Genomic DNA, 64328 nt, shown 5'->3' on the forward strand with positions numbered 1-64328 from the left:
GCAGAAAACAAAACCAGGATAAACTTTCTATCATGGCAGCATACAGTTCAGATTTCAATCACTGATTCTTTCAAATACTTTAGAGCCAAATACTGTGTTTCAAAAAAACATGATGGAAATATCTAGGAGATAACCATTATTGTTCCCAAATAAACTGCCTTCAAATAGACAGACTGCCAAACACTTACTATGAATTTTAACACTTCTGATGACAAAATAAATAGTAGAGAATGCAAGATGAGACTGAAATTCTGTTGCAAAAATAAGATTTGAGTGCAAATCATTGGGCAAACGTAATGAAAAATAAAAAACCAAAGCAATTCAAGTATGAGGTCTTGGTATATTCAAGCAGGTACCACACACTCTGTAACAAATACAATAAGAAATGTACTACACAACGTTTCCAGCTGGAGAGAGAGTAACTCAAATGTGTCTCTTTTCTCTTTAAGGGACAACAACATTGGCAAGGAAAGGATCTTTCAGGAGCCTGACATTAAACAAAGCAGTAATGGCTGTCATTGGAAAGACCCCAAATTCCAGTATTTTATGAGTATACAGGGTCTGCCTGAAATACATACTGGTGTTTGAAGTGTTACTATTCTCCTGTTCATATTACAGATACAACTTCATGGATCCAGGATGACAAGCTTAACTCCTCAAATTAAAAACCTGACAAGCTGCACACTGTATTTTAGGGCAGAATAAGTTAATGACCAAAGCACTCTCCCAAGCAAAATGTTTACTTTGTACAGGTAAAAAATGGGACTTTTTTTAAGACATAGGAGTGCTTTGAATCAGCTTTTCCATATTTGACATTGTTAGGCATTCCCTGTGATGTGAGGCAAAAAAATAAGTTGAGCTATGAAAACTCAGTTTTTTGGAGATCATAAGCAGAAACAGAAAATTGGGAGGGAGATGGGAAGACAGACAGCAGTAAGAGCACATCACTAAGCATCTGTTTTTTTCACACATTTCCTTGCTGCCCTACAATTTTTTTAGTAGCTCCTCTTTGAAGGTAATAACACATAGGTAGTTATATTACTGGCAGCTCTATCTACAAGCATGCAGTTGTGATTTGCTTATGCAGTGTTGTGTTTTAATAGCCATTTGAAAGCATTACTGAACTATCCCACTGCACATTATGATGACTCTTGTACCAGTAACTAAAGATGTAGTCCCCAGGAAGTGCCATTTGTGTCAGTGGAGCACAGCTGCTCTGGAGGAAAAAGCCTGGGGCACCTGCAGCAGCCACAGGGAAGCAGAGGAAACCAGCAGCTTTGGTCTGATTTGAAATAGGATTCACCTCCTTTAAAGTATTTGCAAACACCTCGCACAACATTTTTGGAGTCTTCATTTTTTCTATTCCTAATTATTTATTTCTTCAGGTGTTTAGATTATTTTGCTAATCTTTCTCCATGCAAGTATATCTATTCCTTTTTTAAAAGTCTATCAGTTCTTTTTTTAGCATCCAGTATGTGCATACATAGAAGTTACACATTGAAAAACATATGCCCCTTTTCAACTTGTTCTTGAGCGCTAATGGAGGAAAACCAAAGACCATTGAAATGTCTTTCTTTCTATGAAAAAAAGTTAGTTTTCATTTTCTTTCCAGTTTAGAAAAACATTCTGAAATGACAATTGGAAGCAGTAGTTTCTGAAACCATTTCAAAGAGGTCTACAACAGCCACTGTATACAGTTATAATTATTTCTGTAGAGAGGCACAAAAAGGACAAAAATAAAACTCAAGAGAATTCCAAACTCCTCACCTCTTCCTAAAAATCAGGACTATGTTTTGATGGCTTCTTATTTAGTAGGCTGGGCTAGGAATCTGCTTCTCATGCTGTCAAAGTTGTGCGTTGTGATATGGAACAGGTCACTCAGTATATATCTGCTGCTCTCCTTCTCCCTTCCTTAGCTGTCTAATTTATACAGTGAAATATCAGGACAGACTACAACTCTGCTGCCGACACAGCACATAAAAAAACGAGGCATGATCTTTTAAATATAGTATTCATTATAACACTGGCACTGGAAACACGTTACTCTTTTACAATGCAAATAAGCACATCGTAGTTATGGAGGTTACATATACAGATGTCACAAAAGCACATTTAAAGACAGACAAATATATGGAAAAAAATACCTAGAAGAATCTGAATGAAGATTAAATTTCATGGGGTAGAACTCTGATCATGAAGGACACTTTCTGCAGAGTTCATAATGGAGGGTACAGTGTATTAATTCATATTCCTCAAATGTGTACATTTTCAGTGTGTACAGTTTCAGTAATTAGAAATTAAATTTGGACATTAGAGTTTACATAAATAAGAAAAACTATCAAGATGCCTTTTTCTTGTGGGTTTTTTTCTTTTTATCTGCTTTATAATTTTTTAATTTCCTTTATACGATCTCAAGATATTAAAGTCCAAATCACCTAGCTATATCACTGGCAAAATAAGTCATATGTCATCCTCAATTTTAGAGTCATTAGCTATCTGTAGACACTGTCTTATACAGTGGAGTTAAAAAACCTAAAGAGAGAAAGATAGAATATATCTGAGGGTAAAAAGCCTTTGTGGGTGTTGATGGGAGTATATGGAAGAAACCAGCAAGAACAGTGGATAATGGAAGATTGCTAGTGCAGGTAGTGGGCTTATCTATATGACAAATTGATGAAGAATGAGGAGGAAAACTATGTTGATTTAATGCTGGCAATTTGAAGCATAGGCTGCACAGCTGTTTCAGACAGAAATACTAAGATAAATTCAGAAGCAACCCCTGCTCTGACAGATTAATAAAAGACCAGGAATTATTTAAGCTTCTTAGAGGAAGGGATCACTAAAGAGCCCTTCAAATACCCAAGATATTGCACATAAGAATAGAAGAGCAGCTCATCCAGCCCTTGTCTGCCCCAAGAACATGCTTTAAACTGAGAATCAAGCTTTTCTAGCAGACATGAAAAAATACATATTAGAAGTGAAAAAGTAAATCACAAAGTAAACACCTGCTACTGACACAGTTTTAGGGAAAAAAAGTCATTAGTAGAGCCTTCAAACAGGATACCTAAAAAAAAAGGCTTACCTAACATAAATTTTTAAAAAAGCTACATTGGCTCTTCTGTTTCAACTCATTTCTTAAAATCAGGACTAGCAATAAGAACATTTATCCAGGTAAAGTGAAGATACAGACTTTTACACTTCAAAAGCCAGATAAACCAACCCCATGTAAACATTTTCACTAGTGCTTTAAACATAGCTGTGAACACTGAGCCCTCCATTCTCTGGTCAAATACGAATGGGCTCCTTCCCCTGGTTCTGCCAGGAGTGTACTACGTGTCCTGCATGCTCACTGCTGGCAATGTAAGTCTACAGTCATCTTAAACTTTAGCAGATTTTACTAAACAGCCAGCCATGCTCCTTAGCTGGATTTCTGAAATTTTGATTCACTGGCATTACTGTCCAGTTCCAGACAACCCAGCACTATCAGAAAGGTTACACTGCATCAGCAGCTTTCCACTGCTCTGATCCAGAACCCTTTGGAAAAATTATATGGATGCATTCACAAACCAAAGGATCAGAACTGAGAGATAGCTTTAGGTTAGGAAAGAAGGTTCCTCTAGAAGAATACTTAGGAAGTGTTAAGACTGCAAGGTAACATTGAAAAAAGTTTAAAAACCCCCAAAAGTAAGTAGCTTTGGTATCCCTCCCTTCCTCCCTGAAAAGAAGGGAATACTTCAGTGTGATGGCTCACTAATGAATTATTCACAGAAAGGTAGGGCTTTCTTTCCCAGAGGTTACAGCAATGTCAAGTGAAAACATGTCAGTCTGCCAAGAAACACCAATGGTGTGGAATATTTCAGTAGAAGATGACACAATCACCCCACTAATGATGTGAGCTCTTTTGCTGAGTGTATCTGAATTACATTCCTACAAAGGATGCCAGGCATTATCAATAATTTGATATTTAATTTTGGGAAAAATTAAAGATTAACAAGCTCCTCTGAGCAAATTCTAAAAACAGGTTTTATTTTTAATTTATCAGTATTGCCTGAGCTTATTATTCATCACACAGTTCTCTTCCAGCACTCTTCATAGAGTATAAGCACTCTAAGCAATAATTTTAATACTAAAATGACCTATGTTGTAAAAATGCCCACCACCACCTCATCTCAGTTCTGGAAAGAACTTCTCAAACCTCAGTTCAACAGACAGTCCTAAACTGTGGGGAAGACCACAGGTCACAAAATGTGACTTGCTCTCTGATATTTGGGTTAAGCCTATTTTCGTGCACTCCCTGTAGATATGGTAGAGAAAATGTGGTATTTAGGGTGCTTTTTGTCAAGCTGTTGGTTCTGATTGTCAAAAAGAAAATTCCTTTGTCAAGAAACCTATTGGGAAAAGATCCGATGTAGGTTCTTTCACCTCATTCACAACATCACTTAAATACAATTTAGAAATAAATTTAATTTTTCTAAACAGATTCCAACTCACAACTTAATTTATGCCTAGTTCTAGTAAGAGGTCTAAAGCGCTTACCTTACAGTACAAAATTTTAAATTCATCCAGTGGACTTGATTCTTATGGGAAAATCTTTGTAGACTGAAGTGTGTTCTTCACAACTTTTCTTATCCTCAAGAAGAAAGTTAAGATCACAGAGTTTGCTGCACTTATACTTACAAGTGGGAGGGGAATCTCACGGAAACTCCATAATCTCTGTTCCGCACCTATATTAAGTTTTGGTGCATTGTATGAAAAAATTTTAGCCTACAACTGAAATTCACGTTTGTGCAAATCTTGATCTGCCCAGTATGCACGAAAATTAATTTACATGCAAAGAATTAAGAATAATTTCTAAACTGAGTCATGCTCAGACACTTAAAAAAATAAGTCTAATACTACCTAGAGATCCAAATTGTACAGAAGTGTTCCAGCCCAAAGCTGGGATAAACTGGCCCCAAAGAACAGGTGGTCTCTGAGGAGGTGTGTGCACTGCCTGCAGCACTGCCAACACTGGCAGTCCTGTGACAGCCAATGTCTGTAACCAAAGCTGGAATCACTCAACCATTTATTTACAGGTACAGGAAGGATTTCCTTCAAAAGTTGTTCTCAAGAGTCAAGGTAGGACTAATGGACCATTATTCCTTCTCCCTAATCACTGTATATTTGCTGTTACATGGTCAGATATAAGACCATGAGCAAGTATCTTCCTGGCAAAGGAGCTGCTGATGGCCATCCTTCACTCCATAAAACTGGTTGGGTCTCAGTTGCAATGATTTTTATTAAACCTGTGGACTTATTCCTACTATGCAACCTCCATTTCTCACCACAATCAGCACCAATGCCTCTAATGAAGATAGAATAATACATTTCACTACTTTTAAGGCAATACCTTTCATCTCTGAACAGTGACTACATGTTGTTCTTAGTGGTTTTTTCCTGAAACTGCGTGCTTAAGGCTGAGTAATTTTATCATGTTTAATATCCACTGCAAGGTCTAGCTCTGCTTGACTTTAATTCACCTTTACTCCTATCCTTCTCTAACTCTTTTGCATACATTTCTATGCCTGTCAATCCTTTCTGCAATCTTTTTACATTCTGTTAATTTACTTTTAATTATGTGGCTATTGATCCAGTTATGTTATTTCTACAGTGGTTCTTTCTTTGTTCCAGGTATTAAAGCCCGAGTGTTAAAGATTTTGAATAAGGAAGTTCCAGACCTTTTCAACATTTAAGTTTCAGGGCTTCTTTGGTAGATTGATTCACATCTGTAGAGTATTGAGCTTTGAAATCCTCAGTTACACACAGATTTCTTTTCCTCTTGTCATTTGATTTTATCTGAATCACCCATCATACATTCCTCAATCAGCTCATCTAGAATATCTTCATTACTTAAATGAAACCTTATTGATGAAGTGAAAAAACTGTCAGCTATTATTAGCAGAAATAACAGTACTATCAGCATTTGTTCTCCAAGCTATTCTGAAGAAGTTGAATACTTCCATATGCAGGGCTGTCCACCCATATGGTCACAACTCCTAGTAGTACTTAAAAGCTTTAACCACGCACAGAATGTTAAAACATAAAATGCTTTAAAAAGATCCCTTTTAGTATGCAAATTCAACCCTACAATATCCTAGTTACTCACAAAACTAATAGAATTTTTCTATCATTCTCTGATATTGAGGTGTTTTTGATTCAAACAACATAGCTACACTAAAGCTATTAATTTCTTTAATCTGCCTCATAAATTAATATGCAATTCTACCTTTTGTGATTACCACACCAGATTTCTCACCTGTTTTTCCACTACATGCTTGTAATCCATCTAACATAGAACCTTTAAGGTTGAAAAAAACCTCCAAGATCATCAAGTCCAACCTTTGACCTAATGCACCACACCCACGAAAGTCTATCTCAGCGCCACATCCCCTCACTTTCTGAACTGTGTTTCTGCTCACCATCATCCCTGCAAAGCACTTGAACTGTCTTTTTCTGTTAATAGGAGATAGGTTGGGCAGTCCAAAAATCTCTTACCCCGTTTCTTGGCTTCAGACTCATTTTGCCTGTTGTGCCAACCTCAGCCCCCAGAGGCAGATTACCAGAGCTATTTCCTATTTTCAGCTTCTTCAGTATGCAGCAGTACATACCGTTACCTAGCTCTTCATCAACTACAAGATAATTTGTATCCATTCCACTCTGCATTGTGGTTACCTAAAAATTGACTGATTCATTTTTTTAAATAGACTTTTAAAATTTTTAAAAATCATTTGCATTTCAGGCCCTACTTTTACTGGCGACTCATTCCTCCAGCTTTCTGTGCTGATCTGCACATTACTACATTACATGGCTTTTTTGTACTAAAAAATAATGAGCAAAAAATTATTTATTAATTAGATTATACTTTTAAATATATTGCATAACCAAGGGATTGTCAAAACCTTTTTTCATCTGGGTTTAAGTTCATAACTATCACATTTGCTTTTATTATTTCTTTTCACCTCCTTTCCTTACCCCTGTCAGGCATGTTTCTTTGTTCCAGGGTGCATGTAAAATTAAAGCATCCTAAAACCAGTAGCATATTTTCATGGAAATCTTCAGCTTATTTGCTCTCTTGTGAATAATCTGAATTGGTTCTGCTAAAGCACAGGAAGTAGGAATCTTCTTGGGGTATGCTCCTAAAGCCCTCAAAAGGTAGCCAGATAGCAAAGGAGATTTGCTCCAATCTACTCAGTGACTCTTTTTAAGAGAGGGAATAGCTGAAGGCAAGAATGGCTGCAGCACTGTATCCAAAACACTCCTGTATTGCCTTATCAGCATAGGGCTTCAAACAGAATCCATACAGCTTATAGGAAATCATATGAGATATTTTTGGCAGAGTGGGAGCCAAATATAAATCTTTCAAGTCTTGTATAATTCCTCCTGGTAGCTTGAAGGGCTTTCTGAAACATGAAGGCACTCCTAAAGTATTCAAGCCTGCTAAAGAGCTGGAGCAATTCCCAGCTGGTTCAAAACCAGATGAGTTTACACTGAGACCCTTCCCTCTAGACTCAGCTGTTGAGTCTGGCCTCAACAGAGTTTGCCCATCTAAGAGAAAGTCTCAAAGGTGCTAGAATGGTTAAACTGGAATTTCTCTTCAGCAGAACCAAAGGTGTTTTCAGAGATGTTGCACATGGAAAATGTACCCTTTCCAATAGTTGTGCTCTACTCATTTCTTTTTTCCTCATGTGTATCACATGAGAACAAGAAAAATCTAAAATTCTAGTCTTGTTTCAATAGCCTCATACACAGTTTGGATATGTGAACAATTTGGTAGCATAAATCATTAAGTCAGTTTGATGAGAAATTTTTACAGAACACCAGAACAACTATTATAGTATATGTGGCCACAGCTGAGAAATGCAATCTAGCAGATGGCCATTTGCTGTCTTAAGTGATATGCATATAGAAAATATTATTCTGTCAATGCTTCAGAAGTTCAACAAAGCCAAAAACAGCATGCAGCTTTGTTTCATGGATAAGAAAAGCACAATTACATACTTAAGGCAGAAGGAACTGACCTCTCTGATTTCTATACTCTTTCAGAGTTTGGAGTAGGTTAAGTGTAAAATACTGTACTACATGCCTCTTAAGTTCTTGCATATTCCTTCCTATAGTCTTCCTTTTTGAAGTCTACAGCATCCTTCTAGCAATTGCTTATCAGAAAGATGAATAAAGAAGAGAAATTTAATGTATTTAAGCTTTCATGTAATATGACAGGGATTTGATTCCTAGGAGCTAGGGAGGTACACCTACTCTCCCCTGCAGTTTCATCTTGCCTAACAGCTTTTCTGTTTCTCTCAGCAGTAAACAAGTACCAATGCTAACTACAGAGCTCACTGCAACTCACCAGAACACAGTAATTCAATGCCACAGTCTATCCACAAACCTCATTTTAAACAGAAGTTCTCTTGCAAATCTGCAGGGTCAACATCATCAGTGCATTGCTATCACATGATCCCTAAGTGAAAGATCTGTTGGATATAATAATGATCTAATTAATCCCATTGTTTCCCCTCCAAGACACAGACCAATCTGGTCTCTTTCATTTTCTCACAAAAGAGAAAAACTGCAGGAAGCAAATGACTGCTTGTGTTGCCACTGTAAATCACATCTGCTGGGATACTTCCTTCCTATCTGATCTAGAGCTCCCACAGCTGCAGTCTGACCATACTGTTTGAAGTCACTCTGTTCTTGGACTACATCATGGTATAAAGTCTTGAAATTTAAATTGTTTCCCCTGCTATTATTTTGTAGAATTTGGCAATAGTTCTTCTCAGTATCTGGAGACAAATACTTCTCAGTTTTCAAGACACAGAGCTTCCAGAACTGTAGACAGTGCAAAACACACTAAGACATGCTAAGAGGAAATGAAAAAAAACCCCAATCTACAAACTACTGAAGTCTGCTCCCCTGTGCTCTTGTGCTCATGCACGTATTTGCTATATAGCATTCCCACCAGATCCATCCCAAGTATGTCATGCAGTGGCGAGGGAACAGACAGTAGCCGGTTTGTTGCTTTTTATGGGTTCTGAGCAATGGGAAATATACTCTGTCCACCAGAAGCAATGGATATTTTTAAATAAAGAAGAATTTTTTGGGGGGTGGGGGTGGGGTGGGGGGGTAAAGTTAGGGCACAGGAGTAGAACAGTTGTCTACTGTACTACCAGTTTTATATGTATGTACTCCAGCAGGAAAATTTTGAGGTTTCCTGAGAAGTTTTGCCTAAGGGGTAAGAGATCAAGGCACAGTGATAAAAAACATCCAGACTTCTACAAACCTATCTCAGCTCTTTTTGAGATTTAGGCATCTCTTTTAACGGTGTTGAAACCATTTTGAGCTATTTAGGAACTTTATAACAAATAAAGTTGGGAGAGGAAGAGGATGTCAAGGGGAGAAGAACCTTAGACCAACTGCCAAGTTTTCACACAAAGGCTTTTCCATATTTCATATTAATCTTTGATAAGAAAACTATCCTAAAATATTGTAAACACAGCTGTACACATTTTAAGCTTGACATCGCCTATGTTGGGTAAGCTCAGTCCTCACAATGTTACTCCTTTGTATTTTTAAATTATTCATAAGCCTGCTTCCCTGACCAATCAGATTGTTCTCTGGTCACTTCTGAGCCTCACCAGTTTCCAGATTTTTAAAACAACCTCCACTGTTAACTAAAGTGCATCATTTGCTTGCAAGGACTTAATTTCAAGCTCTTCATACACTGAGAATAGTTTTTTACCTTATGGATTACCAAAAAAAATAATCAGTTACAGTCTGTGACAATTACAAGAAAGCTATCCATTAAGTAAATTCAGAATTTATATGTGAAGAACTTCAGGTACCCTGTCAGGCTGCGTGGATTTTCCTCCAGCTCTGGCAGACTGTAATTGTTTACTTAACCTGGATATTGATTGTAGTTAGACTGCTGGCTTGCTTCCTTCAGTTGCAATTCTCTTTTTGGCAGTTTCACATACATCACTTAAAATTCATCTCTGCAGTCACACTGTTCACATTCTTTTCTCTGGGTCATAATCTACTAAACCTGACCATACTTTTATTTCTGCATTATGATGATGGGTTTTTTTTAAAGTTTCTGACCTTTGTAGAACAAAATGTGGAAGCTTTTAGCAAGAATGACCTTGAATCCCTGTCCTTTACAATTAGTATTATACAGAGTTTTATGGAAGAGCTCAGATAAAAGTGAGAGATTCTCCAGCAACATAGCTGGAGTATGAATTTTCTACATGTTTTATGAATACCTATATACATGTCACTTTCTATCAATTAAATTGTTAATTAGCTTGTCTGTTGTTCCAAATTTTATATCAGTAGTTCAGATGTGAATTTGAGGACTAAAAAAAACTCCTCCTATATAAAACTTTCTTAGTAGTCATTCTGGTAGCAGGATGTAAAGTAAGGCAAAAGGCACAAATTCTGCTATCTAAAAATTAAGTCTATTAAAACATCTTGTATATGGAGTGTTCATTCAACCAAAATGTGTCTTCTGTATTGGTTTGAGTACTCTCACCTACCTTAGGCTCACCTGCTAAAAAGATTTGAGGGTCACTGAAAGCATGAGTAAACATTAAAGATTGCTAAATCTGTACAAAGCAATTCTGTGAAGGCTAATTAACCTTGAAATGGTGGCAAAACCTGTGCCTAAAAGGTCAAAAAAATGTTTGCACAGTATTTTCAGAACCATTGCATTGTACCAGCTGAAATACAGAACCCTTCAATTTAAATGGATTATAAACAGAAACTTGTAAAGAAATAACATTCATAACATAACCCCTATCACTTTTTTTTGACTTATTTAACTAGCAGGACTACACCTGGTCATTGATAAACAGGATAACTGAGGTCCAGTATTAATCTATTTCTCTTTACCTAGAGTTCCAAACTAGGCATGAGAAAAATTAAAAATAGAGAGAACTCCAATTCCTGTATCAAATTAATTCAATAAGCCTTTATATGTATGTAATGTATGAATATTTTTGCATACTTTCTGACTAGGAGATACTCTAGTATTTCATGCCATACAGTACAGATTGCTAAATACACAGTTCCTCAAAAAAACAAGGACAGATGCATTTATTTGAAAGCAGGAAACCATTTTTTCAGCAGAAAAGAAAATGCTGTATTAGAACAGATTGACTCTATTTGACAACAATGCAAAGTATTACACTCCCTTGTCCCCACCCCCCAAAAAATCAATGCTTTCATATCTAATGAAGCTTGAGATCTGTTTTTAGATATTGTAAAATATATGAAACCAAATAGCGCTTCACCTGGAATATTTTCAGGTCTAAAATTTGGCAGTAACATAACTTAAAAGGATACCACATCTCCAGATATTGATCAGGGCTTTGTATAGCTGCAATGCCATAAAAATGATCTGCAGCTATAAAGAGATAACATGATTATGAGTACACTACATTGTAATTTCCTTTGGGCAGTCAGAAAAGAAAAACAGTCTGATAGTCTCTGAGAAAAATAAGCTTGCAGGATATCCAGCATCTGAGAGATGAATCATTTTACAATATTCCAATTAAAGAATCTTCCAAACTTAAATTAACAACAACAAAAATAACACAAGAACTTAACAATTACCTTTAAACCACAAAACAAGAGGCAGCTGAAAAGCTAAGCAGCTCACAGTGTAGAGAGTTTCAATGTTCCAACTTCCTTGCCAGTTCAGGCATGGAACATAAATAGTTAACCTTATTGGGAGCCATTAAATGGAGCTTACTAAAAAGCTTGCTCTAATAAATGGTATGATATGAAGGTCAGCCCTTAATTCACCATCAAAATATCTTCTAGGTGTAAACATAATGACTTCTGCTTATGCACTACACAACCCTGACAAGAATGCTACTTGACAATCCATTTCAGACCTAGAAAAACGTTCTCATTTGTGTCAAGGTGCTGAATGTCAGCAGATTCACTAACACGCTTATTTGCACTGCAGTGGTGGAACAGAGTAAAATACCATGAGGCCTCCATACCCTGCTGCTGCCTGGCTAGGGAGACGGTGAAATAAAACAAGATTTAATCCTGTCCATATCACTGTGCAGTTGGTGAAACTTGACAAGTCAACATTAAGTATTCAAAGTGGTATTGTGGCCTAAAGGGATCACATGCAGCCTGCACATAAGAGAAAAGGAACAGCTTGGTTCTGCTTCGGTGTTTGTAAATTTAATTTGTTCAAGGAAAAGCAACTCTGGAAGGGATTACTAGCTAGGATCAACACTCCTACCAACGAAAAGGAGAAAATACAAGTAGGAATAATACTGATATTTTTTTAATACAAAATAGCTTGTTGGGCTTATGTGAATAAATAAAATTTGGAAGCGATTGCAGCTCAACCTCAGCATATGAGAGTATTCCACTTAGTGTGCCTGAGTAGGAGGGCCTGGGAAGCTTGAGTATTTAATGAAAATCACATAGGAATTTAGAAAACACCATATTTTACAAAATGTTAAAACATATTTAGCAAAATATTGTCGAGCATTGTTTCAGTGCAATACCTATTTCTTTATGTAAGTGGGGCAACAATATTCATGGTATAACAACATCTAATATATCGTCTCTTAATTATTGCCAAGATCTCATTCCACAGGTTCAGCAAAGGTTATCTGCAGTAAAATCCCTGGTGCCCAGGAAACATGGAGCCTGCGAATACACACACATGGAAATGAAGAAAAACCAAGATCTACAGCAATGCACTTCTGAAATAAAAGTACAAGAGAAACCTGCAAATCCCCTTTGCTAAGAATACCTCTGTATTTCCACTATCTGCAATATCACTGAAGAGAAAAATTATTCAACTATTTAAAGTCATCTCTGGTCCTACAGCAGGAAATGAGCACAAAATTCCTGAGTCTGTAAAATACTCTTTTTGCTAAACAACGCAGGCGAGAGGCGCTGGCAACCCCCCTGGGGCTCAGCATGGGTGGGATGGTGCCCTGAAGATGTATTTGTTCATTTGGCCCTTCCAACAGAAATTAGGAACCATTGGGGTACAGGGTGGGAAGGGCAGCTGAAAGTGATCACAGAACAACCTCCTTTTGTTTTAGCAGGGGTCCTTTTGGTGATTAAACCTTCAAATGACTGGTAAATGCAATGCATATTTTTCTAAAGTGAAGGACAATAAATACCTTTTCCTCACAGATTGATACGTCAAATATAAAGCCCAGAAAGATAAGTACTGCAAGCAAGGAATCTAAAACTATGTCTTCTCAAGCTTTATTAATGAGCTAATAAAAAGCTATAATAAGAAAAAAAATCCAATTAAAGCAACTTGTGATATTTCTCTTAAATAGAAATAAAGAATCAAAGAGGACAGTAAAACTTTGGAAAATTAGTATGATTCAAGCCTACAGTATACTAATTTTATACTTTCTTTGAGTGGCTGTCCTTTATTTATCATCTCTGATGTGAATTGCCTGGAATTGTGATTCTTGATGAGCTTTATTTTGTTATCGCCTCACAAGTATATTATCTGAATTTAAATACAAACATATTAAAACCCCAGACATTATACAGGTTGTAGGTACTCACTCTATTCAGAAAACCTGCAGGCCTCTAGCAGAACATGTGGAAATAAGGGCAAAGCCAGTGGGAACTATATACTATTAGCCACATATAAAGTCAGAAAACCAGCTACACTTCTCACTGATGGACAAAAGACAGAGTAGAAAATTCATATTGTAAGAGTCACTTCTCATCAGTGTTTGGTACCTGGAGGTAATCAGAGGACACAGGAGCAGCGCTGATACCGGAAAGGAACCGTAAAAGACAGAGTAGGAAGAGCTGGAGGTTAGACGCCAGACGAGGAGCCCCAGCACCACGAGGAGCCCCAGCACCACGAGGAGCCCCAGCACGGGCCGTGCAGCGGGCGGACGGGAGCAGCACCCCGCCGAGGGCCCGTGGGGTCTGTGCGCAAGGCAGCGCCCCGAGGAACCCGCGGGCTCCTCAGAGGCGCAGAGCTGAGCACAGCACAGAGCAGCGGGGCAGGGACGGTCTACACAGGGTCGGAAAGAAAAGAAGCCTGGGCATCTCGTACCAGGGTCAGCTGTTATTTGAGTTCTACAGAAAGTGTTTATTTTCACTTACTGAAAGATCCTCAGCCATCAGCGAGTGTCCGATGCTCCGGGACAGGCGCATCCCATCTCCCTCTGCCGGCGGCTCCGCGCGAGAGACGCCCCGAGCAAACGCCGCCGGCACCTGAGGCGTGGAGCGGGCCGCTGCCCCCGGCTCCGCGGGAACGTTAGGGCATTGCTTTAACAATTAAAATGTTTAGTAAACACCCTCTAATTAGGCAGACGTAGTCTTTGTCTCTTTGCACAGTTGAGTGAACATTTTGTGGGTTTTATTTTAATCCCTTTATTTCGAGTTGTGGTTCAAGACTTCCCTGAAAAGCGTGAAATATCAAACGTATTTCCTCATCAGCTGCCAGCAGTGTTTCACGAAGGGATACTTTTCAAAGAACCTCCGTCTGATTACGGGGTTTGCCTTTTCTAATTCGACAGCAAGGGAACCAAAATACACAAAGACAATGTTGTATCTGCCTGTTTAAGAACCCGCCCACGACTCCAGAAATTTACATTAACAACAAAGTACACTTCAGCTATTTCAGGCGGCGCCTGGAAAGCCGTGCCCAAACGCGGTGACGGGCCCGGCCCCGCAGCGGAGCCCCCGAGGCCAGGCCGGAGCCGGGGAAGCGCGGAAACCCCGGCAGGTCCGAGCTGCCTTCCCCTGCCGCCGCCGCCCTGCTCGGCCCCGGCTCCTGCAGCGAGCAGCGCCGGCCATTACTTCCAGCTCCAAACTGCCAACTTCAAAACCCCACAATCCCCATGGTTTTACTTTAAAAAAAAACAGGACAGCTTTGCTGCTTTTCAATGTTTGGTGTCTCTCTCCCCGCTGCTTTTTCTGATGTAGCCTGGTGTCATTTTGTTCTCACAAGCACATTTCTGACGCCAAGGTAGTCCCTGGCCTTAGCATCAGGACACACGCCTGACCCCATGGCCAAGGGGTCCAGCTACGAGCGACAGAGCGGCTGCCCAGAGGCAAGAGACAAAGCAGCAACGCCTGGGTTTTGCTGCTGCCGCGGTGGCGGCACCCGGACGCCTACCAGGAGGGAAAAAAGGCTAGCCCGGGGAGCGCAGGAAAGAAAGCCTGGGTACGTCCCGGCAGGGCGCGGGGGCTGCCCAGGAGCGCACGGAGGTCTCCAGAGTGAGGCACCGCACACACTTTCCACCGGCTCCGGCCAGCGGCAGCCCCGGGAGCGCCTCGCCCAGTCCCCCGGCAGCCCGGGGGCGGCCCGGGCGGGGTCCCCCGCGCCGCCACGAACACGCCTGTGGGCGTTGAGCCGCCCCGTCCCGCCTCCGCAGAGGCCGCAGCCGCAGTCGCCCCCCGGCCGCTGTCCGGGCCTGCCGGCAGCCTCGGCGCGTCCCGGCCCCGCTGTCTCCCAGCGCGGCCCTCCCGCCGCCGCTTCCACTCCTGCGCACTGGGCCGCCCCCCGGGCCGGCCGCGGCCAGGGGAGCCGCCAGCTGCGGTCCCGCGGGGAGCGGCCGTGGCGGGGCTGCCGCCCCCGCTCGCAGGGCAGAATGGAGGCGGAGGGCCGGGTACCGGGGCCGCCGCTCCCCGCCGGCGGGGAAGGGCCCGGAGCCGACTCGCATCTCGCGGCGGGTGTCCTCGGTACGGGCCGGGGGCCGCTGCTCGCCGCCGCCGAGGTGCTGGCGCTGGACGATGAGGAAGACGACCTGGAGGTGTTCAGCAAGGTACGGCAGCGCCCGGGGCAGTCGGGCGGGCTCGCCGGTACTTTGCCCCAGCGGGCGCCGGGCGAGCCGGGGTGGCGCGGCGGGACGGGACGGGACGGGACGGCTCCGCCCCGGGCGGCGATCGCGGCCTCTGCCCGCCCGCCCCTCACGCCGCGGTGCTCCCCGGTGCCGCCGGGGTTCCGCGATGGCCGGGCCGCCCGAGGGCGCGGGGCTGGCGGGGGCAGCGCAATCCCGGGTGACTTGTCGGGCACGAAACGTGCGGCTGCTGCTTCGGCTCAGCGGTGCGAGTCATGACTGCCCTTACCTTAAATGTGCCATCTAATCTGGACTCGCTGTACCCTTATCATGACATATGCTCGTCAGGTGCCCTATATGTATCTGTAAATTAAATAAATAAAAGTCATGTTTAGTAATTGCAGTTGTGTTTGAATGTAAATAAACGTTTCCAAGTTTCCGTTTGAGTCTTCTTTTAAAAGATGAAGTCTCACATCTTCACATAGAAGATTTGAAACGATAACATCTGAATTTTGATGAATGGAATAAAACGAACGTGACTGACAGTGTATCAGAGAACACAGAGCCAGGTACATGCGTGCCAGTCTGGCTGATAGTGTTGGTTTTAATCAAACCAGTGAGGGGTGTATGGCTTCCACATACACTGTTTCTCATTTAGTACCGATTTAGTACAGGTTAAGACAAGATTTACCTCTTGTCTCCTCTGCAGTTAAAGAGGGCATGCCATGGATCTATTTGCATTATAAAGGCAACATCTAAAATAAAAGTGCATACATAGAGCTAGGGTAGAAAAATATATATGGGGCTAGGGTGTCGTTCACCATCTGAGACTTGTGAACTGCTGTGACAGGATGTGTGCCACAGGAGAGAAATAGCAGTTACATTTCCAATTTGAAAAAGTGACTGTATTTCTACTCAGTAGGACAGATTGTCATAGGGAGTAAATGTGTGGGTTTTGTGTTTCTGTAGGTGAGAAACACTGTTCTGGTATGCATGAATACAACTATTGGAATAAGGACTTCCTTCTTAGGAGCTATGTGTTTAAACTCTTGACTTTAATAGAATTCTTAAAACTCATGGCTTTTAAGGCCAGAAGAGACTCTTAGGTGATTTAAAAGTCTGTAATGTGTAAGAGATTAGGCTAAATTTCACCAAGTTACTTGTATATTTCTGAAGCATGACTAGGGTCGAGCAAGAATTATATTTTCTTGGAAGGCACCAGTCCTGATTTGACATAAAAAGAATTATGATTCACTGAACTTACATGCAAAAGCAGTCCTAAAATACAAATTTAGTTGCTTATGCTCACTTTGCATCCATTTCTTTTTATGAGTGAAGTTAGGGCAGTTCTGCATGAAGGTGTCTGCTTATCAACCCAGTGTATTGATGCTTATGCTGCTTGCTTGTCAAGAGCAATTCTCCTTGGGAATAAAAAATAAAAACAAGTGGATTTGATTTAAGTTACTGCTGCTTTATGGCAAATATTGAAATGTTTAAAATTCTACCTGGATTAATTCCAAATATTTTTTACATATGTGGAATCTTAACTACTACTAATGCATGCTACATGGTAAGTTATTCCTGCAAATAAGAAAGTGTGTCATGTTATATGAAAATACAGCTTTCCTTCTGAAGCTTGGATACCTGCATGTAGTGGTTGTATGTATCAACTAGAAGTTCATGGTTTGTTTTCAAGTGCAATTTGAGATCTGATCTTTTGAGCTTATGAAAATCTGTGAAGTTGTTAGGGCTTTACACCCTGTTTATTCATGTTTCACATATCCAAAGGACTTTGACAGGCTAAATGTAGCTTAAAACTAAGTTTTGTAAAACAAATTTTTCCATAACATACTGTTCCAGGACTGCCTTCTTTTAAATTGCATCTTAATGGGGTTCCTCATGCAGTGTCTGTGAGGCAGTGGTGTGGCCTTTGCAGGCCAAGCAGGACAGCAGCAGCCATGCAGAGCTCGCTGCCTGCCACTCTCATCAGATTCATCTTTTTCAGTCTAGGCAGTGGAATGTGTCAGCCAAAAAATGGTGAAAAATGAGATTCCTAAAAATTGTCAACCTCAATACCTTGAGTTATTACTCAGAATGTAAACGCTGGGCTTTTATTTTATGAAAATCCATAGACGTTTAACCTGATAGTGTTATAAACCATTGACCTGGTATCCTCTGGCATATCTCAAATCTCTCAAGCATCTTCAGCAGCTCTGATAAAGCATTTCATGATGTGATGTGCGTTTCACTTCATCCTAGTTTCCACTGCCACTGAAAAAGTTCTGAATTCTTTTCAGCAGAGACAAATTCTGGGAGCTGAGTTATGAATCACACATATGGAATGTTTTCAACCTGCTTTCTTCCCTTAGCTTCAAAGTATAGAGTACTGCCTGTATTACAAATACCCATTCAGTTATCTTTTGCATTCCTTGATAACTGATACGTAGCATTGACAAAACTGTCAGCAGTTTGGTTAATACTTAAAATCTTTAGCACCTCTGCTTTCAAACTGTTTCAGTGTTTGTCTGCATTTCATAATTACAGAAAACTTAATGATGTTTCTGAAAAACATGTATATGCCACTTCAGAATTGCATAGAGACTTAATTTTTCTTCAAGATTTTTTTTCAAGTTCATCAAGGATTTGATAGAATAGTTTCTTTGACCAAAAAATTCACTTATAAATCGGTCTTCCTGAATCTCTTTGCTCTTTGAAAAATGCTCCAACAACCAAGCAATTTCTTTATAAGACAAACTCTGCCCCATGTCCTTTACATCAAGACCTGGTTTTGAATCCTGGCTTCAGATTATTGCAAGCTCTGGATCCTTGCTGGGAGGGAGGGAGGGAGGGAGGGATGGATGGATGGATGGATGGATGGATGGATGGATGGATGGATGGATGGATGGAGCACAGAGGTAACCTTGGGTCAAGGACCTGTACTGTGGGAGGGAGCATTGTTTAGGCAATCCCCCCGGTTTAGTGTCTTCTCCAAAGGGCTACAGTCTCAGCTGTGGCATAGCTTGTTTTGAGGCTGCTCTGGAGTGTAGGAGTGTTTTCTTCCCTTATGTATTTTTGGGTGTTACTGACCAGTTGCAGTCAAATGTGAGACTGAGGTAGGGTAACTGCAAGTATTAGAGCAAGGGGACCCAGAAAAAGACCCTCGTGCTGTGAGGAGCTCATTGATTTTCTCTCACTTTGGTCTCTTGGCCAGTAAATCAAAAGGCATGAACTTGTTTGTGGACTGGCACAAAGCTCTGCCAACTGTTCTGTCAGGAGGGAATGGGCTTGGAAAGATAAGGGGTGCTGCAGGTAGGTGGGCATAGGGGAGGTGTGGGAAAGGACAAATTTTCTGGGACAAGGCCTTAATGCTCTGTGCATGGATGAGGAGCAAGAGGGTTACACAACCCAAGAGCTAGAAGAATTGTCTGTTTTTCCTGTGCTACAAAACTCCTGCCCTCATCTGTATATACACAAAAACATAGTTCCAACCACAAAATTACAGCGGTATAGAAAATTATCATTTTTTTTACAGTGTTTCTGGGATGACATCAGACTTAGGTCACATGAACTTCAATAATTACTGGAAGTAAACCTGAGCTATCATGAGGATAAAGAGCAGATGCTTGTTTAAAACTCAAGTGTATTCATTCCTGTGCACGTGAATACTAGAGCTGTATTAAACAAAACCAAAGACTTGCCCATTCTATGGATTTTTATTGCCCATATTTTGTTTCTCAAACCACATATTCATAAGCCCTTCCACATAAACATATACTTTCAGATGTCTGCATGAATAGAGCGATTTTTAGTAGCAACCTAGAAGAAGGAATGAAACATTAAGACATTAATGCCCCATGGAAAATGAGAAAATATGAAACACATTTACCTTGATCCAATTTAGGCCTTGCAGAGTCATTACTCCTCAAATTATATGGCCATTCAAGTCCCTTACATGCTCACATGCATTTTTCTTTCCCTGGAAATTTCCCATTGCTTCAGCACTTTGAATTGCATGGGCTGCTCTGAGCTAGCAGTCCTCATTCTTCATCTAGACCATGGGCAGCCAGTGCTAGTGGGCTCTGGGAACAGCTCTGTTTATTCTGCATGACTCAGGATAGTGCTGCCTGCGCAGAAATAGTGTAGAAACACACTGAGTAAAAGTCAAATGACTGACAGGTGCACAAGGAAGCCACTGTGTAATATTTAAAGTATTGTCTTTAGTCTTCTGTGTTGCTCGTCTCCCTGTTCAGAGAACTGCACATAAGTGATGGGAGGAGAACTGGTACATAAGCACTTTCTGGGCATAATACCTGGTATATATGGTCTCTTCCATGTTTGTAGGAGTACATTGATAAATCCAAAGAAAAAGAACTAGATAAGGTGTTTCTTTCCAAAGAAAGTTTTGATCCAGTTGAATTCAAAGGCAAAAAGCAACTCTCACCCAGTTCAGCAGCACTCCAGTGGGGTTCTCTTCATTCCTGTGAGATCAGCCTTGGGATGATGCCGTGACTCCAGTTAATGTGACTCATTACTTTCCCACTCCTGGCATTTGAGCAATTTTCTGTTTGACTACATCCCTGTTTTCCTTCCTCCATAATTAACAAGGCACTGGAGAGGGCAACTCTTCGCCACTTGTAGTCAGTGTACTCTAACTACCCTTTTAGAAAACTTCTAGAAAATAGATTAAAGTTCATTATGAAAATAAGTCTTTGCATTGCATATATTTGAAAAGCCATATGCAGTATTTTATGTTTAAAATATAATGATTTATTCCAATTTCTCTATTCTTTCTAATGTATTATTAATTTGTTATGCTCTTATAGAGTTAGTAAATTACATTATTTTCATAGTAACTGTATCCTTCAATATTCTAGATTAGTGGATCTTACCTAGATTTGTATCTAAGGAAGAAAATGAGATTTCTTGCCTGTTTCCTATTTCCACCTTGTTTCTTAGCAGTTGAGTGAGCACCATGGAATGCACTAGCAGAAGCAGTTGCTATGGGGATATATTTTTACAGAGTTGTGTGGAAGTGGTCAGTGGTATCAAAAAGTGATTTTTCATTTCAGCAAAACACTGGTTTGACTTTTTTTTTTAGAAACTAAGCAGCAAATTTGTACTGCATACTTACTTACTGTTTTCCTTTAAAGAAAAAAAAAATTAATTTATGTACCTGTAATTGTTTTCCATTTCCAAATTTATTTTAAAATAAACACAAACTGAAATATCCAATTCCAGTAAAAGTTCTGATTTGGATTTTGCCTTGTTTATTTTGAATCATCTTTTTTTGTCCATCCTGTTCAGGTAATTAGAGAAAATTCAAACATCGTAAGTCCTCAGTAACTGGCTTCTAACAATTTTAATAAAACTGTTAAGTACCCTACATAACTAATGGGTGCTTGGTTCATAACTAATTTTACTATTCATAGGCAAGTTTTCTTTGTAGCTAGGCATAACATTATTCTCAAATGGTAGTATTCTGGTGTTTCATCCATATTTGAATAATCTAATTTCTTACATCCTCACCAAAGCAAATACTGAAAGTGATAACAGATTTGCTATGAGCTACATAATTCTTTCATCTGCTCCGAGTTTTATCTGTTCTGTCAGATTATTTTAAAGCTTGCCATTTTACCATTGGAGACGTGTTTGTATACAAAGATTATTGATATGGATATCCTCATGTCTTATCTGTAGGATACATCTCTGACTGAGGTAAACGCATTCAGTCCTTCAGTGCCAATATCCCCCTCATCAATGACAAACCAGTATAAATTTGAAGATGGGCCAGAATTAAGAGATCTCTTCATTACAGTCGATGATCCTGAAAGTCACATTACAGCCATTGAAACATTTATTACATACAGAGTAGTCACAAAGGTAGGTATCTGTTCATGGTTTAATGGCCTACTTTGATAACAATTAGCATTTTCACTCTTCTTGTGCACTGTTCTCTAGCATATTACTAAATTTAAACTTTAATTTTGCCATGAGTTACAGACAACTAAAACTGCATGAAACTGTGCTATTTAATGGAAAAAAAACTCATTGTGAGTCTGCATACACAACGTGCTTAGATTCTTTATGTTGAGAAAATAGTTAATAGTTCTTCAATGGCAAAATAAGTGCTGTGAAGCAATAATATTTTCTGTTGTGATTTTCAGGAGGAACAGGAAACAGTCAAAGGACTGATCCACTTTGAAGACTTATTAGCACAAGTATTGATGACTTTTGGATCACTTACAGGCTAACAGTCTTACGTCTTGCATAAACATTACCTCCTACAGTCTTTTGATTCCATTCTTTCCTAATTGCAGCATTAACTCATGGATGTTTGCTTCCCATGTACAGTTGCATGTGATTTCTGGGGAAACTGCTGCAATTCTCTGATGAAAAAGTAGTATTAGGAAACAATTAAGTCTATTTTTAGTTGAATGCAAGTTATTTACAGGAAATAAGGAAGAAAATCAGCCTTGTGAGACCAGCCAGGTCTTCTGAGATTACCAGTAAATATTCTGCAGGCTCCGTTTTGAGAATTGCACTGTTAATTTATTTGACTTTGAGTTCTTTTTAAAAGATGCATTTAAAAGCAAATTTTCAAATGGGAATTATTTTTCTTTAAATAAGAGGAGATATCAATTTGTCAAAAATATTTAATGAGGAAGAAGAGAGCTATCTTTGTTAGGTTGCTAGCAGTAATTTTCACTTTATGTCTGTTTCTGTAGCTGAGAGAACATTTTTTTCTTCAGGCAAGTATGAGAGGGCTGTAAGGTGGATTGGTTTTGGTTTTTTATCTCTTCTATCCTTTCTTATCATATTTAATTTGGAGTGCTGGTTGTTGATGATAAAGTAATAGCATTCCTCCCAGATACCTTGAAAAATTTTTATTCAACCCTCAAAAATGTTTAGATTCCAAAACCATGTTTTGAGGTTTTTAGAATTTCCTTGCATTGTGTTATAAATCTCTGTGTAACAATGAATGCTAAATAGCACACGTTAATGAAAACATGGGCTCTTTGTGGCTTGCCTCCAGAAGACAGAGCAGTGGTAAAGTAAATCTCACAGTCTGACAGTTTCATAATCTGTAATAAGCATTTTTTGTAGGCATTAAAGGTTTGTTGGCAAGTTCTTACAGGGGGCTGCAAAACTGGAATCAGTGATGGGCCACAGAATCCATTAAGCAGTGCAGGAAGTGTTATTGCTGTGATATGCTGAAGTTTTCATGTTTTGAATGTGAGGATTATTGAGTAATGTCACCAGGTCCCAAGGACATGTGTCAGCTCTTTGGGCTTTGTTCAGAGTGCTAAAAAATGGACTTTCTTCACTTGTAGATTACTAATCACTTTAAAAGAAGTGCCCTAAAAGTAATAAACATAACTATGATTGCTGAAAGAAAAAGCCACACTAAAGTAATTATTGCAATAATTTGGAAACATTGTGGTAAGGTAATCATTATACGTCACTGCACAAAGTGCAGCTTAGTGCTCACTTTTTTTTTCCTCCAACAGAACTTTGATGTCTTGCTGAAATAGGATGTGTTAACTCTTCTAGAAGTTGATCATTGTTCTTTAAGACAACAGCAGACCAAATAAAATGTATGCATTCCCTCAAATACTCAGTTTTCTCCAAAATCTAAAACTCTTTTTTTTTTCTGGTATTATAACCTAAGCCTGTTTTTTTTTTTCTACTTTTGGTTTTCAGACAACCCGCAGTGAATTTGACTCCAGTGAATATGAAGTTCGAAGACGGTACCAGGATTTTCTTTGGTTGAAGAGCAAACTTGAAGAAGCACATCCAACACTGATTATTCCTGTTTGTTTGCTAAAACTTAAGTTATTTTTCTTTGTTTATAAGATGGCTCCAGTTTTATACAGAGATGTTTGAGGTCTTTCTTCAGCCTCTGAAGTTTCATAAACATTAAGTCAACCTATTTTCCTTAGATTTATATGTATGTGACAAAAATCACATAAAGGTATTTCTTAGGTTTTTAATTGTGGCATTTTGCAGTAATTTGCAATAATTTATGTCCTTTCTTAGTTTTACTTGTGTTCTTCTGCACTGTCTATTACAAGAAAAATGGTATACCTTAGTTGAATATGATAACTTTATATAGCTTTTGGGTTATTGCATGGTGGAATTTACAGGGTATGATTTTTAGTAAGCAGAAGAATTATTTTAATACTTGGAATATTATGCAAATTAATATATTTCTTCTTTCTTTTCTTAGCCGTTGCCTGAAAAATTCATAATGAAGGGAATGGTGGAACGATTTAGTGATGAATTCATTGAGACTCGAAGAAAAGCTTTACATAAATTTTTGAACCGTATTGCTGATCATCCAACTTTAACTTTTAATGAGGACTTCAAAATTTTTCTTACTGCACAAGCCTGGGTAAAATGACTGTTTTTATTTACAGTTACCTAAACCATATGTCATGTTAGTAGGGTATATCAGGAGCCTCCCTGGTTCAGCATTCAGTAGTGTCATCCCATGGCTTACAGAAGTGGCAAAAGCAGGCAGGGATTTGTAGAATATTCATAACCTGAGATAACCTTTTCTTCTGTGGTTTTGGTAATCATGCAGATGACCATCAATATTGCTGTACCTTCCAAAGTTGTTTTTGTTACTGCATTTTGGATTTTTGTGGAAATTCATAGTATTCCAACTCTGTATGTTTTTTGGTACACATACAAGTTTCCAAGATTTGGAGGAAAATAATGGTTTTAATTAATTATTGTTTTGACATGGCACTGCCTTTTTTGCATTGTTGCAAAATGTCTCAAGTTGCAAACTGTAGTTTTGTACTCAGAAAAGCCTGCCTCTGAATTTCAGCAGAGGTTATTCTTGCAACTTATTAAAAAAATAGATGGATTACTTCCTCCAATAGGAGCATTCTCTGCTTTCTCAAAGACTTATTTCTGAAATCATTACCTCTGCTTTCCTGTTCAGAAAACTAAATTGCAAACTAGCTATCTCACCCTGGGGTGCCAAGGGGTGAAGGTTCTCTGCCATCTTTAACCATCCTTGTGACACTGTCATACATGGCATGCTTGTGTTTGCTCAGAAAGGCTTAGTTAATAAATGCACAGGACAGGGATGGTTCTGACATTGGTCTAATGATGGTAAGATTTATACAATAAGAAGACAAGAGGTTTATATATGTAGTTTTATTTTTAAAAAGGGAAAAAAGCGCTTTATTTATTATTTTCAGAGAATTAACAAAAGTACCTGGAAGTAAAGAGAGCTTGTTCTGTCTTTAGGAACTCTCCTCACACAAGAAGCAGGGTCCTGGTTTGCTGAGCAGGATGGGACAGACCGTCAGAGCTGTAGCATCCTCAGTAAGAGGAGCAGTTAAAAATCGTCCTGAAATGTTTACAGAAATGAACAATTACATGGAAATGTTTAGTCAGAAAATAAACTTACTAGATAAAATAGCTCATAGGATTTACAAGGAAGAAAGGGGTAAGTAGAAAACATGCATCAGTTTCATTGATTTAAGAAATTAAAAAGCAAATTAGTTTTCATTGAGGCAGGTGAAATACTCTTTCCAGCAAGCAAGGAAAAAGGGAGATTTCTATGTTTATATTGTGTTTTCCTTTCTGGTCATGTTTCTGACAGACCTTCAAGTTTGAGTAATTTTTTAATAGGAAGAATTTTAACATGTCATTCAGCTACTTACAGGGAACTTAGAAGAATATTTCAATATGTGCTTTTTGGAAAGCTGAATGACCTTTGGTTTTTAGCTTTCAAGGGAATGTACAGTTTTCTGTTCAATCTCGTAGTGACATGAGGCTGTCTTGATTTCAGGTTCTCTAAACTTCTCTTTGTTTAGTTTTGTTTTTTCCATTGACAAAGTACATTTTAATTTTTTAATAGCTTTACTGTTGGCCATAATTTTTGTCATGGTAAACTGTGCATACTAGAGTTTTCTCAAGAAGGATGGCTTAATGTGAATTTCTTCCTTAAGTAAGAGCAGTTCACACATCTATTTGGAAAGCTAAGTTACTGACTTTCCTGAGATTCTGAGGTGATCTTGATCTCAGACTAGGCCTGTTCAGTATAATTTCTACTGGGCAGCACTTGAAGTATTGTGTATATAATATAATTTGAAGAGCTGCACTGTGTTAATAACTGAGTCCTTGAACTTTCTGGTGCAGTACCAGATCTGTATGTGTCCTTACTGAATTGAAAGGGTGTTATAAAAGAAAAATACATGTTGGTGAAGAGTTCCTACTGATATTGTTCCCTCCAGTGAAAGTAGCAGAGATCTGTAGGTTCAAGGTGTCAGTGCCAGAATATTTCTTGGAAAAGCTTAAGAATTTTGACATGCTCCCAAATGTTGTAGGTTATATCTTCTTAGTAGATTTTCCAAACAACACTTGTCAGAACACTTATGTGCAGGGCCCCACTGTTGTGAATAGGAATTGTTGGTAGCTGTGATACAGAGAACATTCCTGCTTGCAGTACCTTATAATGGGGTTCTTCCATAGAGGAGTTTTTCTTTTTTCCAAATAATCTCAAAGTAAATATTAGAACTCTTTATGCCACTGCTTTCATCATTCTTAGGACATTTCTTCATTATAAATTTAGTAGTGACAAAAGTGCATTTTCAATGCGTGACCAACATGTTCACTATGTCCTCCTGTGAACTGCAGCTTGCCCATGTTTAGCCCAAATGGCACAGTGATTTGTGGACCTTCTCTTTGTTTATAGATTATCACCTGGTCTAGATACAGAAGTAACTAATAAGATATCCCTGTATTTAAATTAATAAAAACTACTGAAGGAGATACCTGCCAAGCAGGAGTGAACTTCAGTGTTTCTTCTGAAACTTTTGGGACATAACAAAGCTTATAGTTTTAACAACTGAGACTGTATTTGGAACATTACTGTTACCAAGAAGCAGAGGACTTCAGGGAGAAAGAGTCAGCAAGTTAGACCAACTGCTGTGGCTCCTGTTGCTCTCTATGAAGACAGTGTGGAGTAGTGCAGGTCACTGGTGTCTGAATACAGCTCCTCAGGTCTACCTGAGTATGTGTGTCATTTTAAAATGCCTGTGGCAGTTTTGCTGATAGATTTCTCAAAGCTACTTAATTACAATACAGTAATTGATTAGTTTATTCATAAACGGTGAACTGGAGTTTGCTTACCGTGGTCATTTGAGCAAATTTAAACATTAGCATCAGTCTTTTGGTTGGTTCACAGTAACTACAAAGTTGCGGTTCGTGTCACTTAGTCCTCTGTTAATGAAGAGATGAGTAATAGAGGTGTGTGTTCCTTCCCAGAGTACTTTAACGAGATGAAGGAGTACGGCCCCATCCACACGCTGTGGTCAGCGTCGGAAGAAGAGCTGGCGGAGTCCCTGAAGGGCATTGCCGGCTGCATCGACCGCTGCTGCAGGGCCACGGAGAGGCGAATGGCAGGGCTCTCGGAGCACCTGCTGCCCATCCTGCATGAGTACGTTCTCTACACTGAAATTCTCCTGGTAAGGTTTCCTCAAGGACTCTTCACGGCTCAGTGTAAAATTGGCTTAGCCCAGTGACAATGTCCAGGAGAGAATTTGTAGCTGCTGAAAATGATTTTACAGTCCCTGTTGTTACTCGGTACAAAGCATGCACAGCATATGATACCTGTCTGTTATCAGGGAATCCCATTGGTCCTGCTTCTCATGCTGGTCAGGCAAGAGGTGTCCCTTCCAAATAGGAAGAGCTTGATAGTTTTGCCTGGCAGGCAGCCCTGGGTAGCTGTGCTAGGGTGTCTTGTTTTGCCGTCTTCAATGAGCTCTGCATTGTAGCAGTGAGGGTTTGGGGACAGCAGCTGAGGAAGACCTTCCCTGACACTGCCAAAATATGAACTCATTGAGTAACAGATTGTGTGTGGGAAAAGCTGAGAGGTTTTTCCCTTTCTAGATGCTCTTGCTAAGTATGTTTTCTCTTTCTATAACAGCTGGGAACTTCCAGTCCCTGCACCATTATATAAGCATGTGTTAGTCTTTGCCACAAGCTACTGCTCTCAGTTCCCTTTATGTATGTATTTTTCTTACACTTGGAGAGGATGTAAAAAATCAGACTCCAGAGTTGATATAGTCAGTGCTGGTGGATAATCAACATAATTAAGTAACTGAATTCACTATGTCATAATTCCTACTTTGCTGCCTACAGAAAGCAGAATATGTGTACAAACCCCTCTTTGTCTAGGTTGTGAGCAATGCCAGCTGCAGAATCTGTTCTTGTGTTACTGCTGGGAGTCCAGCTCCTGCTGCAGTGGTTTCTGGGTAGGGGCTGCAAGAGTCTTACAGTCCATGGGTAGAGCAAGACCCAAGTTAACTGAGCCCTTGGTGGCACTCTGCAGGGTATTTTCACTTTCTCAGTAAGGCTTAGCTACTGAGAGTTAGGAATTCCTGCTGCAATGACTGCTGTCTTTAAAACAAGCACCACAGAAAAAAGGGCCATACAAAATCTTCTGTATTTCAAGGGCCTTATTATTTGCTGGTAGATGGAGGTAGGTCCTGCTTTGCTTAAAATTCTCAAGAGATTACTGCCCTAGCAATTGCAGGTCATCTTCTTCTCCCCCACTTCCAACCTTATTTTTCAGAATTTCTATGTCTTGTTACCCATAAGCAATTGTAGTCTTCATGCTACTGAGGAGATGCTGCCCACCCACTGCCTTCTGTTTTCAGGCTGACTCAGTCTCACTCTTTCTCAGGTGTTCTATTTTGCCCAGAGCAGAGAGGTTTCGGGGGACAAGCCCCAGGATGACTGCCTGGCTCTTCCTGCACCTCTTAATGTTGCCCACTGCACTTTTTTTTCTGCTTGTAGCGCTCTTGATGCAGCACTTGCAACACAGTATTAGGCTGCCATGAGATCCTGTAAAGAGGAGAAATCTTCCTTCAGTAGCTTATTCCTATTCCACAACTGTTCCTTTCCGTTCATTGACCTTGGATTTTTTTATTTTACTTACTGCTTATTTCCCTGTTGCACTTTGGAGAGGGGAATATGAGTCACTAAAATAAAAATACCCTGTGGAAGTCACCCAGTAGTGAGCCTTTCGGAGGTGTGTTTAACCCCACATCGCAGGGACCATGGTGCAGTGCTGCCAAGATCACATGCAAACGTGCAGAACAAGGTGTGATCAAAATAATACAATCCTTGTGTTTTCCAGTGTTGAGAGTTCAGCCTGTATCTGGGAAAAGAGTTGAATTCATAGCTGAAGTATTTACATCTGGACCAACCCCTTCCTAACTGACTCACAGAGCAAATCTGCTGTCCCTCAGGGTAGAAATTACAGCAATAATTAGTTATGGATCCACGTAAAATTATTTGTGGGTTTTGTGGCAAGGTACCATTAAGTGTTACACGAAAAACCTGTAAAAGCATAATAATATGTTTTTAAAATATAGTGCCTTTGTTTGCCATTAGAAATCAGCACTTGTCTATAGATGTAGCACGTTAATATTAATTGGTTTTATCTTGTAATTTAAAATGTATGTGTGATAAATATTGCCAAATAGTCATTAAAGGTTTTAAAAGAGGCAAAAGAAATAGGAAAAATGAGAAAACATTTGTATTATGATGAAAAGCTGTTCCAGACATTCGTTTTGCTTCTGTGCTTCCAGCTAAACATTTTCTATATTTATCTAACCAAAAGATTCCAAGGTATTGATGAGCATTTGTCTGTATTGCTGATCTATTGCTCAGAAATGCCCAAAGTCAGGTCTGCCAATTTTTATAGTGCTTACCTGTTCTAAAAGAAACATTGAAAGATTATTTGAAAATTAAGCTCTTAAATTATTCTATCATGTTTGATAAAGTGTCAAGATTTCAGAGAGAACTCAGTCAAATAAGAGAGCTAGAGAAGGTAGAGCTGCCTGTGCCCTGTGCTGTTCCAACATGCCCTATGCTAGAGGTGAATACTGAACATCTCAGCAGAAGAAGCAGTAAAACCAGTTGTGGCAAGGTAATGTAAAAGAAGATTTTGAGATTTGTAATTATATATGTCCTGCTTCAGATTTTTTTTCAAAAAGACTAAAGCCTTGCAACACTTCTGCAAGATTAGCATACCTAAGTGTGCTTTTACAGATGAGGAAGCTAAGACAAAGAGACATTTGTAAGGCTTCATTGAGGTCTCAGAGCAAATGAGCATTAGAAATGGAAATTTCATCTGTAATACTGTTCCTTTTTGTAGCTTAACAAGTAATATTCCTTCCCCTTTCTAATAATTTTTTGACATTATGGTAAAAATCCAATACCTGATAAGATAGTTTCAAAGGAGGTAAAAATTACATATGCTGAAAATAAGCACATATATTAATGGTAGAAAAGCTATCATTCCTATAATACCTTGATCTGATTTTTCTGGGGTTTTTTTCTGATTTGCCAGAACTATATTTGGCACTTACAAATTAATATTACAGGTTAAAGTCACAATTTCAATAATGTCTTGTATACCGTTTCTAGTCATTCTACTTTATATATTGTAAAATTTACTCAAAGAAGATACTTGTGTTCATGACACTGATGTTGCTGTTTTTAAATAAATATGTAGTAAGTTAAGCTGATATCAAGTAAACTGCTGTAGCAGTTCTGCTCATACAACTGGCAGTGGTACTGTGTATGGCAGATTCTTGTGGCAATGGCTGTGGATTTAGTAAGATTATTGAAAAGATAAACCTGTAAGATAAAATACAGGTATGGGAAAATAAATTGTAACGATTTCATATTTTTAATAAAACATATATCGTGTCAAAATTATTAAATAGTATAATTGTGTGATCTTGTTTATCAAATAGCCAACTTGTTTGATGGTTTTCTGAAAGAGCGAAAATTTGGTGCAGTTTATTTCTCTTTTTTTTTTTTTTTTTTTTCTTCTTCCATACTAAGGGTGTTTTGAAAAGGAGAGACCAAATTCAAGGCGAGCTGGATTCCAAAGTTGATGCTTTAGCCAATAAAAAGACAGAAAAGGATCTGGTGAGTATTTTCAGAAAGCCAGACTGTTCCAGGCCTTACTGTAACAGCAGGAGGTGTGGAGAAGGATGTGTGTCCTTTGTGGCCACCTGCTGGGGCTGGGTGCTGTCTCCACATTTCTGGTGGCCCTTTGAGCCCGGCAAAACCATCATGAGAAAAGCAGCACTTCAGTAGCTTGTCATGGTGCGCTGCCCCTGGCCTTCACCAACACAGACTGTACCACACCTTAGTTTTAGCTTTTCTATCTGCGTCCACGCTTGGAGTTAAAGTAACAGTTGCTGCAGTGCTCTTGTAGCTGCTGCTTCTTTGATGTAGAAGAGGTAGAGGAGGTGATTAGAATCAGCAAAGCTGTTCATTAAACTTACTTAAATTAAAATGTTCTGCATTCTGTCCTTTCAGGTTTCTGGTTCTTTTCTGGTTGGCCCAGGGATGGTGTTTTTTTGCTTCCAGTATGAGTCCTTTGTTCATTCTAGTGAAATCAGACTGGAACTGGTACCCCATGAGGACAGGCATCTCCAAAACCACCAGCAAGGCTCAGCAGCCAATTAAAAACAACTTCTGGGATGAGAATTGGCATTTTTTAAATTTTTGATATACAGTGCAAATAATGTAAAATGTAAGAATGAATGATAACTTCTTAGTACGTCAAAGGAGAAAATCCTTAACATTTCAGACACCTTTTATTAGGCTTCTTGTAATTAGTTTCCATGTAAAGATGAGCTGTTTAGATAGTTTATGGCACTTGAAATGCATATTTTCATTTGATTTTTTTGGCACAGAGATGAATAAATGAGATATATTGCTGATCTCTGATATCTACCATGGCTATGGTATATAATATAACAAATTGCCTCTGTGTATTCCAGTGGGACATTAAGTAAATATCTCTGGTTTTGAGGTTTTTTTTCCTGAAGCAGAAATTCTGCTTACTTACTGCCTTTGTGTTCTGTAATTTGTTTTTGTTTTTCTACTTTCTTTGCTGTTTCTCCTGTCCATTTTCCTTAGTTTAAAGCCTGAAGCTCTTATAAAATGCAGAGAGGATGGTGAGCTGGAGAAGCCCCCTAGGCTGGGAGTTGGGTAGCCAAGGCAGGTGCATTCAGTGACAAATTCAGCTCCATGCAGCTTGTTTAGCAGCCAGATTTCTTGTTTACTGTAGAAAAGACACCACAGGCTGGCAGGACATGCCATCTTTTCAGGATGCATTTCTGTTAAAATCTGATGGAGTTCTCAGACAACGTGCATGCACTCCCTTTTCCTGAACTGTTATATATACAAATAAAATAGGAATATTTTTATTTTAGCATAGTATTGATCATACCATGTTGATTTGATACTGACAATCATTTGCTCCATCTCGAGATGTTTCTACTTGCTTCCAGGAGCATTTTGAAATCAGTTTGCCCAGACTTTTTTTTTCACTGTTTATATGTTTCCATATCTGCATTTACAGCTTGGTAAAGGCTTTGGACACTCTGATTACCCAGGTGTTCAGACCTTTGCTTTATCTTTCCAAACTCTATTTCTTACTAATTTCAGAGAATCCTGTTTTTGAAAGCCTGGTTCTCCTTGCAGTCTCAGAAGAGCAGTAAAACAGATGTCTGTTAGTCTAATCTGATAATAAAATCCTGTGTTCTCTAACTGAGTGGCAGCTGTATCCTGAAGACTTTTTCTTAATTAGAAGCTGAGGCCTTTTTCTAGTAAGGATAGTTTGGCAACAGAGAATGTTGTCCTGCTATTTTTAACCATTCAAGTGACTTGAATATTTTCTTGGCAATTTTTAAAATATGTTTTCATTTTTATTATGTGTTGAAATATTTTTATGACACTTCTAACCAGACATTTAATAAAAAAAGGTGGTCATAACACAGGTATGTTGTTGGAATGGGTGTCAGGCACCAAGTTTGGGTGTATTTGCACATATCTTTTCCTAAGCAGAAGTCCTGTAGTTTCTAATGATTTCATAGATGTCAGATTGAAGTTGTCAGTGCAATCTAGTAGCCAGAAATTTTGCTGACAATGAGTGGCATGAACCCTAATCTCATTTGAAGTACATTTCCACCACAGATAAGGAGTCTCAGACTGTCATTAGAGCTGATAAAAGGCTGTGAGATATTTAGCATTGGTCATGGCAAACATCAAATGATTTAACAAACACAAGGTTGTACAGCAGAAGAATACAAAACATCCCTAAGGTCAGTGCAGATTAAATAGGCTGGAATTGCAAATTAAACCTTGTGGGACATTAGATTCATCGGCTGGGGAAAAAAAGGTTTTCTTGAGCTGTGTTAGAAGGCTGCTTGTGGTGCTGCTACAAAAGCCAAAACCTTGGTTTCTACTCCAAAATTTGGTCCACAAAGGAGGCAGTTGAGGAGGGTATGGATGGTTTGAAGACTGATTTTGGATGCAGGCTCTGACACAGAGATTGCACAGGACTTGGGTGCCCTACTGCTTATCTAGACATTTCTTACCTCCAGTGCTGTGGCTCTAAAGATGGTGGGATATGCTGCTCCATGATTTCCACATTCCATCCTGAAGGTTACACAGAAATGCTAGTGTATCCTTCTATGGCTTGGGCATTTTTAACAGTTTTAGTCTTGTCACTAGGGCTGATAATAATTCCGAAAAAAGGTTGGTATAAATGTGCTCTGACAAAGCGAGATAAGCATTAAATGCCGATTTAGGGATTCTAGTGTTCAGGCTTGAAAATGAGTAGTAAAAAGATGAAATGCTGAATCTGTTACATGCTGAATATATTTTGTGTTTTAACTCCAGGCTAAAAAGGGGTTAGCATCACCAAGCTGTAGGATTAATTCACGTAGCAGATAGAAATTCGTGCTATTTTACATAGTGAGATAGTGTAAAATGCTGTGTCACTTACCATGCAATTTGGCTGTTGGGCCAGGTCTCTTTGGCCACAGTCACACAGTCCATGTCTGGTAGCACTCTGCCCTAGCAATGCCTGGGTTCCACCTTCCTGTGCTCTGCTCCCATGTCTGATTAGTGCTGTGCTGGCCTCTGGCCATCACTGGTGGGAGATTTCATTTCTCACACTGGCTGCCTCAGTGAGATCAGTGTAGAAAAATGAGTTCAGAATCCTGTTTAATTTGCAGGATCAATTTTAACAATTTACACCTTGTAAATGAGGAACACACTAGGTAGATATTTTTGTTTAGTCCAAGACATTCATCTTTCATTTTTGCTGTTATGGTAGCTAAAGGGAGTAGCATTGATGGGTTTTTTTCAGTTTTGAAAAAGTAGACTTTGAACGTCTCTACTTGACATGGTGACATGTGGCATAATGCTGCTTTAGACCTTAAGTCCAATCCTTGCCTTAATACATACAACATATGGTTTCTTTGGGGCTTTAGAGTCAGATCTTTAAATGGCATATCCAGGGAGAGTTGTGTAACAGAGTCTGTCTGTCCATATCATGTTCTGACAACAGTATGGAAGAAATTCATGGTTCCTAGAAAAGGCTAGAGAAGAACAAACTGCTAAATAACTTACTTCAAGTTACAAAGTTACAAAGAACAGAGGAAGGGGAAGCTGCTGCTTCCAGGAAGCTGCTGCAGCCAGGACTTGTTCTTTATGTGTATAGACTAGTGTATTCCTGTATAGGAACTTTTTTTTTTGCAAAAGCAGAGAATGGATTCAACTGCCTTTCCTACTCTAAATCATCTTTAAAATGTCATCATTTTCAGTATTCTGTGCGCATTCATTTTTTGGTATTTGAAGGAAAGGCAATTAGCATGGAACATGGTCAAAATACCAAATGCAGTTGTCTGTAATTCCTTTAAAGGTAATTCCCCCACATTTAAACTTGGGATTAACCTTTTCGTTTTGAATGCAGTAGTTGAAATTACCCTTGTCTGTAGCTTGATTAGTAGTCTGGCCAGATAACTGAACTTGGGATTTTCAGTAAAGTAGAAAAAATATTTTGTTTTCATTTTGTTCCTCATTAATAACCAGTATTTCATTAATCTAGAAGTGCAGCAAAGAAAATCAGTGCAGAAATCAATTCTATCTAAAACTGTTTAATACTGACTGGATAACATTGATTCGGATGAAATTTTCAGTGTTACTAGCTAAGGAGTTCTTGGCTTCTTTTAAGAGCTGAAGGGATCCAGGTTCCATGACTGTTTCAGGCAGTGTTTGATGATTCAGTTTGTGTCTGATGGCAGCATCACTGCTGTTGCACTTGATCACTGTTCTCACCTGCATGGTCCAAGCTGGAGTCTGTGCACCTAGACTTTCCATGTCTTGCTCTGAGTTTTGATTTGCTGTGTTCTGTTAGGAGTGTAAGCATTCCTTAAAAATCCTGGAAGTTAGTCCTGGAATCCTAAACTTCCTATCAATGAAAACACCAGCTCTGCAGAAAGCAAAGGTAGCTATCCAACTTTACACAGGTGTGGTATGAGGAAGAAACTATTTGCTTCATGGCAGAATATAAGGATGAAGAAGAAATGTATGGAGCCTGAGTTGCAATGGAAACAATTTGAAGAATTAAGTTTTTCTGCTTGATGGTCCTTATTTTGGTGGTGTTTGTGCCTGCCCTCCCTCCTGCTGCAGACAGTGGCTCTGCAGTCCCATCTCTGCAGCAGGTGATTTTGCACTCTAGCCACAGAGATGTGCCTCCTTCTGTGACCTGGTGCCAGCCAGAACAGACACAGCTGATCAGTAAATGACAATAGGTAAGCAAATTACTGAGAAGACCAGAAAAACTCATGAGACAGGGCTGCTGTCCATTTACTCCCATTAGCTGGCAAGTCAGTTTGTGCATCTGCAGTAATTAGAAGCAAGTAATGACTGTACAGTAGCCCTCAAGGTTCTGGGTCCTGGATTGCTGTGAAAGAGTTTCTTCTCCGTAGTAACTGGCCCATTCATTGAATTTCTTTCTCTGCTTCTGTATTTCTTTTTCTCTCATATGGTCACACACAGTTCCACAAGAAAAGATGGTAATGTGACAGGCAAGAAATCAGAAAGTTTGTGATTTTGATTTCTGCTGTCTTCTCTCTGTTCTGTTTTCTCCTGTTATCAAAGATTCTGTCAGGATTTTCTCAGTTTTTATGGCCAAATCTAATTTGTACAATTGATTCTGCTTCAGGAAAGCCCTCTATATATTTCTTTTTGGATGCATTAATTCAAGTGGTAGTGAAGAGATGCCAGAGTCTGTGACTTCTCAGTGAATAAAAAATACCTCCAGGAACACTTTAATTCTGGTCTATATTATCTGTTAACAATATTTCAGAAATTTTAGTGAGTTATTAATTAAGAATTAATTTTAAATTTATCCCTGGGGAAAGACTTTTTTTCCTAATTTAAATACCAGCCTTGGTTCTGCAACTCTCTTCATCTCCACTACAGTCAATTGATTTCAATAATTTCGGAAATGGTGATTTTCCTAATATTTTCTAATGTTTACAATTAATATTTAGTTCTCAGAAGAGATTGGGAAACTTGAAGACAAAGTTGAACGTGCCAATAATGCTCTGAAAGCGGATTGGGACAGGTGGAAGCAGAACATGCAGTGGGATATGAGATCAACATTCACTAATGTGGCTGAGAATAATCTCCGTTATTATGAAGAGGTAAAACCCTTTCTCACAAAAATGGGGTTTTGTCATTATTTCAGTGAAGAAGTTCATGGGTTCTCTGTAAAAGGAATTTTTCCATTTTAGTTCAAACATTTGGTAACTTGGGAATCAGTTTTGGGAACAGTGAGGCAGTTATCCTTAATTTGACAGATTTCAAGAAGAATATATTTTATTGTGCCCAAGTCATTGATCCTGAGTTCATCATCGACAGAGGGCACTCTTGTTTTACTAACCACAACAACTTGGACATTCAGTTGAATGTCAGCTGCTATATTTCAGTTTGGAAACATTTTGCTGTGAGAGCATGAAGAAGCCCTCTGGAAGGCTCAGACCTCTATAAGGAAAACCTTTCAGTGTGATTCCATCAGATTTTTATTTTCAGCTCAAATGCCACAGGTAATTTTCTTGGTAAGAATTTCCAAGAATATATGCTAGGAAGGAGAATTTGAAAACATATAACAAAATCCATTAAGCATTCTTTGAAGTTTCCTCATGGGGAACACAATGTTGATTGAAATGCGCATTTTGAAAATATCCTAGATGTCTTGAAGTTTTTAAAATAATTTCTCCTTACTTTTGGGGAAAAAATGGAATGCACTGTGCCATCTATTAATCATAAATTAGTCATTTTCACAGATATATTTTGGTATCTGTAACTTCAGTCCTGTAGTCTGAGCTTTATTAGCCAATGGCAGTACTCTGATTTTACAAATAATTTTGTTAAAACATAATTGAAAAGACAGAGCTCTTGATCATCAAGTCTAATTAATTAACATGCAGTATATGAGATACATGGACATTGACAATCTGTTGTTATATATTAAGATCAAAATATTTTCAGAAATCAGGCAGCAAGCTTGTGGCGTCTTCTAACATTGTCTTCATTTATTGATGGTCTCTGACTTCTACAGCAACAATATGTATGTTAAAACATTGCTGAATGTATTAGAGTATTTTCTTTGTGAATGATTAGCTGAAATATAAAAATAATTATTTGGCTCTTTTTCATGTCCAGAAATGCTTTTTGCTGAATTAGAAATTTAAGTTAGAACACCAAAACTCATATTGTGCATTAAATTACTATTCTTAAGCCACAAACTGCAGAAAATTATTCTGCTGTCTCTGTAACTGCCAGAGGTTCTTCTTAAATAGCCTCTGAAATACCAGGCAAATGCATTTATACTGAGACACAATCTTTTGTTGGTGCTTTTCTTGAATATTGAAATATTCATTAAATATTTTTACTGTTACATCTTCGTAGATCTACATTTTAGAAAAAGCACCTTATCTTACTAGAGCAGTTGCAATAATAAGCAACATTGTGCTAACTGTATCACTCCTTGTTTGCAAAGTGAGCACTTACCAATTTCTTTCTGTTTTATCAGAAAATAATTATCTAATCCTGATATTCAAAAGAACTTGGTAAAGTTAATATTTTGATTGGGAGTTTTGACCTAAAATACATTTATTTAGGATCTGTGGTTAATGGTGATGGTTAATTATTAGAGCAGTGATTACTGATTACTGTCAGAGACCCATGTATCTCAAACTACAAGTGTCTACTCCTGAAAGCTGCAGGGAAAGAAGCTCTGGCATCTGCTCCTGCTGTTTGGGAGTGAAACTTCAGGAAAGGAATCTCAAAAACCTAAGAAGCAGAATATATTTTTTATGCTTTCAGTAGGAAAGAGAATCCAACCTTAAATGTAATAGTTTGAGTCTGACTCATTAAACTCATGTACACACACAGTGTCTGTTACAGTGTTTTTCACTAGTTCAGTTATTACTTGCTTCATTAGCATTCTTTCGCATGTCTGAAGTTACTCATTTTGATGCACCATTTGATGCTTACTAAGCCTTTTCCTTCTGTAACATTCCTCATGTTATTCCCTGCCTTTCCTCTTGCCCAGAGCATGTTCTGTGCATTTTCCCAGGCACCGTGGATGCAATGAATGTGATTCTGTTGCCCAGTTCTTCTCTCTAACTCCTATGAGAAATCATCTCCTGCTTTCTAACTTAGTGACTACCTGCTTCTCATCCTTTCCACAACTTTCCCCACCCCTCAGTTAAACTATTCTTGCCTCTCCATGAGCAGTGTCCTGTTTTGTACAGCAGCATTTCATTGTGTTTCTCATTATTCCCCTTGCTGACTGCATTTCCCAGGCACACAACCAAAGCAGTAATTTCTGTTCACGGCCATTCTCTGCATCCCTTAAATTTTGGGAACCACAGAGTAATGAGATGGCTGCTACAGTATAGAGCAGTCCTTCCAAACTGTATAAAGCCCAAGCCATTATGGTCAAAAACAACATAGCATCATGTCAAAGTACACTAGAATTTCTAAAATGTCATTTCATTTTTGTCACAATTTGGGCAAAGAAAGTGACCTTACATTTGTTTGAGTTTTTCCCTAATTGTAGTTGCCTAAGGATTCTGCTGTCAACTTGTCAAGCATCACTTAGCTAGCATAAAAGAGTATCTCTTCCTTAAGCTGAATGAATGTTCACGTTAATTGTTATCTAAACTGTTACCTGTAATTATGTTTCTCCAGATTTACAAATTTAAGAGTTATTCCTGTTCATTGGCTATCTGCATTTATTATAGTTGACTAAGAAGTGTTCCTTTGTTTCTACAGTTGTTTTGTCTCTCAATGCTGTGGTAACAAAAACATGAAAAAAACCCCAGTGTTGCAGATGTACAGGGTGCTCCTGTGCAGGCCTATGAAAACAAAATCTTTCAAGTGATAACGTGCAGGTTTTGTTATAATATATTTAAAATAATTTAGGAGCCAAGAATTACCATGACTGACCAATCATTTCGCATTCCTGTAGCTGGTCTCAACGGTTCATACAGTTCTGTACTTCCTTTCCTTTGGAAAAGAGTTGAATACATCCTTAAGTGTCTCTGTATTCCACAAAGTCTTAAATCAAAAAATATTTTTTATTAACAGTGACAGTAAATGCATTGCTAGAATAAGGAGGACTTTCTGAAACAATATGAAAAGGTTTAACTTTTTAAAGTTAAAAAAGGTTTTAACTTCTTAAAGTTCATAAATTTACTCGTATTTCTAAAGTAAACAGCATTGATGCAGCATATGTTAACACTGTACCATTTATTTTATTCCTTTTCATGACACTATTGTCCAACAGCTTAGTCCAAAAGAGGTATTGGCCAAACAGCTGGAATCACAAACTGTCCACAGGGTGGAGCTTTCATCTGAGAAACCGATTGTCACCATGAATATTTTCATTAATTTAGAAGAAGATAGTCTAAAGATGCAGCATTACTAAACCCAAAGCAGGATACAGAGTTAGTGGTGGTGCTGGCAGTGTTATTTAGCTGGCAGGTTTGAAGTGTTGCTGCTGCAGACTAGCAGAACCAAACCAGACACTGTTGAACTTTGGCTTCAAAGAGCAGACGCGATTAAACATATGCTAAATTTGTCCTTTTTTTATCATGTGTTTACTGTAGCTAGTATAGATGCACCAAAGAATTTTGGTAACCTGTTCTTTTCAGGAAAACCACCAGAATAAGTGGCTAGGTTTTACAGCCCTACCCAAAGACTAGTTAGACATGGTAAATCCAGCAAATATACCAGAGTTTGGGTTTCCACTGCTTGTTGGGTGCTCCAGGAAATGCCAACAGATTGGTGTTTCTTTCTAATCTGGGATGATAGTTAGTTTTGCCATTGAAAGAATGTGGGTTTTTTTGAGCATGGATGAACCTTTCTTTTAAAGCATAGCATTTGATTTTATTTATCACATGTGAAATTAATCCTGTTAAACCCTTGCATCTTAATCAGATAATCAGTTACCTTTGATATAGTCAGATTCTTGTTGGTATTGACACACCTTACTATTTTTCAAAAATATAAATAATTTCCTGATTTTTCTTAAGTATTTTAAGCACAATTTAGTTTATTTCTGTGGCCTACATTGTTGTACAGGCATAAATTGATCCAAAATATTCATTATGGCAAAACAATACTTGTTCCCCGTTACAGCAACTTCCTCTAACTCCAAAGCCCCTATGTACCTCTCAGTCTTGTAAAAGCTGTAGAAAAATAGGTGATTTTTGTTATTTGCCCTAGAGGCCTCTGTAGGGATGCATTTAAGCAGTCATTTGGTCATGTAGCAGAAAGTTGGCTGCTCCTGAGTGTTGATCACAACCTACCTTAGCCATGCCTGGGAGTTCAGCTACCAAACTTTATGAGATTTTCAAAAGCTCCCCCATCTGAGGCAGTTTGTCCCTGTGCACATCACTTCAAAGGCAGATCTATTTTTGCACTCTCATTCACTTCAGCCCTTACGATTTTTTTTTTTTTTTAATAACTTCGGGGAGACCTTTTTTAGAGTGGGAATTACTATTTCTGTCCAATCTAGTTTTTGTTTCCCTGCACACAGAAATCATGAAAATATTTTCTGTTTCTCTCAGACACAAACAAGACTTCATTTTCAGATTCTACTCCAAAAAATGCCATCATAAGAGCTACTTTTAAGGTATCAGCCACTGATGACTGGGAACTGGAACACACAGGACATGTGACACTGCTTCTGCTAGCATCCTTACTACATCTTCTATTTTTATATCTCCTTTTTCATTATATATGCAATTGTACTATATGAAAAACTTCTTTGCTCCTTTTTCTAAGAATGATGTTGCAGAATAGATATGTGTCCTCTAGCAGTAAGCAGAGTACTTTAGGTAAAGTAGTCTTATTTAAGTTCTTGCTATTTCATTTTGTGTATTTGGGCTTTTTTATGTTTTCCATTGGGCTTTTACGAGTAATTGGATTATGAATTTCAATCCTGTGCAAACACATTTAATTTCCTCAGTTTGGATTTTCTGGGGTTTTTTTTTCTTTCTGTCTCTGTGAAAAGTGGCTGATCCTCTACTTAGATCTCCATTTTCAACCTCCCAGGAGAATGGAGTAAAATCATTCTGTAATAATGTTGAAGTATACATCACTAACAAAATGTCGTTTATGCTCTTCATGCTTCACAATATGAAAAGCTTGAGCCTAAGGCACAGAGACCTAGTTTTGTTTTGGTGTAGTTAATTATGAAATTCGTCAGCTGTAGCAGCACTGTGATGTCTGACAGTGAAATGAGCCACCGTTGCTCTTACATTTTGAAAAATGTGTTTTGGTTATATAAACAGGGATAAATTAAAAGCTGTATAACTTGTATAAAAAATGCTTTGTATCTTTGTCTGGACAAGACTTCAGTAGATCATATCTATCTGGTTAAGCAATGTATTGTGATTGCATTTTAACATGTGCAGCTTGGCTCAGTGTTGCAAAGATAACACAGAGCCATTTTACATTGCCGACAGTGCTGATACATGTATTTTAATTCACATTACTGAAATTACAGCATAACAAAACATGGACTTACATGGTAATTAAACTGTGGTTCAGAAAAAAATCTGTCATTGCCAATGAAAGGCTCTTCAAAAAAAAGTGATATTTTCTTGTAGCACACCTAGAAAAAGCTTAGAAAAACAGCTGTGCCTTGCAGCTTTCTAAGATGGTAATCCAGGCTGGGCTCTAATAAACAGGAATTGATGAGTTTGAGTGCCACAGTGAAGACACATTGCTAGCAGCTGCCTCACTGACATTTCAAAACCAAGAGGCCATGTTCCAACTCAAGCTTCTCGGATAGATTCAGCTGCCACAGTGTCACATGAAGTAGGGGAGAATCTAATGATCAAACTTAAAGGCTTTATACAAAAGGTCAAAAAGACCTTTTAAATCAGAAATCAGTTTTCAGCACTTGCAGTTCACTGTTCAGGCTGGCAGTATCTTTACTGTTTCTCCCTGGTGTACCATTTCAAAATAACATTTCTCCAAAAAGTCAATGAACAAAGCAAATTTCCATATGAATCTTACCCTGTTAGTCCTCTCTTTTCACAGTAATTCATACCCTAGATGTACTCTGAACAACAGTGTAAGGTTGTTGTGTGCAGTAGCAGCAGAAGTTATTTGGGGCTTTTGTCAGCAAGATCAGAAGAGAAAAACTGGGGCAGTAAATTCATGGTATCCATAGTCTAGGGGAAAAAATGTGAATAACAGGAATTATCTCTACTGTGCCTGATAAAAGCCAAAAAACCTGTGCAAAAATAAGCTCATACTTTTTCTTAGTCATCTTTTAGCTCAGTAGGCTCTTTTAACTGCTCCTATTGTCTTGGGGAGCAATGTCTTTATGTCTTCAGAGACAAAGCTACTGCTGACTTGTTTTTTCTTTTTCTTGTTACTTTTGTCACCTTTAATTTTATGGGTATCCCTGGTTCTGTATCCTTGTGTCATCATGGATTTCCCCAGCTCCAGTCATCATGTGTGTATTCTTTGTTTTTCTCTTTGAGCTTATATTTAACATATCAGATCCTCCCACTCATCTGCTTACACACAGACATGCAGTTATACTAGGACCTAGCTCTTCAGTGAAGTATGATTGAATCTCCTATTTAGTGGCAGAGTTTGGAAGTCATTCACAAGAAATATCTAATGGAGTTAGGTGGCTGCAAGTTCAAGCAGGGTCATTTCCATGTCTCCTAAGCAATGAGAGATGGATATGAGATGTCTCAATGAGCTGGGCTTAGCAAGTTGCTGTGGGTTGAATAGTTTATGGCAAAAGATTTCAATTAGGAAATAATGCTGCTTTCAGGGCACTTATTTTAATTCAAAGTTCAGGTAAATGAAGTGTGCTGTCCAGATTTTTAATATGTATTTCCTGGGAAATTTCAGAAGACTTATTTATGGTGCATAATAAAGACTCTTCATGAAAAAAGCCTGTGTAGAGTAAGTAGTAAATCAACTGTATTGTCAAGAACAATAGGTATGAATGTATAAGTCAAAATTCTGTAAGAACATTTCCATTTCAAAGATTTTTTTTCAATAGCATCAGAACAAGGAAATTATTGCAGCAATTTGCCTGTCCTGTTCTACTAACAGGCTTGAAATAGTAGAAACCTGGTGCTTTGGATAACAAGCATCAACTCACTACAGGTTACCTCGTGATAGTCTTGCCTTGGCGCTAAACACTAATTTATCATTTAGAATGGCTTGCCAAGCTGCCAACACTCATTTAAGCCAAAATGGACCAAAGTAATTTGAGGGTTTTGTTTCTTTGGGGAGGTTTTTTTAATTTTACTGCCTGCAGAATTGATGCTGGAAATAAAAAAAAAAAAAAATTTTACAGTTGTAAACGCATTTTTCTATAAGCCAATATATACTGCCTGTAAGGATAACAATTTCTCTACTCCTAGCCCCTGCCTTTCTGGTTCTATTTCTTTCCCATTTCTCTGGGGAAAAATGAATTCTCTCCTTATTTAGGAAAAAAAAAAATGGTTTAATTTCACTTGGAAGGTAAATTGGGTACACATGAGGAATCCACAGAGATTATAAGAGAACGGTGCCTGACAATGTGCTTTCTGTTTGGAAGAGATCTTTGCCTGTAACTAAAGGAAGAGACTAAAGAAGAGCATAATTAATGTTAGCATCTTCTATGCTACAACATACAATTACAGTGCTCACAGTGTGTGCTTGTCATTATGTAAAATTGACCTTTACAGCTCACTCAGCATGTTAGCTAACATTTTGCATATCACTGAGCTGCCTAGGAAACCGTATTTGGCTCTTACCATGGTCCTACAAAAGCAGCTTGTGACAATGTGTATGTATTCTGCTACTTTTTAAATTCATTTTCTCCTTGGCTAACAGTTTACAGAAATCTCTCTGCTGTACTCATATGTATGTGTTTGTTTTTTTTAAGTGCCTTGCTACATGGGAGTCCTTCCTAGCATCTCAAACAGCAGATCTTCCTGTGGATGAAGATTCTGAAGACAGGCCATGAGTAATATGTCTGCTTGATCTCTGCCTTTTCCATGCGGTTTCTCCCAACCAAAGTGCTTTATATGAGATCAGATACATTTTTAAATTTAACTGTTAAAATCAGTGAAATACAGGAAACAGCTTATTTGAACACTCAGGTATTCTAATCCTGAAATACATTTTGAAACATGCTATATATTGCTTTATATTGCTTAGCTTTGGTTTTACATATTTGTATGTATTTGCATACAATTGTTTTCATAAATATTGTGTAATTTTGATATAAAGTATTTTAAATATGTAAAAACAGCTCAATTTTAATAAAAGGTTGAATAAGGAAAGTTTGTCATTGGTCTGTATCCTAGTCTTTTTTTAGAAGTATTTTGCTATTTTAGCATGCTCCTTAGATTCTCTTTCTTGAATAATTTCTTGTACTTGTAGAATTACGTTATGTAGTCCTCAAGGACTAGGATTTTAGGATTATTTTAATAGATCTTGTTATTAGCCCAGTGGCAACATAGGACATAAAGATGCCTGACGTGTTCTGTGAGATTAATGATGCTCTAAAGTGTTGATAATTTAGTTTTCAGTTTGCAGTATTTACATGTTTATTAAACATCTTCAATTTGACATTTTTTAAAGGATAAAGAAAAAAGTGACAGTTCATGAAACAGACTGTTTGTACAGTGATGCCATTAGGCACAGCACTGATACTGCCAACACAAGAACTTCCATTTGGAGTTTGCAGGGTGAAATCTTCCACTCCCATGGCTGACCCTCCTGTAATCCTTAACTTCTTTCTTCTTTAGATAGTCAGTATGGAAGAGAGGAGGTTAAGAAAATAAGAGGTTTGCATTAAAATGATCAGCTGATTCACTCATGCAGTATGCATTAGAGTCTTCCAGTCACTGAATTATTCCACCCAAAAGGTCCTCTAGGCTGCAGCTGTAGTTTCTGCAATTCTCCCTGGTGGTTAAGGTCTGAGCAAGCCACAGGCTTTACATAGGAAAAATTAGGTTCAGGAATCAGAGACAGCCTAACCAGAGCCCTGGCCTTGCGGAATAGCAGGGCTGCAGCCATCACCTGCAACTTTTGTGGAGACATTTTGTGAGCTTGCTCTGGTCAGTCGCCTAATGGCTGCAGGAGACAATTCCAGAGCTGCTCCTGAGTGGCTGTGCACCTAAGCTGGACAAGGATTTTGTGGATTTGATCTTAAAAAATGCGCATTGCAAGTAAGACCTGGAATACCAGCATGACCTTTTCAGCAATGTTAGGAAGAGTGCTCTCATGCTGCCCCCATGAAGTAGTAGTGAAAGCTCAGATCTTTTTTTATTTTTCATCTGTGAAGTGTCAGTTAAGATGCTCCTGAAATCCTGCAGGGAGCATGCATCTCTCCCAGTGTGGACCACTCCCTGTGCAGAGTGAGTCTGTGCTAGCAGGGCAGTGCAGTGCTGAAGGGCTGTGTGTGCCTCACAGGGTCTTCTCCAGCTGTGCTGTGCACTGTGCTGCAGTGACAAAAGAGCACAGTCCAGCTGTGTTCTTCCCTTCCTTGCCGGAGGCAGGGAAGAAAAATGTGGCTGGACTGTGCTCTTTTCTCACTCTACCTTCCTGATGATTTTTTTAACATGAGAGCTTCTATCAATGTGCTCAATAGCCTTAATGGCTTTCCCTTAGGTTTTTTTTTCCATCTAAACTCATCGGATTTATCATACTGAATATCAATGAATTCCACAACATAATATGTAGGAAAAATCAATTAATTTTGTGGTTTCCTAAACCAGCTGCTCAACAACTTCAGGTAATGCATTCTGCCTGGTAAATTGTGGGAACAACTGTTTCCTGTTTTTCTTCCCTGTGCCACTCAAGAATTTACAGACCTCTAGTGTGTTTTCCAAGTACTGCCTGTTCTCCCATAGGAAAAGCCATGGTTTAATACCATACTGTACAAAAGGCTCTTCACATCTGTGCTCCTTGTTACTGCCTTTCTCTCTGTTTTCTAGTTCCACTGCAACCAGTGTTCAAAATGCAGACACACCAGAAATGCACATGTCATAATTATGCTTTGATTTTTGTCATCATATTCCTAATTTATTTTTTGAAGTACCACTGAATGCTGAGCTGCCATTCCACAGAACTGTCCACAGAGCTATTCTGAAGGTTACAGAATAATTTAATATCCATCAGTGTGTATATATAGGAGAATTGGCTTTTCCCCAGCGAGCATTTATTTGCATTTATTAATACTCAATTTAGCCTGCTGTTTTTAGCTCCTAATCTCTCTGTAGTGTACAGTTCTATAAACAGGGTTGCAACAAGACAGACAGCAGTAAGACTTTGAATACCAGATAAGTGGAGGTTCAAGGAATTGAGCTTGAACAGGCTTACTGAAAGGATAGAAATACTTGAGTGTAACCAAAAGTTACTACTACTAATTTAGGCACCTCTAAGGACATGTAATGTCTGGTTGGCTGAGATGGGGAGTGTCAATGTGTGTTGCTGGACTAGAACATTGTTACCTGAGACATCTGGAAATCAGAAGCACCATTGGACATTGTGCATTCTTGGTAAAAATATTCATTATGTTCATGTTTTATTTTTAATTTCTTGTTCTCTTAGCTAGGCCATAACTCATGGGGGAAAGACTTCAGCAGTCAGTTTTATAGAGACATTCTTGTGACCATGTATTTTCTTGATTTTTTTAGTAACTCTATCATTATGTAAAAATAAGGTCCATTGTTAAGTACAATCAACTGTTGTCCTTTTTTGTGTCATTCTAATACTTCTGAAACTTAAAATTTTAGAAATTCCTATTGCATATTCAGACTTATTTTCAAAGATTTTTTTAAGAATCTTGCCTTCCTTAGCCCTATGATTAGAAAGCGCTTAAACTATTTGATTACTGAAAACCAGTCTGCCTCTTACTGGATTTTCATGCTGCCTCTGTGTGTGTCGGTGGTTCATATCTAAGGCCTGTAAACAATGCATCTCTCCCTCGTTAGACTGAAAACAAATACAAAGAAAAGAACATAAACCTTCTCTGGTACTTAACAGGGGAGCTGCCACCAGAGGAAACTGCTGGCAGTAAAAGTGAAACAGATCTGGGTAAGAAACCAGTGGCCCTCAGCACTGAATGATTTTAAAGGGTTGCCTGATAACAGACTCTATTCACTTTATAACTCATCTATGGCAACATGCATGTCCATAGAAAAAAGAAATAAATACAGGTTCTTCTTCTGGCCCTGCTGCTGTCAGCCTATGCCTAAAAGAGTGACCATTGAAATAGATTTGTGCGCTATGTATTGAATTATTTTCATTTACCTGATAGTTGTGGGCAGGATTTCACTTCTAGTATCACTAAAATAAGGAAAATGCTGGCATAAATTAATCATGAAGCCAACCTTCAAACAGGAGCTTTGCAGGCCTTGAGGATTATGAAGTGGTTTTCTTTCATATGTCTAAGTAATATTTTAATATGACACATCAGCACTGCCCACTATTTTGAACAAACAGTCCCTTACAACTTCATGAAGAATGGATGAGGGCAGACGTGTGTGTAACAAGCTACTCTGCTTTGCTTTAAATTTGTCAAAGAAAATGGCTAAATAACCTTTTTCTAACAAATGGAGGAGCTCCTACCTGCCACCTGGTGCCACTGACTTGAGTGAGTAGAAGATGAGATTGTAAAACCTTTGCAGAAAGCACCCGGACAGCAAAACATTCATAAAGCACTTCATAGCTTTGCAGCTTTTACTGTGTGGATCTGCTGTTAACTGGCTGAATGTCACATAGCTGTCATCCTTCCTCTAGTCCTGCCATCACTGTGGAGAGAGAGAAGCCTTATCTATGCAATCCCACAGAGGCTGCTAATTGAATACAGAGTGATTGAAAGAAGTCCTGGCAAAGCTGGTACTGAGCCCCGAAGGCTGGCAGGGTCTGTAAAGGAGCAGCAGCTCACTGGAGTTTCAGAATCACTATTGCTTTTTCATCTCTCTTCACCGCTTGACTCCTTAATAACACAGCACAAGAGTCCAAAGTTTCTATCTAATTGAAGGTTAAAGAGGGATGTTTATGAAGGTCCTTTTGAACCTAGAAAATATTATATGAGACTATGAAATAGAGTGGAAATTGACAGTAATTATATTATTAAGAGAAAAATTATGACAAGAATTCAGTACATCCTCTCCTGCTTTCGTCCACCAGCAATACCTTTTGCAATAAAAAAAACCCAACCTTGCAGATACTCAGCTGATATAAAAGTAAATCTAAATCAAAGTTAGAAAAAGATTTGTAATTTGGTTTGAGAGAAACTACCTAAATTACAAACTACCTAAACAGCTCTTCAGAGGCTATGTGTTCATTCGCTGACAGGACAGGACAAATTTTATAAGTGAACTAATTGTGACAGCTTAACATTGTAAAGTAAGTGTGTTCAATATTTATTGGTGCATTCCAGATGTTCCTTTCTTCCTATGATTGCACCTATTTTGTTACCATCTTGTAGGAAAGAAAATTAATGGAAAAATATAAAAGGGGAGGCACTAAAGCAGAAAAATCAATTAATTTTTAATGTCTGATGATGATTGTGCACTGTGACATGAAATTAAAAGAATTTTAAAATATTATTTAAATACAGTTGTGCCTCCTTATGTCACATACTGGTACAGGAAATGAAGAAATACTCCTCTGCTACAGGCTGAACCTAGAACCTTTTATTTCTATTAGCCTTTTCTTCATGTGTGAGTTTTTGTAGAAACAGAGAGACTCTCCGAGAGACTCTGTACAGATGATCATCAACCCTATCCAGAATATCTGATACAGAATGGCAGTACTGGGTCAACCTGGCAAGTCTCAGCCAGGTTCTTTTAACCAAACTGAAAAAGCCTACCTGCTTACAACGCAGAGACGCAAGAGAAGATTTCCCCTGGCAATTTTTACCTTTTTCCCCATTTCCATAAGGGCTGTAAGGCCACTTCTGCCCCTGGTTCCTGCTCAGGCCCTGAGCACCTGGCCCAGGTTTAACGAGGACTTTTACAGCCGTGCTAGGACAGAGTGCACAGCACCAGGGCTGAGGAGGTGGCACAGAGCAGGGTGTGCAGGGCTGGGAGCCGAGCACACACTAGACAAGGGTAACTGCCTTTCTCCTGGCTACCCCACTGCTGAGAGATCCCAAGAAGCAAAAGGAGGAACTGCAGTTTGTCTCTTACTCAGACTCTGAGAGGGATACAAAGATAACTGGCATCTGACACTTGGATTGCAATCTAGACATAGATTTCAGAATACAGTAAATCAGAAAATAGGACAGAAGGATACAATTACAAGGATATTTGCCTTCATGGTTTAATTTATATTTAGCTGAGTTTTAAACCCTTAACTTGAAATGTTCCTACTGTACATGGCTCGCTACCTACACTGAATGTGTATGTGAAGTTTGTGAGTGTTGCCATGGGAATTCTGGCTTCCATGCCTGGAAAATCATCTGCAATTTGACAAAGCTCAGCAATGTTATTGCCATATCTGTTCATTTGCCCTTAGAAGCATTTGTCTTCAGGAATACCTTTATAGAAAAAAGTACTATTTCACCTCTGCTTTGTAGTATGTCATCTCATTTATCAAAAGTATTTATTCAGAACAAATACACTGCAAGGTTTTGAAGATTTTCCTATGGAGTCCCTCTCCAGTAACACAGATCCAGATGTTAGATTGTTCTAAATCATTATTTGTGGTACAGCTATTTTATTAATTTATTAGTATTAATTTTACTTTTTAAAAATGTAGGATCAAAGCAGAAATGGGTTTCTGAGTAATTCTAAGCATTTAAATATATTTATATGGTGCCTCTTGGGGTTTTGTGTTTGTTCATTCATTCTGAGATACCTGAACATTCCCAATATGATTGCTGATGACACCATCACCATACTGTCGTCCAGGATCCATGGAAATGAAAGAAGAGACCAAAGACTGTCTCCAAGCTGATCAACATTCAAATTATTAATAGTATTTGGGGAGAATTTGCTCATTGAAAACAGAATCAGAAAACTATAATCAGTATCTTGACTTACTCCTATATTTGGCAGTGACCACAGTCTTTCTGTCACCTTTTTCTAAAAGGTTGGAAAGTGATTTTTTTGGGGGAGGGGGAAGCATTTTCCATTGTTGCATTTAAATTATATCAGCTGTTCTTCAGCAGCAGCAACCTGTTTAGAAAGGAAGCAATAAAATCTTAATTATAGGGCAATGTAACAGCTACAAATGCATATTCTATTGCTACATGTTCTTCAAAAGAATGTAATCAATTCACACTGGTTTTGAATGATGTTTCATATTGTCATCTTGTAAACAGATCTTAAAATAGCCAGTTTATAAAGAAAGCTAAATCTCTATAATTATGAGAGATTTTCTTTTTTCCCCAATTAGTCCTAAAATAAAAGGTGGAGGCTGGAGGTGCAGCAACTTTGATTTTGAACCCCCTACTGAAGTAAAAGAATGCTAATAATTTGAAAGTGTTGGGGGGGGGGGGTTTACAGAAAAATGTACAGCCACTAAACAACATACACAACTAAATGTCAGAGATAAAATGGTGTTTCTGTAATGCCACATCACCATGACTTTGTTCATGTAGTGAACAGTGACACTTTGTTTTGGATTTCAGTAAGAAACATGAAAACAGAGTTGACAGAATTCAGCCTTTTCAGAATTTGTTTTGTTCTGTGTTATTTAACTAGTGGCCAGTGGCTTCTGATCCACACTGTGACATCCTGTTGAAAGCTCAGATCTCTTGAGAATTAAAATGTAATCCTGGGTTTTAAACACACCACCAGCTGAGCTTGATAATGTACTATCAGTGAAAAACGTAACTAATATTTCATTACAGCAGATTTTGAGAAAAGCTGAAAATACCTTGCCATGGAGATGGAACTATCCAAAGTATATTTCATTCTTTGGGGTGACCTTTGAAGAAGGTGGGATCAATAGATAAATCACAGTTGTAATAACTCTGTTTCAGTATCTATAGCAAGATAATTACTATTGTTTAGTGAAAAAAGGATCCTGAAAGAAGTCCAAGGGAGTTACACCAGCCCTCTGCTCATCCCTTTTGCAGAGACATGTCCAGTGGATGCAGGGGCTGAACAGTGGTGAACATGGAATAGTTCTAGCCAGAAGCCAGTGGCACAAAGGTGCCATTGAAACAACTTTTGGTTGCTGAGGCAGAATTATGTTTTGGACTGTAAGTCACTCTCCTTTGCCATTTGACAGCAAACTTGTGCAGAGCTGACAAAAAGCTGATAAACAAGATTAGAGTTTCCATATTGCATATGAGCGTAGCAAGAGCTTCTCATCTCGGACTCCCATGTCAAAACTTCTGATCAGGCTCCCTGTCGATCTTATATAACATTTCCTTGCAAGGACATGTTCATAGTATTTTAATGACCAGGGAAAGAAGTTGTGCCTATTTGGGGAATACTATGTAGTTTTAAACCATAAATTATTGTTCCAAAGTGATCACTATTAGAACAAACTATACATTGCTTTGCCTTATCTCTGGAAGTTGCTTAGGACACGGTGATATCCCCACCCTGTGGCAGAGGGCAAGAAAAGCTTCTCAGTTTCTTAAGTCTTCAACGAAATACACATAGTAGGAAGGAGAAAGGCTGTCAAGTCTCTTGGCTTTTTCTGTTTCTTAAGTTTTATCATGTACTTCTGCAGCATATGGGTATAACTAATTACATTTTCTGAGCAGATGTGCAAAAGATGGATTGATATGCCAAGGCTGGTAAATGTCCAATGAGGAGGCGACTGGTGTGCCCATGACAGATTTTGTAAATGAGACATTTACGGAAATGATGAACGTAAAACATTTCATTTTAATGTTACTCCTGAGGTTAAAAGAAGCCCAAGTCCACTGTCAGTAGGGAAAAAAATGTGCAACATATCCCCATTTCAACTTTAGAAAAAAAAAATAATTTCAAAATCTGTTTGGAATATGATGGGGTTTTCCAGCTACTTTCTTCTCTCCTATTTTCTACTTACTGTTGTAAAAGAGGTCAATAGGAATGTATTTTGAAGAAAAAGAAGGTTAAATTCCCTCTCACACAAAAATAGGATTTAAAAAATGGGTTTTTTGAATATTAAAATGAAAGTCAACTGATAAAGACTAATGAGAATCTGTACACACTACATCTGAGCAGAAGAGCAAACCTGGAATTAGCATTGTTGCTCCTTCATGCAGTATGTCAAAACAGATTTGACTGACCATTCAAACGTGATCAGTGGCACAGCAGTTAAAGCTGCTGAATGTGTACCCAAAGCACAATAAAAGCCTTATGGATTCTGTCCTTGAGAAATACACAATCCTGTTGTCCTATTTCAGCATTAAGCTCTTGAGAAAAGTCACTTTGCAAAATAAATAAGACATTTTTTGATATTAAAAATGGCATTTTTCTCCAAATATTACAGCCCTTTTGTAAATCAGTACCTCTGATCATGTAACTCCCTTAGCCAGATCTAGATACGTTCCCATCTGGTTCACTCTAGGGGGTCTTGTTTTGTTTCCCTCATTTTGTTTTTAGACAGAGCCAAAGGAGGTTTGCGAAGTTTGTGTATTCTCTATAGAGAAAGAAGTAAAGAGGAAGAGTATTTTGGTTCTTGAAGTGACTCAGAGTTGTCACCCTTTTTATTTCCCCCTATTAAGTCTCTTCATTATTATTCACATATCTCAAAACTTTGTATTCACCTTCTCCAGTTTTCAGGTGCTTTTCCTTCATAGTTAATTTCTTTCTTCATTTCAAAATTCTTCATTTCCCTCTGACACCATGTAATACTTATAACATCAGTGCTAAAGCTGCATGAATAATTCATCAACTATTTTGCTTCTTTTCCTATTCAAGTATGGCCCATAATAATTCACTTGAAATATTCATTATTTGAAATGTGTTGCTGAATAATTTTTGCAAATAATTCTTAGTCTGTGCATTGCTCAGAGGTGCAACCAAAAACCCAAGTGGCAAAACCTCAAGTTTCATCCAGCCATCCCCTGATGGAAGCACTTCTTCCTATGCGGTGTTTGGCTGAAAATGTCCCCACTTGCAACTGGCTTCTTGAAAATGCTCCTCAACGTTCACTTCACAAGCTCTGATGTAGAAGAAAATACCCACCAAATAAGTGAATATTTTTTAGACTGCTTGGAAGAGAAGGACATGAGAGTCAATGGGCTGTCATGCTCTCTTCATTCACTCACTGCCTTTGCTCCTCAGCACCATCAAACACCATAAGTTACATCAAGTGACAAGCTTCTTAAAAGTAAGTATGAGTTACATCCTTCTCTGTGAGGGTGGTGAGGCCTGAACAGGTTGCCCAGAGAAGTTGTGTATGCCCCATTCCTGGCAGTGTTCCAGGCCTGGGTGGATGAGAACCATGGCCTAGTGGAAGGTGTCCCTACCCATGCAGGGGAGATGGAACTAGATGATCTTTAAGGTTTCTTCCAACCCAAAGCATTCTACAGTTCTATGATTCTACACAGTCAGAGATAGCACTGATACCAAGAGCAACAACAGTGCTGGGGTTTCCCTTGCAGCACTGATCCTGGACTGAAGTCATGCAAATCAGAGGCTTCACTTACGTTCATCTGTATATTCTTCAGACACCAGTGGCAGCTAGGGTGTTCTGACCTCTCCCTGTTAACACAGATGAGGGATACCACACTCTGGGGAGTGAGGGGCTGAGCTTTCAGTTTAAAACCTGCTGGGATAAGGAGGTCTCATTTCTACAACTCATAAGCAGGTGGCAGTACTTTCTTGGCTACTTCAGCTTCTTGATGGAAAATTTGTTCCAGAAAAAAAGAAAGTGACAACAAGTTTTAGTAGTTTATGGTTGTTTTCAGGCATTTATATAAGCATCTATGTAAACACTGGAATCCTTAGATTGGCAGCTTTCAAGGCCAAGGTATGTTTCAGTTTTGTTGAGAAAGCATGAACACAGCAGTTTCTGCCCTGAAGTTGGAAATTCTACTTGCTGCCACAGTGGAATTAATATTTATCTCTGCACAGGTATTTTTGCTACATCCTAGGGTGCAATCTATTTGCGCTTGCAGCATTAACAAGTACTCATTGCAAACCCAGGGCTAGGCCCTATTAAATTGTTACCTATAAACTGCAGTAAAGCTGTTTGCAAAATACTGTCAGATACGAAGTTAGTTCTCTGACATTTCTCTTGCCGTAAGAAGGCTGCTTTTAATTTAATTGCAAATGAAAAGTTCAATAATTTACTGCTTAATATTCCCAATGTAGCACTAAATGAACACTAAGTGATATAACGGCTGCAGAGGTCCCTGACCAAATCATCAAAGGAGGGATGGGGACAGTCTTTCAAAGCACCAGGACTCGGGCTGTGCTTATGTCAGTCTTCCAACCTCCTCCTTTCCTTAGCAATGCTAAGCTGCGAGTGCTGACCCTCAGGGTTTGCTCCTCTGGAGCAACAGAACTGGAAGTGAAATGAGTGTGGCAGTCTGCTGCAGTCTGAGAGCTGCCAGCTGTACCTGAGCTCTGCAGAGGCTCTGCAAGGGTGTCAGGGCAGCAGGAGGAGAAGCACTCAGAGGGAGAGACATCACCTATCCAAGGGAGCTGTGCTTTGAAGAGGACCAAGGGAAGGTAGTATGTTATACACCAAAGCAAACAAACAAGTGTGACTAACTTAGAAGACAGAGGAAAACAAATATGTATTGTCTTCTGCATTCCTAGTAAAACCTTGATACTTAGAAATATATATAGAAAGAAGACCAAAGAGTACACAAATAGCACTGAAAAGTAGTCTGCAAATTACTGCCTATAAAGCTGTGACTTTTTGGAATAGTGTCCTTTTTTCTGTTAAGGCTTAGCTGTCACACACCATAACCAGATTTTGTGGATGAACATGTATCCTGTAATTAATTATTACTTATTGTTTTTCTGTCTGACCCCTGGAGTTGGTTTTTGCAAACTGCAAATTGTCAGAATCTGACTCACACTCAGTCCTACTGGAAGTGGGAAAGATCAGAAGAATTCACTTAACAAATGTAGATGATAAAATAAAATGTCACATTTTATTACATACTTTCATTCCATCTGTCTGAGCAATTTTAAATGCCAGATTTAAAGAAGTGCCAGCAGGCCATGTCTTTCAGGCATGCTTGCACATGGCTGCACTCACTTTTAGCATTTCCTTTCTATTAGGAGGATAATTTGGTGGCATGGTAAACTCCTAGAAGGGTGCCAGAGCACGTGTGTTTGCAGTGGGATGCTCCCTCGTAGTCCTGCCCCTGTGCCAGCTCCTGGGGAGTGTCCTGGTAATCATCACCTCCTGATTTCCCTCTCCCTAGCTCACAATTGGTTTTCATCGCCCTGCTCTACCAGGGAAACTATATAATGGTTTCCACACAGCTTTTGAAGGTCACCATCGCTCACCTCTCTGCTGTTTGCTAGTAAGACATTACAAGAACATACCTCTTACTGTGGGCTCTCTATTACTCAGAGATTTCTCTTGTTCACTCTCCAAATATGGAGTCTTGGGAAAATTTCAGATTATGTTTAAAGTATTCCTGTTTCCATCAGTGAGGCAGAGGAATGGTGGCAGGGGTTAAGTTATGAGGTTGGGGTGCCTTTTTGAGCAGCTCCCAGGGAGCAGGAGGGAGGCTCCCTCCAGGCTGCTCCTACTTCATTCTGGTTTTTGCTGGGGACAGCACCTGCCCTGCTTGCCAAGCCTGTCTGACCAGCCAGACCCTCTTGGCCCACCTGTCCTCCTCAGCAAAGAAAGTAGTGAATCCACATCAGCCCAAAAGTCCCTTAAAGGCTGTGTGTTTTAAAATTCTCTTCAAACTCAAAGCATCTCTGATGTATTTTTTGCTTCAAAAATGTGAAAAAAATGAACTGGAAAAAAATTCCCAGAGGAAATAACAGTAGAGAAAAAAGATTGGGAAATGGAGCATAAGGAGATAAAATAAAAAATGTAAAGTCTCCAATTAAAGAGTAGAGAGGAGAAGAGAAAAAAAGAGATAATGTATAAATAAGTAAATGGTACATACTACTTGTCCAACTCCTGCTCTCTATGCCTGCTCAATGGCACTCCAGCTCTAATGCACAGAACTGGCAGTGCACAGGGAGGAGAGGTTTTTACTCCTTGGTGAAATCTGACTGACTTTCAAGGGGGACAATGGCACTGCACAGGACAATCTGGTACTGCCCCAGTATTACTGAAAGTAATGTACGAACCAGTGAGCTGTCAGCAGTACCTCTGTTGCCACATGTGCCTCATGAAACAAAATTCTCATTCCATTCTTCACCCTTTGAGATAGTCATGGTTTAACCCCAGATGGCAACTAAGCACTGGAGCTGCTTCACGTACGGCTTTTCCTCCTTTGGTTCAGGTGGCTTCTGCTACAGGAATTCCATAAATTCAACAAGTCAAAGCCCTTTCCATTACAATGTCCACTCCCAGTTCCTTTGGACTAGACCATCATGTTTAATGTTGCAATGAACTCCTCCCGTTAGCCCTGCTCTGGCTTGGATTTACCCAGAGACTGTTGTCCCTCAGGACTTTTCCTGCCCCAAGTGCAGTCATTTCCATGAGCCACAGCCTCTCCAGGGAGATGCCTGCTGCTGCATGGATTGATGCACAGCCATAGTGAGGGGCAGCTGTTCCAGCACAGCCCTGTCCATGGCCTCAGTGCCCTCAGGAACAGACCTGCCCCAGCACGGCCTCACCCACAGCCACCATGCCCCCAGAAAGCCAACCTGCCCCACGGCTGCAGGCCCTGCAGGGTGTCCTGCTCTGCTCTGTGTTTATCCATGGCCACACGATTTCAGGGGCTCCAGCACAGCCTCATGAACAGCCACTGCTGCTTCCAGGTGTCCCTGCTGCAGCACAGAGCTGTCACTGGGCCCTGATGCCTTCAGGGGTGCACCTGCTGTGGCACTGACACAGCCATGGCCACAGGCACTGCCAGATGGACCTGCCTGGTGGGGACTTTTCCATGGCCAGAAACACTCCCAGATGTGCCTGTTCCCCCGTGGACTCCCCACGGGTCACAGTCCCTGTGGCTGGAGCCCACTCTGGAGCTGCAGCACTGCCCAGGCAGGTGCCAGCCCAGCCCATGGCCAGTCTGGGATCAGAATGTCCCAGAGGGAGGGATCCCACAGCAACAAAGGCTGCAGCCAAAGCACAAAGCAGCCACTCAGGATCCCTAGACTCTAAAGCACAGGGAGGCCAGTGAGCTCCATGGCAAGCACAGGAGCCTGTCAGTTATTAGCCAAACAGCAGTAACAGCTATAAATTCCATCTAGCACATTCCAATCAAACCTGTCATGATTTCAAACTCTTTGAGCCCCGCAATGAGCAACAAACAGGGCTGTTGTAGTTTTACCCTAGATTTCAACCAAGCACCCCACAGAGGTTCACTCACTACACCCTGGTGGATGGGGGAGAAAATCAGAAAAGTAGAAGTGAGAAAACTCATGGGCCGAGATAAAAACAGTTCTGTCAATAAAGCAAAAGCTACACATGCAGGCAAGCAAAGCAAAACAAGGAATTCATTCAGTACTTCCCATGGGCAGGCAGGTGTTCAGCCATCTCCAGGTAAACAGTGCTTTATCACACATACTGGTGACTTGGGAAGACAAAACATCATTACTCCAAATGTCCCCTCCTCCCTTGTCTTTCCACAAGCTTCATGTGCTGAGTATGACTCTGAATGGTCTGGGATATCCCTTGGGTCAGTTGGGGTCACCTGCCCTGGCTGTGTCCACTCCCAATTCTTGTGTACCCCCAATCCCCTCCCTGGTGGGGTGAGGAACAGAAATGGCCTTGATGCTGTGTAAGTGCTGCGCAGCAATAGCTGACATAATACACCTCTGTGTTATCAGCATTGTTTTCAGCACAAATCCAAACCACAGCCCCAGAGCAGATCCTGTGAAGAAAATCAACTATGCCCCACCCAAAACTAGCACAGCTGTCCTGTATGTAAGTCCCTTTCAGAAGCTCTCAACTTGTCAAAGCATGTAAAAAACCCAGCCATGTTTCTGACTAGAGAACAGACATTTCCCTCTACATACACATATGCATTTCAGATGGAAAGACCTTGAAAGGTGCAAAATTTCAGTCCACAGATCCTTACCTCTGACTGAAAAGATTCTCTTTTCCTATCACAAATAAGTAGCCTACTTGAAAATATAGGCAATAAGTTTTTATGTGATCTTCCAGGGAAATTTAAATTGCATTTTGAAATTTAAATTTGCACTTATTTACAATTGCTAACAATATCTTGCTTTAAAAAAAAAGAAGCATTATTCAGCTCTTTTTAGGTGCACGTGTGCAATAGGCATAATTGTGAAGGCATAACCAAAGCTATTTATTCCTCTTGGGACTTAATTTTCTATATTGAATTAATTAGACTTGGACTTCCCAATACCTAGAAGTAAAATTTCCTATCTGTGAACTGGAGAGCAAGATGGTAAACTGCCTTGGCTGCCTTTGAAGAACATAATGTATTTTTCAACCTTTCATTTAAAAACTGGCAGTACAATGGTAATGGTCAGAGGAGAAGATGCCAAGCATTTATCAAGTTAAGGATCATTTTAAAAAATACACCAGAAAATATGTATACTGGAGCCAAATATGTCACATATTTTAGCAACCATTAAGCACAGTTTTGCTGAAAGAAAAAACTGAATTTATTAAATACTCCATCTTCCCATCCTAAATCTTTGTAAAGACCTTGGTTTCATTTTCTTGTTTAAAATTTTATCTTGATGCCTGATCCCTGTGCATAATACCAGAATAATGTAGATTATTAGGGGAAGTAACTCGAGTACTGGGATTTGAACGTGAAAACTTTGCTGACTCCAGGCTACTATTAGTTTTGCACCCTGCTAGTGAGCAAAGTGTGGATTAGACTTGCAGAAATGCCCCCAACTGTGCTCATGCCTTGGGGAGGATTTAGATCAGACTGATTGTTCCAATAAGCCCCCAATCTGGTGAGAAGTCACACCAGTAATTTGCATCTTCATAAAAGAATCAGCCGAGCTGTTGCTTTGAAGTTCAATTATCCATGAGCATGAGTATTGGAAATGCATTGTGGAAATTTAAAGCAGAGTATTGGAAATGCACTGTGCTGTTTGCACAGCTGCAGAGAGATGAATGCATGGGATGTTTGCAGGTTTGCTACTGAACTTCCCACACACCCAGGGAAACAGGGCTACTGGGAAGTCTGCAAGAGGCCTAAACCCATGGGCAGGCACTGAAGAGAAGTGAAGCTCTAAAGCAAGTTTATAACAGCATTTGCGGACATTGAGGATAAATTCAACTGACTGCTTAAGTGTTATGAGGTACCAGCTGCAGCTCTATAGTTAAGGCTGAATTGAGCTTTGAATTTAAATCAGGGGTTCGTGTTCATTATTTCTCTGGATGACGTGGTTACCTTTTTAACCCTGTCTCAAAATTTACAGTACTTGCTTTTTGAGAACATGATGGATTCCCTATTAAATAGAAAGTAAATCGAGCAATTAAGGATCAAAATCAAACTGTAAAATAGGCCTCTTGTGAATTTAGATTTTGTTCAGAATACTACGTACTTTTCCACATTGTTACCACACCTAAAATTCACTTATATAACACAAAAATAGCTGAAAAACATGATGAAAATAATTAATCAATGTTTATACAATTACTGTGATCAACAGCTCATTTCTACTATAGGGGTTATTACAACATCACAGCTTATGCAGCCTATTATCCCTTCTTGCCAGCAGAGCTATTCATTGCCATTGTCCTTCAGGTTCCAGCTTTTCATGCCCCAGAACTTCCACTCAGAGGAGGGCAAGAGGCACCGTGGCCCAGCCATTCCAGATGTGCCACCCTGAGCTCCTGCCCGCCCCGGCTGCCCAGCTGTGGGTCACACTCCCTGCACAGCCCTGCACTTCCCCCAGGGCTGGATGCTGCTGGGAAGTTTGGCACTTCAAAGCCTTGTCCTGTGGACTGGCCTCTGCTCTCCATGTGGGGCCAAACAGTCCTAGGGGAAGCCTGGCACCACCTGTGGACCTCTTTGCTCTCTGGGACCTAAGACAGCACTTGAAAAAGCACCTGGAAAATGCACTGACATTTGCTTGCTCAACCCAGTGAGAGAGATGCCACAGCTGAATGGGGCTTGAAAGAAACGACACAGCCTACATTATTCACTAGGAAAGAGGATGCACTGTGAGAAAAACTGATATTAAAAAGATTCACCTAGGTAAACTGCAGCTATTGCTGTCTATGCAAGGCACTTATATATATATATTATTTTATGCCCTTCATCCTTACATAATTGACATAATATTTCATGGGCCACTCTACTGCTTGCTGCTACTCTGTTACATGTTGGCTGCCGGTCCTTTTTGCAAAGAAAGGGAGACATTGCTTCAAAAGAGATAGGCATGACATATAATATTTATCTATGAGCGAGGAAGATGTTTTGGTATAACTTTCACATTTATTGCTAATGACTAATCAAAGTTCCAGCTTGGCATGAGATGATCAGCATTTCTCATTTGCTGGCTGCCCATCTCTTAAAGCACCATCTAACATAAAGGATTCTGCAGCCTGTGACATTTGTTATGGGAAGGTGCTTCCTTGAAAACCTAAGAGAAACAGATCTGCTCACAAGAAAAAATATTACAGTTGTCATGTTATCACAATTAAATTACTGCCTTTGAACACACTACTATTCCTAGAGCAAAGACAATTACAAAGGGAAATACAAGTGAGGAGGGATTTTTGAAATGCAGTAAGTAAAGAAGGAAATTTCGCGTATGAAAATCCAGGGTGTTCTCTAGAATTTCATGCACTGATGAATCTTTGCCAAAAAGACTGGAATATCTTAAGCTTACAACTGTATATATTAAATTAAATATGTAATTAAACATAATCAAAATTATAACCCACAGGAATTCAAAAGTTTGTCCCAAAACATCATCTTGCATATTGTGGCAAACTACAGGATATACAATAAGCTTAAAATGTTACAGTCAGATCTGCTCAGTTCACACAGCGTGTTCAGATTGCTGTGTCTTCACAAATGAAAAAAGTGGAAGACATAACAATTTATTTAGTTTATTAAAATACTACTGATTCTCAAAGAACTAAGTTTGGGGGTAATCAGATTTACTGCAGTTTATTACTTTTAATGTAGGAAATATTGGAAAAGCATCAGCCTGGTGCAGTCAAAACCATGAGTAAACTGCTAATCAATATAAAAATCATTCCAGGTTCTTTCCACAAGTGTAAATGAAGCAAGTGTAAATGTTATACAACTAAAGCTAAAACATCTCAAAAGTTTAACATTATACCTGATTTCTGGCTACAGCTAAAGAGCTCTAGCCCTGAAACCACACTTCCACTAAGTGCACCACAGTCTCTGTATGCTGCTTTTCAGTAATTCATGTCCTTGTAATCTGCATAATAATTCATTTATCTCTATTTAACACTACAGTAAATAATGCCTCTTCTCTGTATTATAATTTCTTTATTACCCCATGCTGTTCACACTACTCTTGAAAAAACAAAACCAGAAAGTTTTCCACAGTTTTTAATACTAGAAGAAATTCCATCTGGCAAAGAAAACAACATATAAGAAATTGCAGTGCATTACATTATGGTAGGGACCACAATTTATGTTATTCTCCTTAGCTGTTTATGATCCCCACACTATTTTCTTTTTGCACACATCATCTGCACAAAACTCGCGCTATTACTGTCCCCCAATGAAGCGATTTCACCTTGTGAAGAACGTGGGGTATAATATTAAAGTGTTTCAGGTGCACACTGAGCAGAAGGCCCATGGCAAAGGCTCAGGCTGGTCAGCTGGAAGCCATTGAGGTGTGAGACAGGAGTGAGGGGAGTCAGCTGAGTGACAGTTGGAAGGGACATTGTGATTGGCTGGAGGGATGCGTGGACAGCGTGTGAGCAGAAAGGTGATTGGCTGGAGGGAGGCATGGCCGGCATATGAGCAGAATGGTGATTGGATGGTAGAAGGCAGCACTGCAGCTGGGTCAGCCAATGAGTGCCTTCTTTCTGTTCAGTTCTGTTAGGCCTCGGTTTGGTTTCAGTTATGTCAGGTAAAGATTAAAGTTATTAAAAGGGTGCAATTTCTACAATAAAGCCATCTCCTTTGGATGCATAAAGGGGTCTGTGTCATTTTTTCCCCATTGCTATAACCTTGTATTTTATTACTGACAAAACCCACTTTGACAAAACAACTTAAACTACAGGTCTGTTAATAAAGAATCTGTATATTTAGTCAGGCAGAAAGCAGAAAAAATGCCACATTCCTGATTTTCTCACTTCCAATCAGGACAGTTTAAAATGTAAACACTGCTAAATATCAAGATAAGTCCCTAGTGAAAAAAGCCTCAGAGAATGAAAACTTTTCTCCCAAAATGTGCACATTGGAGATTGGCAGTTACAGAGAGCCCAGTTTCAAGTTCAGAAACTTCCAACTTCCAATCAGAAACTTTTCTAAACCATTCTTACTCACAACAGCAGGTGATTTCTGCAATAGAGTATTTTAGATCTTCCCAATAAAATGTCTAATGAACACCCTGGGGGGCACAATTCCTGCGGAAACAGTAACTTCTTCTGGAGAAGCGCCAGTGCCAGGACTGCCCCAAGCCCCAAGGAGCAGTCGGAGGGTGTCCACTGAACAGCAGGCACTCCTCGCACTGCTGCGGCAGGACAAGGGGACAGCGGATGCCTGACAGCTTGAGTCGTAGCACATGTCTGCTTCTAAACCCAGCAGGAGCAAAGAGGAGGCAGAGGAAACCACTAGGGTAGAAAAATTAGCTCTCAGAAGACCACAATGACATTTGTAGAACTAAAAATAAGTCTGTGATAACACCCACATGCACAGAAGGTATACTGTGGACAGAGTTACAAACAGTTATGAACAGTACACAGTTCTTACAAGTGTCAGCAATCACCATTAAAATAAATATTCACTAACATGTTGGAAATAGCTATAAAAATTGTGCAAGGTGAATAATTGAGTAAGGGTAATTTTCCTATATCACTACTAGCACATAAAGCTATTTCTAGTCCCAGTCCCATTAGAAAAGAAATTGTTTTGTAACTCCTGAAGGGGAAAAGGAAGAAAAAGAAAATCATTCAATTGGCAGCAATCCATTTGCAGAGAGAATTTATTGACACTGAATCAACAAAAACAAAACCTCTGCATGCTCTGTTTGTTTCCCCATCCATCTGACTTTCAGGGAGGTGATGTGTAGAGGAAAATTATATAGTTTAATTGGATATTATTATCTATAAACTACTAGGTAGGTCCTGAGGTGTTTTGAAGTAACTGTAAAAGCATCCGCAGTAAAAAGCGTGAAGAACATCATTCTTTGCTACTTGGAAACATTTTAAATCTTGTTCTTATTTCTGAGTGATCTCAGCCTGCAAATGTACAATTCACCATTATAACAGCTGCAGATGATATTAGAAATGAATTGCAAGTACACTGTGCAGCACTGCAGTGAATCATCGATGAGTCCTGGAGAACTGTTCTTCCATTATTTTAAATGTGTACACATTACCAAATAAAATGAAAATATGTATTATTAACATTGTATTACAACACAGTGGGGGTAGGCTGCATAAAATCCAGAAAATTATAACCAGAAAAACTCTATAAAGTTAAAATATTTTAATAAAGTTTATAGAGTTTAACTCATTGCTCAAAAAAAATTACGAAAATGAGATATAGATACAGGATCTATCCTTAATCTCAGAACGAATGTCATTATAATAATTGCAATACAGAAGAAACTCAGCTTTTGTATGATTTGGTTTTTTTATATTTTAATCATCACAGGCTTCTCTGAATTAAATTGCATGTTCAATTGTTTGGACAAAGCATAAATTATCACAAATACATTAGAAACTAATTTTAATAAAATTTGCTAGGCTCTATAAATGAATGGTGGTAAGGACTGTAAAATTTCATTTCAAAATGAGCTCTTGAACATCAGAGAAACATTTTCATGCTTAAATGCAAGGACACATATTTTTCTCTAACATGGGAATATTATTATGCAACGAAATGCTGGAAATGCC

The 64328-nt window shown here is 39.1% G+C and overlaps 1 protein-coding gene across 1 annotated transcript; it reads left to right on the forward strand.

Annotated features, from left to right (window-relative positions):
* Positions 1-15629: 15629 nt before the first annotated feature.
* Positions 15630-44551, forward strand: SNX7 (sorting nexin 7). The gene is made up of 9 exons (XM_066325255.1): positions 15630-15818; positions 21531-21713; positions 23535-23645; positions 24061-24225; positions 25095-25296; positions 27120-27319; positions 30714-30800; positions 36233-36385; positions 44161-44551. Exons 1-9 carry the CDS (start codon positions 15645-15647, stop codon positions 44239-44241), a joined length of 1356 nt encoding a protein of 451 aa, XP_066181352.1. The 5' UTR covers positions 15630-15644; the 3' UTR covers positions 44242-44551.
* The last annotated feature ends 19777 nt before the right edge of the window (positions 44552-64328 follow it).

The sequence above is a fragment of the Sylvia atricapilla genome, chromosome 9, assembly GCF_009819655.1.
Source record: "Sylvia atricapilla isolate bSylAtr1 chromosome 9, bSylAtr1.pri, whole genome shotgun sequence".
NCBI lineage: Eukaryota > Metazoa > Chordata > Aves > Passeriformes > Sylviidae > Sylvia > Sylvia atricapilla.

What these genes read in the sequence shown, in the direction of transcription:
- SNX7 (XM_066325255.1), top strand. Translation starts at nt 15,645, where the DNA reads ATGGAGGCGGAGGGCCGGGTACCGGGGCCGCCGCTCCCCGCCGGCGGG. An exon ending in ATCCAACACTGATTATTCCT is followed by an intron (nt 23,646 to 24,060) that starts GTTTGTTTGCTA and finishes TTCTTTTCTTAG; the next exon opens with CCGTTGCCTGAAAAATTCAT. An exon ending in AAAAGACAGAAAAGGATCTG is followed by an intron (nt 30,801 to 36,232) that starts GTGAGTATTTTC and finishes ATTAATATTTAG; the next exon opens with TTCTCAGAAGAGATTGGGAA.